The sequence below is a fragment of the Tursiops truncatus genome, chromosome 1, assembly GCF_011762595.2.
Source record: "Tursiops truncatus isolate mTurTru1 chromosome 1, mTurTru1.mat.Y, whole genome shotgun sequence".
Taxonomy (NCBI): domain Eukaryota; kingdom Metazoa; phylum Chordata; class Mammalia; order Artiodactyla; family Delphinidae; genus Tursiops; species Tursiops truncatus.
Window position 1 is genome coordinate 37,857,924 of NC_047034.1, and position 56,729 is coordinate 37,914,652.

At 47.1% G+C, this 56,729-nt stretch overlaps 1 protein-coding gene and 1 pseudogene across 1 annotated transcript; one reads left to right on the forward strand and one right to left on the reverse strand.

Annotated features, from left to right (window-relative positions):
* Nucleotides 1-27,090: 27,090 nt before the first annotated feature.
* CAMK1G (calcium/calmodulin dependent protein kinase IG) lies at nucleotides 27,091-55,513 on the forward strand. Its single transcript, XM_004321442.4, has 13 exons — nucleotides 27,091-27,164; nucleotides 36,082-36,202; nucleotides 42,019-42,147; nucleotides 45,785-45,859; nucleotides 47,936-48,074; nucleotides 48,711-48,834; nucleotides 50,218-50,293; nucleotides 51,365-51,477; nucleotides 52,233-52,311; nucleotides 53,768-53,855; nucleotides 54,092-54,516; nucleotides 55,097-55,224; nucleotides 55,359-55,513. The coding sequence occupies exons 2-12, from the start codon at nucleotides 36,111-36,113 to the stop codon at nucleotides 55,185-55,187; spliced, it is 1,431 nt and encodes a 476-aa protein (XP_004321490.2). The 5' UTR covers nucleotides 27,091-27,164; nucleotides 36,082-36,110; the 3' UTR covers nucleotides 55,188-55,224; nucleotides 55,359-55,513.
* On the reverse strand, nucleotides 41,288-41,997 carry LOC117311582 (small ribosomal subunit protein eS25 pseudogene; annotated as a pseudogene).
* Nucleotides 55,514-56,729: the final 1,216 nt, after the last annotated feature.

Sequence of the window (56,729 nt, forward strand, 5' to 3'; positions counted from 1 at the left end):
AAAGAGTTTCATAGTTTCATATCCTCTGGAATGATTTCAATGTATGTAGAAAATTGTAAATAATTACTTAAGGATGTTTGAGGTGCTACATAGATTTTAGGATACATTGGAAGGCACGTGAGCAAAATGGAAGGGCACTGTCTTTGAGCCTGGAGGTGAGGAGGGGTCCTGGCCACAGAGGCCAGTTCCAGGCTTCCTGCAGAGTCATGATTTCCTAACTTTTTCTTCTACCTGATCCCTTAAGGGCCATTCTTTCTCCTAGAGAAAGCAGTGACCCTGTGGACCAGAGCTATCGAAGGCTTGGGACCCTCTCTGTCTCTGTCTACTCAATGTTACAACAGCCTTTCTGTTCAACAGGAAACCCAGTTGGGCCAGGTTTTTAATGCATAGTCTTGTTCATTCGTTTAGGAAGGAGAGAATGTGGGGAACCTTTATTTATTGAACATCTGCTATGTGCCAGATACTGTGCAGGATGCTTTACATACATAATCTCATTTATTAATAAAAACAATTAAGGTTATGATATATAATTATTATTACTATGCTGAATACTTACTATGTACCAGATACTAAGCTATAACTTTATATGAATGATGGTAATCAGTCCTTACAATAATCCTATGAGGTAAGAATTATGATCATTCCCATTTTACAGATGAGAAAAATAAGGCTCAAATACATCTTTCAAAGTTAAACAACTAGTAAGTGAGAAAGCCTGGTTATGGTGCCAAAGTCCACACTTTGATCTCAATTATTGTTATGCCTGCTTAAAATGAAGCTCTGAGATGTTACAACTTGGGAAGATCGAAATTGGTAAGTCCGAGGTCAGTCTGATTGATTGATTCTTTCTGTATTTTGTTCCAGAAGAGCATCCAAGCACTTTCTGGTAACTATAGATATTCATATTTTCCTAGAATTCTCCAAATACATTATTCACCGTGCTTCTTTGTCAATTTCACGAAGCAGACAGAATTGATTTTATTATAATAGTTCTTTTATTATAATTGATTTTTAAAATTATCATAATTATATAATTACTATCCCTCACTTTTTTTTTTTTCAAATGAGAAAACTAAAATACCCAGAATCTTTCCCTCCCCATTAGCATTTTACAGACTCCTGATCAGAGCATGTCTGACAGCTGTGAAAACTAAGCCAAGGCAGCCGATGCAACACCGGGGCCCCCAAAGCACGCAGCGCTCACACAGCTGAGCCCGGGTAGGAAGCCCTTCACACTCTTCATGCTCTTGGATATCAATGCAGGCGAGGGCTCCAAACTGACACGTCCCATCAGGAGGGACCTGTCTGTCCACAGTCTCACTCACAGCTTTAATCGGGGAGCATTTGGGCCCCAGGCCAGGAGTAGACATGAAGGGGTGGGCCTACAGGTCTTCAGAAAAGAGGGGCGTGTGGGGTTCACTCCTCACTGCCACTCCCTGAATAGGGGTACTTGGTTTGTTGCTTCAGAAAGGAAGGGTATTCACTGGACTTTGCAAAAGTGCCTTTTTTCACTAATTATGCCCAAGGCAATGGCTGGTGGGGTGGGGGGCGAGAGGGGCATTTAAACCTAATATAACACATGCAAAAATCCAAACAGTGATTTGATCCTGAGGGAGCCGGAGCCCTGGAGGAGCATGCTAACACCGACAGAAGGGAAGCAAGACTAGACTGCTCTGTGGTTTGCCTGCTGACACTCCCAGAATTCTCCTGCCTATCCCATTCCACTGCTCCCAGGAATGGTGCATCACAGGGAGAAATAAATGGTCTCATACTGGTGCTTTTTTTTTTTTTTTTTTTTTTTTTTTAAGGATTAGAAGGGAAGAAATAGCTTTTGTTTTCTTTTTTCCCAGTTGGCTAACCATGACATTCGACCTACAGGCTTAGAAAACAACTTGACTAGCAGTGTGAGTGATTAGATAAGACAACAGCCTGGGGTATTCTCTTATGGAAGGTGGGAAGCCCAGGCTGTCTTTTCTTCTAAAATGTGTGGCAATCATCAGAAAAGAGCAGCTGTCAAACTCGCCTCCTGCCCCACTGGGGCTGCCAGCCTGCTGCAGTCTTTATTTAATTGGTTTATTAATCTTATAAAGCAATACAAGCCTCTGTCTCTCTGCTTCCCTAGTTAGCCAAGCCTGGATTTTGTAAATATGTTTAATTAAGCTCCAAAAGCCACAAGCTTTCTCTCCTCTTGGTTACACTCTCCCACCAGGCCAGACTCCATCCAGAACTGAAATAAATAAATGGCTCTGTTTCCCAGTCCATCTGCCCCCTCTGAGGTGTGGTGATGCGAGAGCAGGACATTCAGAAGAAAGAAATGTCCTTTGCCTCATCAGAGGTTTGCTGTGCTCTTTGATGGGAGGGCTGCTGTTCTGTGCAGAAACATAAATTAAGAACTCTAGAGGGAAAGGAGAGAAAAGGACACCATTCAAACTTTTATGTATAAATCGCTCCTTCTTCCAGCCACCAGTACTTGTTGGGAAGGAGAGCTAGCTAACAAAGGAGCAGCCCTTCTCTAGGACTCTGTGAATTCCTGAAGACAATTCCCCACCATAGAGAGGAGGGGAAATGTGAGGCCAGGGGGAGAACGTGGGATTGTCCAGAGATGGATCTGGGGGGAAATGTGCATGTTCTACAACTGTGTCTTAACAGCTGTGTGCACATCTGTCTCACCCAGTACATTGTGAGTCCTAGCAGGCAAGGACTAGTACCAAGCACAGTGCAAGGCACATAGTTTTGAAGGAGGAAAATAAGGAAGGAAGGCAGGAAGGAGGAAGGGAGGGAGGAAAGAAAAGCAGGTTGGGTAGGTGAGGAAGTGGGTGGCTGGATGGACGAACGGATGGATGGATAGACGGACGAAAGGAAGGATGAATGGGTAGATGAGTAGATGGGTGGATGGACGGATGATGTGATAAGGATTTGGATGAGGGACTCCACTCGTTATTACACAGTCCCCTTGGCTCCAGAAAACTGAGCCATGGTGTTTCTTCCTCAGACTGTTGTTCTACTGGAAGAATCTCTTTTCTAGAAAGGTCCCCAGAGAGCGTGGTCAGAGACAGCTTATGTGACGTCTGCATAGCACACCACCCAAACAATGCCAGCAGAAAGAAAAAATCTCCATCTATCTACCAATGATTTTGAAAACAAGATGCTAAACAACTCACTGCTTGGGTTATAGAGGTTATCTTTATTTACTCATCTATTTGTTTTTACTGAATTGTGTCCACAGGGCTCCAAGCGCCCGGAATAAGCCAAACTGTAAGAATTAAATATACCATCTGGACATTTCTAAACATCTGGAAATTTGACATCTCGTTGACCCCAACTCATTGTCTTATGGCCATGGAGTTACAGCCCAGAGAAGCAGTAGAGCAAAGGAGAAAGTATAAATAAGGGTGGTTAGAGCGATCAAACATTCTAGAATGCTCGTACGTGTACAGATTTCAAATACTCTGAACCATTGTCAGACTCTGTTTCGGCTTTCAATTTGAAAACTACGGTTGTGCTAGATACAGGGGTAAAAGACAGAGTTGGAGGGAGAAGGGAGAGAAAGAGCAAAGAAAGGACAGGGAAGGAAAGACAGCAAATAAGGAAAGGAGATTGTTGGGGGCACGTCTCTGAGCAGTGAGACAGGGCAGCTGGAGACAGCATACTGTACCACGTGGTGTTCCTGAACAGGTGCTTTTTATATTGAGACTAGCTTAGGCTGTTGTTCCCACCCCCATGGGAACAACAAGATCCAGATGGAGATAGCCAGAGCACCAGGTCCTCCTGGAGTTTATCTTACACCAGTTTTAGTCGCAACCCTGCTCCCTTCCTCTGTCCAGCAATGTAGCCCTCCCCATTCTACAGGGAAGAAAACAAGGCTCAGGAGGAAACAGAATCTATCCAGTGATGAGCTTAAAGACAGAGATAAGGGGAAGCTCCTTGCCTCTGTGGTACCTTTAGCAGAGAGAGGAGTACAGAGAAGACTTCCCTGAAGTTATCTTCCCCCCCCCCCCGCCCCCGCTGCCCACATATGCATCAAAAAAGAGGCTGGACAACAGGGCAAGCTGGAGACTGCTTAGAAGTCTGGAAAAGATTGACACCACTTTAGATATGGCCCCCCAAACACACACACACACACACATATGCACACATGCATGCACACACATATGCCAAATGCCCTTAAGATTCATTTTATTTTAAACCCATCAAGAGAAAACTATCCTCTCCATAGGGACCCCTCCCTGCCTGCCAGCCTTGCATCTCCTCTTAGCCATTCCTGGCTTGCTAGGGTGTGTTTTTGATTTCTGTACAGGGTGATTGATTACAGAAGAGCAAATTAGCTCCCACTGCTTTTAGTTAACTTTTTTTTTAATTTATTTTTTTTATACAGCAGGTTCTTATTAGTCATCCATTTTATACACATCAGTATATACATGTCAATCCCAATCGCCCAATTCGTCCCACCACCACCACCACCCACTTTACCCCCCTTGGTGTCCATACATTTGTTCTCTACATCTGTGTCTCAGTTTCTGCCCTGCAAACCGGTTCACCTGTATCATTTTTCTAGGTTCCACATATATGCATTAATATACGATATTTGTTTTTCTCTTTCTGACTTACTTCACTCTGTATGACAGTCTCTGGATTCATCCACGTCTCAACAAATGACCCAATTTCATTCCTTTTTATGGCTGAGTAATATTCTATTGTATATATGTGCCACATCTTCTTTATCCATTCGTCTGTTGATGGACACTTAGGTTGCTTCCATGACCTGGCTATTGTAAATAGTGCTGCAATGAACATTGGGTTGCATGTATCTTTTTGAATTATGGTTTTCTCAGGGCATATGCCCAGTAGTGAGATTGCTGGGTCATATGATAATTCTATTTTTAGTTTTTTAAGGAAACTCCATAGTGTTCTCCATAGTGTCTGTATCAATTTACATTCCCACCAAGAGTGCAACAGGGTTCCCTCTTCTCCACACCCTCTCCAGCATTTGTTGTTTGTAGATTTTCTGATGATGCCCATTCTAACTGGTGTGAGGTGATACCTCATTGTAGTTTTGACTTGCATTTCTCTAATAATTAGTGATGTTGAGCAGCTTTCCATGCGCTTCTTGGCAATCTGTATGTCTTCTTTGGAGAAATGTCTATTTAGGTCTTCTGCCCATTTTCGGATTGGGTTGTTTGTTTTTTTAATATTGAGCCTAGCTATTTTATTCTTTTTGTTGCAATGGTAAATGGGAGTGTTTCCTTAATCTCTCTTTCAGATATTTCATCATTAGTGTATAGGAATGCAAGAGATTTCTGTGCATTAATTTTGTATCCTGCAACTTTACCAAATTCATTGATTAGCTCTAGTAGTTTTCTGGTGGCATCTTTAGGATTCTCTGCATATAGTATCATGTCATCTGCAAACAGTGACAGTTTTACTTCTTCTTTTCCAGTTTGTACTCCTTTTATTTCTTTTTCTTCTCTGATTGCTGTGGCTAGGACTTCCAAAACTATGTTGAATAATAGTGGTGAGAGTGGACATCATTGTCTTGTTCCTCATCTTAGAGGAAATGCTTTCAGTTTTTCACCATTGAGAACGATGTTTGCTGTGGGTTTGTCATATATGGCCTTTATTATGTTGAAGTAGGTTCCCTCTATGCCCACTTTCTGGAGAGTTTTTATCATAAATGGGTGTTGAATTTTGTCAAAAGCTTTTTCTGCATCTACTGAGATGATCATATGGTTTTTTTGTTCGTTTGTTTGTTTGTTTTCTTGCAGTACGCGGGCCTCTCACTGCTGTGGCCTCTTCCGTTGCAGAGCACAGGCTCTGGACGCACAGGCTCAGCGTCCATGCCTCACGGGCCCAGCCGCTCCCCAGCATGTGGGATCTTCCCAGACTGGGGCACGAATCCGTGTCCCCTGCATCGGCAGGCGGACTGTCAACCACTGCTCCACCAGGGAAGCCCGATCATATGGATTTTATGCTTCAATTTGTTAATATGGTGTATCACATTGATTGCTTTGCATATATTGAAGAATCCTTGCATCACTAGGATAAATCCCACTTGATCATGGTGTATGATCCTTTTAATGTGTTGTTGGATTCTGTTTGCTAGTATTTTTGCATCAAAATTGTTGAGGATTTTTCCATCAATATTCATGAGTGATATTGGTCTGTAGTTTTCTTTTTTTGTAGTATCTTTTTCTGGTTTTGGTATCAGGGTGATGGTGGCCTCCTAGAATGAGTTTGGGAGTGTTCCTTCCTCTGCAATGTTTTGGAAGAGTTTGAGAAGGATGGGTGTTAGCTCTTCTCTAAATGTGTGATAGAATTCACCTGTGAAGCCATCTGGTCCTGGACTTTTGTTTGTTGGAAGATTTTTAATCACAGTTTCAATTTCATTACTTGTGATTTGTCTGTTCATATTTTCTATTTCTTCCTGGTTCAGTCTTGGAAGGTTATACCTTTCTAAGAATTTGTCCATTTCTTCCAGGTTGTCCATTTTATTGGCATAGAGTTGCTTGTAGTAGTCTCTTAAGATGCTTTGTATTTCTGTGGTGTCTGTTGTAACTTCTCCTTTTTCATTTCTATTTTTATTGATTTGAGTCCTCTCCCTCTTTTTCCTTATGAGTCTGGCTAATGATTTTGTTTATCTTCTTAAAGAACCAGCTTTTAGTTTTATTAACCTTTGCTATTGTTTTCTTTGTTTTATTTCATTTATATCTGCTCACATCTTTATGATTTCTTTCCTTCTGCTAATTTTGTGTTTTGTTTGTTCTTCTTTCTCTTGTTCCTTTAGTTGTAAGGTTAGATTGTTTATATGAGATTTTTCTTGTTTCTTGAGGTAGGCTCGTATAGCCATAAACTTCCCTCTTAGAACTGCTTTTGCTGCATCCCATAGGTTTTGATTTGTGTGTTTTCATTGTCATTTGTCTCTAGGTATTTTTTGATTTCCTCTTTGATGTCTTCAGTGATCTCTTGGTTATTTAGTAATGCATTGTTTAGCCTCCATATATTTGTGTTTTTTATGTTTTTTTCCCTGTAATTGATTTTTAATCTCACAGTGTTGTGGTCAGAAAAGATGCGTGATATGATTTAAATTTTCTTAAATATACTGAGGCTTGATATGGACCTAAGAAGTGACCTATCCTGGAGAATGTTCCATGCACAGTTGAGAAGAAAGTGTAATCTGCTGTTTTTGGCTCAATGTCCTATAAATATCAATTAAATCTATCTGGTCTAGCATGTCCTTTAAGCTTGTGCTTCCTTATTAATTTTCTGTTTGGATGATCTGTCCATTGGTGTAAGTGAGGTGTTAAAGTCCCCCACTATTATTGAGTTACTGTCAATTTCCTCTTTTGTTTGCCTTATGTATTGAGGTGCTGCTATGTTGGGTGCATATATATTCATGATCGTATTTCTTCTTCTTGGATTGATCCCTTGATTATTATGTAGTGTTCTTCCTTGTCTCTTGTAACATTCTTTATTTTAAAGTCTATTTTATCTGATATGAGAATTGCTACTCCAGCTTTCTTTTGATTTCCATTTGCATGGAATATCTTTTTCCATCCCCTCACTTTCAGTCTGTATGTGTCCCTAGGTCTGAAGTGGGTCTCTTGTAGACGCATACATATGGGTCTTGTTTTTGTATCCATTCAGCAAGGCTGTCTTTTAGTTGGAGCATTTAATCCATTCATGTTTAAGGTAATTATTGATATGTATGTTCCTATGACCATTTTCTTAATTGTTTTGTGTTTGTTTTTGTAGGTCCTTTTCTTCTCTGTGTTTCCCACTTAGAAAAGTTCCTTTAGCATTTGCTGTACAGCTGGTTTGGTGGTGCTGAATTCTCTTTGCTTTTGCTTGTCTGTAAAGCTTTTGATTTCTCGGTCAAATCTGAATGAGATCCTTGCCAGGTAAAGTAATCTTGGTTGTAGGTTCTTCCTTTCATCACTTTAAGTATATCATGCCACTCCCTTCTGGCTTGTAGAGTTTCTGCTGAGAAATCAACTGTTGACCTTAAGCGAGTTCCCTTGTATGTTATTTGTCATTTTTCCCTTGCTGCTTTCAATAATTTTTCTTTGTCTTTAATTTTTGCCAACTTGATTACTATGTGTCTTGGCCTGTTTCTCCTTGGGTTTATCCTGTATAGGACTCTCTGCGCTTCCTGGACTTGGGTGGCTATTTCCTTTCCCATGTTAGGGAAGTTTTTGACTATAATCTCTTCAAATATTTTCTCGGTTCCTTTCTCTCTCTCTTCTCTTTCTGCAACCCCTATAATGCGAATGTTTTTGCGTTTAATGTTGGCCCAGAGGTCTCTTAGGTTGTCTTCATTTCTTTTCATTCTTTTTTCTTTATTCTGTTCCTCAGCCGTGAATTCCACCATTGTGTCTTCCAGGTCATTTATCCATTCTTCTGTCTCAGTTATTCTGCTATTGATTCCTTCTAGTGTATTTTTCATTTCAGTTATTGTATTGTTCATCTCTGTTTGTTTTTTTCCTTAATTCTTCTAGGTCTTTGTTAAACATTTCTTGCATCTTCTTGATCTTTGCCTCCATTCTTTTTCCAAGGTCCTGGATCATCTTCACTATCATTATTCTGAATTCTTTTTCTGGAAGGTTGCCTATCTCCACTTCATTTAGTTGTTTTTCTGGGGTTTTATCTTGTTCCTTCATCTGGTACATAGCCCTCTGCTTTTTCATTTTGTCTATCTTTCTGTGAATGTGGTTTTTGTTCCACAGGCTGCAGGATTGTAGTTCTTCTTGCTTCTGCTGTCTGCTCTCTGGTGGATGAGGCTATCTAAGGGGCTTGTCCACGTTTCCTAATGGGAGGGACTGGTGGTGGGTAGTGCTGACTGTTGCTCTGGTGGGCAGAGCTCAGTAAAGCTTTAATCCACTTGACTGCTGATGGGTGGGGCTGGTTTCCCTCCCTGTTGGTTGTTTGGCCTGAGGCAACCCAACACTGGAGCCTAGCTGGGCTCTCTGGAGGAGCTAATGGCGGGCTTTGGGAGGGCTCACACCAAGGAGTACTCCCGGAACTTCTGCTGCCAGTATCTTTGTCCCCATGGTGAGCCACAGCCACCCCCTGCCTCTGCAGCAGACCCTCCAACACTAGCAGGTAGGTCTGGTTCAGTCTCCCCTGGGGTCACTGCTCCTTCCCCAGCGTCCCAATGCGCACACTAATTTGTATGTGCCCTCCAAGAGTGAAGTCTCTTGTTTCTCCTAGTCCTGTCGAAGTCCTGCAATCAAATCCCACTAGCCTTCAAAGTCTGATTCTCTACGAATTCCTTCTCCCGTTGCCGGACCCCCAGGTTGGGAAGCCTGACATGTGGCTCAGCACCTTCACTCCAGTGGGTGAACTTCTGTGGTATAAGTGTCCTCCAGTCTGTGAGTCACCCACCCAACAGTTATAGGATTTGATATTACTGTGATTGCGCCCCTCCTTCCATTTCATTGTGGCTTCTCCTTTGTCTTTGGATATGGGGTATCTTCTTTGGTGAGTTCCAGTGTCCTCCTGTCGATCATTGTCCAGCAGCTAGCTGTGATTCTGGTGCTCTCGCAAGAGGGAGTGAGAGCACGTCCTTCTACTCTGCCATCTTGGTTCAGGGCCCTCACTCCCACTGCTTTTAAGACGCATTTTCTCTCTTAAAGAGAAGATGACATAAGCATCACTTCTCTCTCCCTTCTGCCTGACTGGCTGTTGGCTGCAGTCTATGCAACTTTAGGAAGGCATTCTTGGAAGGAAGGAGGGCACAGGCTCTTGCAGAGTCAACAGCCCACCCTGTTGTGAGCCAGCCTCCTCCTTTTAGCCCCAGGACATCGCTCTGGTTACTCCAGGGTACTTTTAACCCCTGCTGTGCCTATATGTGAATCCAGCTGCCTAGCACAGAGTGGACACTGTTGAGTCAACAAATAAATGATGAATGAAGTATAAACACTAAGATCTCAACTTAATGAAATAAGTGTTCTCTCTCTCCCCCTCCCTTGCTATAGGCCTTGCTACTCAAAAGGCCGTCCCTGGATCAGAAACATTGGCAATCACCTGGGAGCAAGTTTTCCGGGATCCCAGGTGATCTAGACCCAGATTCGACTCTGAAAAGTGCTGCTCTGTGGTCCTAAGTGGCGGCAGGATAGTAGACAAGATGACCTCTTAAAGACCCTCATGGCCTTACTTGTGTCTCAAATCAACATGGCCTATATTACATTGCTATGATCATGGAAGGCTTAGCTCAGGGTCATTACAACTAGAGCACTAGCCTAGGAGGGGGAAGGTGAAATTTCAGCTCTTCCTTTCTGTCTAGCCCTTCCTGCTGTTCTGCTTCTTTGGGGGTCCCAGCTGACAGACCCGAAGCACAGAATGGCTTTGCTCTCACTAATTGCCAACAGTTGGCTCTAGCTACATTGGTTATTCAAAGAGGCTCATTAATCTCCTAATGCCAGTGCAGCCGCGGCTGCTAATGGTGCCTCTCACCTCTCAGCACCCAGTTCCCGGGGGGCATCCTGTCTCCTTCTGGCAGCAGAGCAGTAGGAAACAGCATCCTTCTCAGAAGCCTCAGCTAGTGCTTGGGGACGGGGAGCCAGGCTGATTTGGAACCTGGCTAAGTCCTGCCTCTGGCTAGAGTGGTCCTAGGAGGCCTGACCTAATTCTAGGTCATACATGGGTCACAGAGCCTTGGAATGATTCAGGTGGGCCTAAGAATGGATTATAGCAATACTAGGAGGAGGGGTATCTGCAAACTCTTGGATGAGTTCAGATGCCCTCTCACAGCCATATTAAGGAATCTGTCCCTTTTTCCTTTGGATATAGGGATGAGCTCTACCTTGGAAGACCTCGCAGGATGTTTGGGGGTATGGAGGAGGTGCATTCTCGAAAGCTCATGATGAAGAAGTCCTGAAGATGTTCAGAGCCTCTTTCCAAGGTCTGAGTCCAAGGCTCAAACTTGTGTTTTTCCTGTGGCTCAGGGAACATAATTTAAATGTTCTCCTGCCTTTCTCCTCAAAGTTCTGCTTCTGTGGGTTTGTCTTGCCAAGACTGTAAACTCTTAAGGGAAGGGATCTCTTGTGTCTTTCACATCTACCCCCTTGGTCCCAGTACCTGGCCTTGCTAACTCATCAGCCATCCACCTAGACTCACACCAGGGGTAAAGGAGAGAGTGTGAGGGAGAAAGGAGAGAAAGAGGAAGAAAAGACAGGGAAAGAAAGAGAGCAAGGGAGCTCTTGGGGGCAGGTCTCTGAGCAGCCAGAATATGATGAATATTAAGAATAAGATGCTTAATAAAGATTGATACCAACGCACACATCCAGTGGCTATGGGACTGGTCCAGATGGGTGAGCTACTCACTAGCCCTAGGACTGAGGTGGCACAGCTTAGAGCTTTATCCTCTTTCTTATTCTAACATTTTAATACGAAAATTTTCAGAGAGAAAATTTGAATTATATAGGAAATGCTAATCGTCTAATAATATGGTGGGTATATCGGTGTCCTTTTTTTTTTTTTTTTTTTTTTTTTTTTTGCTCTTTAAGTGGACCAGGCCCTCTGGCCTCTGTCAATTCCATCAGTATTGCCAGCCAAAGGATCCTGCTCCCCACAAAGTGGTTGTTGAAACAATACTGCCCTCTGCTGACCACAGGCTCTCACTTCTCTGGGACAGCTCTTCTGCAAAGGGCTCAGAAAGGGCTGGATCAGATTGTCCCTCTTGTGCCTGCCCTTTGCCGAGATGCCTCCTTAGTGCTGTTGGGACCCACCCAGGCACCGGGATGAGTACCAGGACTGAGATGCAGCTGAGCTCAGACAATTAAGCAATGTATTAGGCCAGCTAATGTCCTTATATCTTCATTATTCTACAATCATTTGCTGAGTACCTGCTTGCGTGAGGCCAAGCGCCAGGGCTGTAGTGCAAAGCCATGGCTCTGTGCCATGGATAAATAACTTGACCACTCGGAGCATCATTTTCCTCCTAGGTGAAATGGGGACCATCAGACTGTCTTCCCTGGGAAAAAGAGGGGCTATAGAGCAGAGAGTGAGAAAGAGAGCAATAAACCCCTGTGGTTTCAGACACACCTAAAAGAATTAGAAAGCATTCACCTTCTTAAGGCAACCATGAACCCATTTCCAAGTGATTTTTTGACTTCAAGTAAAAACCCTGGGGCTAGATCTGTTCGATGTTAACTATTCTAAGACAGCTGATTCTTAAATATCTCAACCAATGGGAAGGGGTAAAGCAGGATAGATCATCCCAAACTGTGGACACCTATGGGGTCAAAGTCCCTGGGTAACTGGGAGCTGAGAGAGAAGGATCTCTCCCTGGCCTTTGTCACCTGTTTTATTCAAGATAAGTTAGAGCAGTGGTTCTCAAACTTGACCTGTGTCATATTCACCTGAGGCAGTTGTTAAAACCCAGTCTGCTGGTCCCACCCTCAGTCTCTGATTCAGTATGTGTGGGGTGGAACCTGAGAATTTGCATTTCTAACATGGTCCCAGATAAGCAGACCAGACAGAACTCCTGGGCCAGTCTGTGCTGTGGTAATAACTCCTGAATCTCAGTGGCTTCACACCATGAAAGTTTACTTCTTGTTCATGCTGCATATGGAATAAGAATAGTGCATCTCTGTTACATGAGGTCACTGGAGCACCCAGGTCAACAGACGGCCCATCATCTTTCAGCTGCAATTTCTAGAACATCTGACCTTCTTAAGCTGCTGTGAAAAAGGAAAAGATAGTGAAGAATCACGTTTGGGCTTTTAACTGTCTCAGCCCAGAAGTGATGACACTAATCATATCCATTCACATTTCAACTACTCGCATGGCCCTGCCCACGTTCCAGGTAGAAGCCTTCCATGTCCCTAGGAGAGAGAGATGAACTAGATGTTGAAGCACTTGTACTGTAACCCTGCCACCCAAGCATATCTCTTCTCACTCACAGGAACAGGTGCAACCAAGTCAAAACGGAATGGTGGTTATGGGGGACACACCTTCAGCCTCTTACATGTTGGTCATAGAGCAGTGATGATGGTGGTGATGATGGTGATGATGATGATGATAGGCAATAACCACTGAGTGCTTACTATGTGCCAGGAACTGTTCTAAGTGTTTTCTGTATATTAACTCATTTATCTCTCATGACAACCCTAATGGTAAGTACCATTTACATTCCCATTTTACAAATGAGGGAATTGAAGCAATGTGTGATTATGCAGTTTTCCCAGGTCACACAGGTAGTGAGAGACACAGCTGGGACTATAATCCAGCCAGTCCAACACTAGAGTCCATGTTTTCAACCACTGCTCTGCTCCATCATTGTGCAATTAATTTTATTTTTGAAGAGAGAGTAGAGGAGACTGTAGCGGGAAGGCCTGGTTTCTGGATAAGCTGGTAGTTCAGACCTAGTTATCCTAAATATAAACAGTTCTACAGAGCGCAACCCCACACCAGTAACTCTACTGATTTATGAAGGAATTAGCTCAAGCCAGATATTTAAAATGGGATCCAACAAAGAGTCCTTAAGGCCCCTCACTGATGCCCCGCAATGGCCAGAAGGTCACACAGGTAGTGTCCATGCCTCTAAGAGAACACAATCTTCATAGTAGTTGATCAGCAATCGGGAGGATGGGACAAGACATTTCCCGACTTTTCTTATAGAATTGCTTCCCAGATCTTACGGATCCTCCTTAAATGGGGACCCAGGAATCTCCTTGAGCTCACTTCCTCCATCTCCCCCCCCCAGCCCCTCCCCTTGACCCTACTCCATATGGAGGAACACGTCCAGCTGCAGTGCCTCCACCTGATATCTCGGCACCTCCTCTCACTACTGGTGAGCTACTGCCAGGTTCTTATCTGACAATGTCATAGGAATAGGTTTTAAGTCTTAGCGTTACTGAGGGCCCACCCCAGTGAGCAGTGACTAAAACACCTCTTGAGGTTAGGACACCTACATGAAAAATAAACCTTTCTCCCACTGATAGTAATAGGCTCTCAAAACGTCCGTGGGTGATGGTAATGAAAACTGTTCCTTTACTGTGTCTTCTCAAAGACCCGCACTCTACAAGAAATTAGGAAAGGAGGAGCTAGAAAAAAATACAATTGGGAGACGGAAATCCAACGAGTTTGTTTTTTCCGTCGTCAGCAGGTACGGGCAGGACTTAGCTACAGACAGGGCCTCTGGCTGATCCAAAATGGCCAGCAGAGGGCGCTAGTCTAGTGCCTTAGAGAGCTTCGAAACATGAACTTTGGTGTGTATCTCTCTGGTCACTCCGTGATATTTCTGGAGGAATGTTACATCATCAAGAGGGATTTATTTAACCCGAAACACAGGATATTCAATGATCCTTGTTAGCGCATCAAAGGGAGTCAGTCTTTGGCCTCAAAATTTCAGATTTCTTCCCTGGGGTTTTCAATTCTCTCTTTTCCTGTTTTTCTTGATAACAGTTCAAAATCTCCCTGGCAATGATTTTGAAACACTACAGTTTTCAAGGCAATCTAAAAATGCTGGTTATTTTGTTTAGATAGCTATCAAAGATCCAAGGTCAGTTATTCCATCCATTTCTCTCTCTCTCTCTCTCGCTCTCTCTCTCCCTCTCTCTCTCTCTCTCTCTCTCTCTCTCTCTCACACACACACACACACACACACACACAGAGAGAGACAGAGACAGAGAGAAAGATATACACATCCACATATTCACTCAACAGTCACAATTTCTGCTGACAGTTCAAACTTTTGTCTGCAACCTGGGGTCTGATGGAGAAGACAAATGACTGGGAATTAACTAAGTGCTCAGATCTGTTATTCTGTATTGAAGGTCTGTATTGTGAAGGGTCTCAGCCTGCCCAGGGGTGTACTTGGCATTCACAAGGCACAGTGCTGTCGAGCAGTGACTAAAGCAATTCTTTCTGACCAAGTCTACAGGTAGACATAGACATGGAAACATGTCTTTCCTTTCTTGCAGGAGTCAGATGGACCAGTAGTGGGAATTGTGCTGTGAAAAACAAGCAATAACCACTCACTTGTCAGCTAATTTTGACCTGTAAAGCATGTTGCATACACAGCTCCTAAAGGACACCCCCTGGGCTCTGACTCCAAACTGAGAATGAAAAAGTTGGAGTTGAGGAGTTCACATTTTGACAGAGCAACAAAGGCAGACTTGGGATCTTCCATAGCTCACATTCCAGCCTGTGTGCCTGAGAGGCAAGCTGATCCCAGCACTTCCTTACTGCAGCACTGCCCAGCTGCACAAGGTTCCTATCCACAGTTCAGTCCTATCCATCTCTGTGAAGGTGTATTAATTTGCTAGGGCTGCTGTAACAAACTACCACAAACTGGGGGACTTAAACAACAGGAGTGTACTGTCTCACAGTTCTGGAGGCTATATGTTCAAAATCATGGTGTCAGTAGGGTTGATCCCTTCTGGAAGCCATGAGGGAGAGTCTGTTCCATGCCTTTCTCCTAGTTTCTGCTGGTTTGCCAGCAATCTTTAGTGTTCCTTGTCTTATAAAGGCATCCTCCCAATCTCTGTCTTCATCTTCACTTTCTGTGTGCATAGCTGTACCCAAATTTCCCCTTTTTATAAAGGCACCAGTCGTATTGGATTAGTGCCCATCCTAATGACTTCATCTTGACTAGTTACATTGGCAATTACTCTATTTCTGAATAAGATCACATTCTGAGTTACTGGGGGGTTAGGACTTCAACATATGAATTTGAGGGAAATGCAATTCAACCTATAACAGGAGGGTATACCCTCTCACAACCACCAACCCTTCTGACAGGCCAGATGCAGATGCCAATGTCCAGGGTATAAAGAGAAAAAGAAATAATTCATTAATTAGATTCTAGAGTTAATTTCTTCAGCTTTCTAGCCTATCAGTGTAGATTGAAAATCTCAATGAGTAATAACCTTATCTCTTCCACCCCACCCCTTGAATTCACATCAAACCTAGAGCCTTCTGCAAAGTTGCCCCAAGTATTATTGTAAATCCTCAGGGGCTGGTTCATGTCTTCCCTTGAGCAAGTCTCTCTGCTGCTACTCTGACATCCCTCGGGATTCTCCACCTGCCACTCTGGTCTCGCCTGCTTTTCTCTGGAGCCGTGCAGTTCCTCCCCGATGACCGTCACTGATCCATCATGCGCTACCACCAATGTCCTGACCTTCTCACTACCTATACTGTTGCACATGGCCAGTTTGAGAATGAAGTAGAGTCAGGTGGAAATGTCTCTTTCCCCTTCGTGGAACACTGTTAAGAGGCTATTTGTGCCCTCATGCTTTACAGGGTTTCCTGAAGCAACACTTTCTTGTTTTAGTCAGAATCACTTTTTCTTCCGGAGAGGACATATTAGCACTGAGACAAAGGTGATTTCAAGTAACTGCCACCAGGCTATACCCCTCCCATCGGACAAGTAGTGTCTCCCCCAGGAACAGGCTCATCTTGCCTCAGAATGACTTCTCCCACAATGTTCCTTGGTTCTCCTGCACACTGGCTTCTATAGAACACTCCTGGTTTCCTAAGACTTGGCCTCTTGTATCTAAACCCCATCAGCAGACATATATTGAGGTTCTTTTCCAGAGTCTACTCAACATCCATGCAAATAGACTTCTGGCAGGTCCACCTCCTCAGTTTCCTAGATCAACCCAGAAGAATCATTCTCCCACTCAGCATTTCTTAAGAATCTACTAAGTCCTAATCATGAACAAAGTAAGAATTAAGGCTACAAAGATGGATATGACACGGTCGCTGTTCTCAAAGGGTTTGCAGTCCAGCTGGGGAGACCGTCATTAAGAAAATATTTTCAACACAAAATCATGTACTGAGTAATAAAGGCACATAAATAGAGTGATAGGGTGTCACAGGACTTTTTTTTTTTGCCCAATCCAAAGAAGGCTTCTCAAGCAGTTGAAGTCTGAGATGGCTTTTAAAGGTGAAGAAATACAAGATGGGTATCCTAAGCAAAAGGAGAACACCAGCACAAAAAAGTCCGTGAAGCATGAAACAACGAGGTGTATGCAGGGAGTTTAGCCAGATCTGTACTGTGCCATGTAGCTTGGATTTGATCCTGCAAGCAATGGGGAGCTCTGGGCAGATTTTAAATGAGTGATACGTTCAGATTTGCATTACAGATCAATCATTTTAGCCAGGCTAGTGAAGAATGGGGATGGGAGAGAGACAAAACTAGAGGAAATAAGACCAATTTAGAGCTCTTATTATAATCCAGGCAAGAGATGATGAAGTCAAACCATGAAGGAATGAAGAAGAAGGGGCAAATTCAAGAAATATTTAGGAAATTAAATCAGCAAGACTAGGAGATTTACTGGATGTGGAAGGGTGAGGGAGGTTGAGGGGTCATGAGGGACTCTGGCTTCCAGGTTGGATGACTGAGAGGATAACACAGGATACAGGTGGAGGATCCAGTATGGGGAGAACATGTCATGTTCAGTTTTCTGGCTCCACCTCCCCCGCGACCCTTCCTACTCCAGACTTCACATTAGACATGCTGAACTTGAGGGGACTGTAGGATCCCTGGAGGAGGTCTTCTTTCCTGTCCTCAAAGATTTCACATTCTAATAGAGAAAATAGACATGCATGATCTACATATGGCTAGACTCGACTACCTACAATTCCACAACCCTTTATCTACAATTCCAAAATCCAAAAAGCCCAGAAAATCCAAAAGAAAAAAATTTTTTAATAAACTTGAAGTAAGTTCATTTGACAACAAAACTAAACAGAGCTCACCTTTGACCCATCAACTGTGGCCAAGGGTAGGTTCTACATGGACATGATGGCTCCCATTGGAGCCATGTGACAAGAAAATGAGTATTTCCCGGCAGAAAAGGGGTGGAAGGATGTACCCAGAAAGGGGAAAGAGGGCTGTGTAGACCCCACAGGAGTTATCCACTATGCTTTTAAGAACCAAAGTCAAGATTACTTACTTACAAATACTTACTTACAAGATTACTTACAAAAATTGCAAGATTATTCCTCCATCCTAGAGTTAAAAAAAAAAAAAACCTGAGCCTCAGATTTATCTGAAGCCACCCCACAAGGACTCAAATCTAGAACGAAAACCTCTTCTATGAGATGAGAATTTGCAAAGGGCTGCTAGGACCTGAACTGTCATTATTCTAAGACCTAAGATTACCTGACTTTTCCACTTCACTTTCTGGTTGTTTTCGTGATGATTAAACACCCCCCATAGACGTGTTTATCATACCTGAGCTGTAACCCACCCTTCTCCAATCCATGGGTTAGAAAAAGGATCTCTCCCAGGAGGCTTTTCTGGAGCGAGAAACCACGTGATGCTCCCCAAGGGAAGAGAAAAGCCACAGAACTGTTCTTGAATTTTAAAACTAGAAGTAGGCTCTGTGGAAAACATGGACAGGTAGTACGTGCATGGATGGTGCATCTGCATCTCTGCAAGTTTCATTTCCACATTTTGCACAGAGTATGTCTAATATCTAATGGTGGCATGGGGCTGATTCTCTGGAGATCCCATCAGGTGTGCTATGCTGCCTGCTCTGCCCTTTGTGGAGAAGAGAGGACAAAGCAATGGTCCAGGTCTCTGGCTTGTTGACTTGTTGATACATGGCATCATCAGTCCTCCAACTACAACAGACCCCTTCAACCCTGTGCCCCGAGCTGCAGACTCAGCCCCATTCCAGCATGGACATCAGGACTGCCTTCCATTAAGGAGCCTAGAAGACCCTTTTGTTCAATGCTCCTGAGACTTAGCCAGCATCCAGCCTTTCTCAGGGTGAATATACAACTCTGTGACTCAGTCCCCACCTTATTCCTGCAATGAATTCTCCTCCCTGAATCCCATTTCCAACCTGGATCCCTCTGCTGGGATCCCTGCATTGAAACTCCACCCAGTCCCCAATTCCTCTGGGACAAGGACACTTCCTAGCCTTTGTTTCTACGCTAACCTTGAGTTTGGGCTTTCACCCTGACATCCCCCCCACCAAATCTCATCCCTCATGCTACCCACCAGCCTGCCTCCCTGAATCCTAATTTATATTTGTTGAATTAATAAATGACTAGCTGCTATATGCGAGGCACTTAAAGACCAAGATCTACTCTAAGAGCTCAGTATTTTGCAAAATACATTAATTTAATAATTTAAAATTTTGAAAATGATGGCAAAATGAATAAGATATTGCCAGACACTGTGGAGAGAGTGAATCACCTTGTCATGGAGGATTTCATAGAGGGGTAAGATGTGAGCTATTTTTAAAGCACAGTGAGTAGTCTCATCAGAAAAGGAGAGGACACTCCGGGCAGGGGAGGCAGCCCACGCGAAGGTATATGGCAGGACAGTCTCAGAATACTGCCTTCTCCCGGACCGCCCACTGCGGTTTCCTGCACGGTTGTTGCGATGACCCCATTACTTCTTGCGGGATATGATGTACCAGCTATTACCCATCAGCCCCCTCTCCGGATACTGAGCTCCGTCTGTCCCTTAATCCTTCCATTCTCAGCCAGTTACAGGCTCCCATAGAGTCAACCTTAGCTTACAGAGAAATGTCCAGAATGACTGACCTGATACTTCCAAAGCTTCCTAAGGTTGGAAAAGGAACAGGGTCTGCCTTTGGGGCTGCTCTTTCCTTCTGTCCCTGGTATCTGCTATGCCCTCGTCCAGGAGGAGAATAGAAGAAATACCTCCTCCCCCTCGCTCTCCCTTAAACACACCATCTTGCAGGTCTGAGCTCCAAACATGACCCTTTCAGTAGTCTCATCTAGGAGCTCTGCACCCCAAGGTCAGTCAATAATTTTCTAGTGCTACCGAGTACACTGGCCTTGCCACCACTGCAAGAAGATAATCTCTGGTTCTCTTGGTAATCTTTTAGCTTGGTTGCTTTCCCCAGGGTTCTGAAAAGCCTCGGCAGACCATTTTCTCTCTGCTCTCTCCCACCTGTTGGGGGAGGCAGCAATGCTGAAAGTTGAGATCAAAACAATGCATAACCTGAAGTGTCAATGCCAGCTTGTTTCCCACCCCAGTGCTGCAGACTCGCCTCCAATACAAGGTACAGGAACTAGTCTTGGACGTGGAGTGTATTGTGTCTGTTCCCAATGCAGGCCATTGTTCTCAGCCCACAGACCTGGCCCTGGAGGCCTCGTGCCTGCCTTCTCTCCCTCCACAAGGTTCTTTCAATGCATCTCCCAAGGTCAAATTTGGACCACAGCACTGTGAACTGTCAGACAGGAGATCTGGTAACTAAATCAAGCAGTTGTTTTCTTTCTCAGGAGTAAATGATTTCTGCTGATTTCTACTTATCATCAGTTCTATTATTTAAATGTTCTATCTCAGGGACAATTGGAGATGAGATCATTTTGGTGGTGATGCTGCCAGCAGCCTCAGGAGCCCTCCTCGCCCTGAAACCTTGGATGGGGGGGAGGGGTTCACCTACCTTCAGCAGGGGTGGAGGGAGGGCCACTGGAAGGAGGGGTGGTGGGAGAGTCACTGTGGCTACTTTCCCCAGGGGCACCAGGGGTGGATATGTCCCCAGAATACTGTCTAGCTCTTAGCTCCTAACATTTCAGTTGTTCAAGAGTCCTGGTTGTCACTCTCCCTAACCCATGATTAAGGAAAGGTTGGGTCTTTTCACTGCCCTCCCCCTACTTGTGACTAAGTCCATAACCAGGGCTTGCGCTGGACTTGCCTGGATACTAGAGTGCTCTGGAGCTCCTCACTGTTCCTCTTCCTGGAAAGGACAGTTATCCCAAGAGATGAGAGGACCTGTCACTGCTACACCTTAGGATCTTAAGCTGAGACCTCACTGTACATGGAAATCCTCTATCCCAGACATCACTTGCAGGCGTGCACACACGTACCCACACTCCCTATCCATGTGGACACTGCCCCTTCCCCGGCCCCATCTGCTGCCTCCACCCCTCCATCCAGCCCTCTGGAGCTGTCTTACTCTCTGTATCATTCCCTGCCGTGTCTCAAACTGAGTCACACCCCTAAAGGGTCCACTTCCTGAGTGCAGATCGTTTCCCAAGCACTTCACATACATTATCTCATTTAATTCTTAGGACCCTCTTGTTGAGGAAGGTGCTCCCTTAGGCCCATTTTACGTGTGAGGAACAGACTCAGAAATTGTTAAGAATCTTGCCTAGGATCACACCGCTAGTAATAGAACACCCAGATTCAATCCTAAGTCTGCTCTCCTGTCTGATTCCTGACCTCTTCACTGTGACTCTCAAAGAGATGTATACATATTACAGAATTTCAGCATCTATCAGGAGAGGCACTTCTGAAGGTCAACTATGCATTCAGTAGACAAATTCTTCAATAGGTGGATCCTTCCAGAATGCCTTTCTGCACTGGGCACCGTGGGGACAGAGATAATTAGCAGGCTGCCTCTGTGGTCCTGTTGGGTCCTTTCAGTGTTGGGGGGCGAGGGGACAGCATGGGAGGCTCAGTTATCATCCCTGGAAAGTTTCCAGAAGGTTGACATCCTGCGGATGACTGGTGTGAGATCTTCTCCTCCTGAGACAGATGAGACAGCGGGAGCGGGGAGGAGGGTCACCTCCATGCCTGGCACACTTCCCACCCACCATAGTAGACCCCTGACAAATATTTGTTAGTTCTTAGAATAGTATAAAAAGGAGTAGCACTCACCACCTATAGCACGAATATGGAGAATTTCGAGGAGAGGCTTTTTTGAGGAAGGGTTGGTTGGTCAGAAACGGTCCTGCCAGAAAGAAGGTCTGTTCTCCCCATCAGCCAGAGGGGTGGACGCAGGCACCAGGTCTGGGCAGAAGGCTGTCACAAGAGGGCAGTGGCAGCTCCCTCTTGGGACTGAGGAAGCCCTGCTAGCCTATCTTCTCTCTGGAGAAGTGAAGAACAGCCTTGAGCCTTGTAACTCTGCCCAAGGTGGGGGCAGGACCGGGCGCCAGACACATGATTTCAACCGGGAATAAATGCAACAATTCCGTTCATGTTTCATACACAACCTTTCATGTCATTTGACCCCAATAGACTTGTGGGGTACACTGACATTGTTAGCCCAATTTGACAGAGCAGAACAGGAAGATCCTTGAGGTTTCGACTCATCCCAGTTTGTTTAGATAGAAAAAATGTTATGGGGACAAATGCTAGGGCACCTAAACCCCTGTCTGGGGAGAATATGTTTGTAAACATGGTGATGTGGGCTAAATTCTTTAGTGAAACTCTCACCATCATAATTTTTCCTTTATAGGCCAGTCTCTTTATTTGTTCATTCCCTGGAGGGTTAGGAAGAAACAGAAGAAGGAGATTAAAATCAAATTGGACAATCAGGTACTTTGTAAGTAGCCTTAACAAAAGTTTGGATGAGGCAAGTGATACTCGTGAGCACCCACCCAACACCTTTGCCCTCCACCACTGTCTTCCAAGGTCACACTTGTGACCTTGGAGAGTCATGACTGATTCCGCCAGCTACGGATACAGAAATATATGCAGGTAATGATGGACACGGAGGAGGAAGGTACAGCAATCTCTGTCGAGGACCAGAAGCAGGTACCCACATAGAAACTGACTACGTCATCAGCCAAAAATCCAAAGCCCAGGGTGATTGATAGTCTTATTCTGCCCCCCATTTCTTCCTGGAACATGGCATATACCAGGACTGGGCTCATTTGGGAATGTGACTCAAGGCAACAAAGGTGAAAGATTCTTCTAGCCATAGACACACAGCAAACACAAGGGGGGGGGATCAGGTGAAAATCTACTCACCTCGTCGGGCATCCAACCTGCAGGATCCAGTGCCACCCCTGGTCCCACCCAGTGTAGAGCTAGATATAGCTGAATGCTTGCTGAACCTTAGCAGAGGCTGAGTAGGATAGGAAGATGTGCAGGAAGCACATAGGATGAATCATGGGAAAGAAGAGAAGAAAGAGAAAGTTCGGGTGTCATGGGCTACGACCTTCCTCCCTAGGCGGAGGGGCCATGGGGAAGCAGCCAGAGACGCTGACTGAATGGCCCACCCAACACCCAACTCTGCAGACTCTAAAGAAGTTGGAAGATGCAGTGCAAACCAGAAGAAGTGAACTCTTTTATATATTCTTCCGGATTCTGTGGTGGGGAGGGGTAGCCCGTGGTAGCCTGTTACTAATGGACTGAATTCCTGCTCCTACCGTTAACGGTGTCAAACTCAGGACACACCAGAAAACTCTCCTTTTAGGTTTTATTCAGCATCTTGATTTTGCAAACCTTTGTGGAACATGCTCTCTGCCAGGCAATATGGTGGTTATAGAGGTAATTGAGACATGGTTTGTACCCTTAGAGAACTTGTCACTTCTGGACAACCTTGACATGCATCAGACCAATTTCCATCTCAGTGGAGCAGGGTGGACGCCATTGTAGAGACGGGCTTTGGGAGAACAGAGAGGGTGGTCCATTTTGCCTGTGGGCCCAGGGAAGGGTGCTTAGGAGAGGAGACGTTTTACAGGTTCACTTCAAATAAAAAGATGAGCACATCACAGGCTGCAGGAACAATGCACATCATGCCTATTCCTGGAAGCACTAGAAATCTGCTGCCTGATTTTTAAAACAAATACTAAAGTAACAAGTATTACATTGTGCTAGCCTGTCTCTGCTATCCTGTCATTTCCATTCTCTGCCCCCATCCTCACTCCCTGTGCCCATTCCATTCTCTATTAACCAACTTCAGTGGGAAATGTGTTATGACATCAATGGGATTTGTTCCTTGGTGGCTCCTCCCCCTCTCATTATCTTTCCCATCATACTTTGAAGGCCTTGCGTGATTTTCTCCTTTTCCTGCTTCACCAGCAGCAATTGGGGATCCTCTCTCTCCAGCTTCCACTGCCCAGCCACAATGCACTTCTCTGTCTTTCCAATAGGTATGGCTCCTTTCCACCCCAGGACCTTTACACTTGCTGTTCTTTGGTGTCTCCAACTGTTCTTGTAGCTAATTCTCCTTTCTTCTGATTCCAGTTTGAAAGTCACTTCCTTGGGGCTAGTAAGATCCCCTTATCACATGCTTTCTTAAAGCCCTAAACCGTTCATAGTATTTATCACAACTGTAATGATCTGTATTTGTTTAAAATCTGACAATACTGCTAGAGCACAAGGCCCATCAGGACAGAGACTGTGCCTACTGTGTTTACTACTGTATGCTCAGAGCCCAGCTTACTGCCCAGGACAGAGTAGGTGCTCACAAATATTTGTTGCATGAATGAACGAATGGATATAGTTTTCCCTTCCCTTTTCCACCCTGGCACCTCATTATGTCTTGTCATTTCCTATCCAGAAAGCTCGATCTGAGATCTAATTAAATGTAAAAGACAGGGCTTCCCTGGTAGCGCAGTGGTTGAGAGTCCGCCTGCCGATGCCGGGGACACAGGTTCATGTCCCGGTCCGGGAAGATCCCACATGCCGCGGAGCGGCTGCGCCCGTGAGCCTGCGCGTCTGGAGCCTGTGCTCCGCAACGGGAGAGGCTGCAACAGTGAGAGACCCGAGTACCACCAAAAATAAAATAAAAGCACAGACCAAGGGGAGGCAAGAATGTGCTCTTCGACAGACAAAGGATTGCTCTGTCCTCATGAGTGCACCTCCCTTTTCTCTCCTTACCCCAACCACAGGAAGACCCCCTTATTTTGTTTATTTGGGGGATAAGTGCGACCACACGGGAGCAGCAGAGGTGAGGACCTGGTGAGTACACTTAGCCACTTCTCCTTTTGCCAGCATCACCTGTGAACTAAATAATAGCTTGATAAGCTCAGACCCACACCAATCATTTTGGGGTGAAAGGAGGAAGCTGATGGGCAATGGCACCCCCTTCAGGCTGCTCCTTTCTTCTCTCTACCCCTGCTCCCTCTTGGTTCCAGCCAGCCCTCACCCCCTCAGGTCTCAGTGACTGCAAGGCTCGTCTGCTGATTTTCCAGTCTCCGATTTTCCCAGCGTCAGGCACATCACCACTGGGTTCCCATCAACATCCTTGCTTAAAAACTTGCAATGACACTCTACTGCCTTTGAGGGTAAGTCCAAAGCCCTCGCTGCTTCAATACTAGACACTCTAATCTCTCACTGCATTGCAGGTCGTCGTATCCAGCACACACCTTGTATGTTCCAAGCTCTGTGTTTTTCCTAATCCCATCCCACCCACCACACCTCCCATATCTGGTCCTACTCGTCCTTAAGGCTCAGGCTGACTCCCATGAAACTTTTCCATGAAACCTTTCCTGACATCTCCAGCCCACAGCCGGCTCCGCACGGCCTCATCTCTGGTGACAACATGAGTTAATAGCATCCTATCTAGCTATTAGTTGATCTCCGATTGTTCTCTGTGTTTTAGTTTATGTGTAATAAATATTTGGTTGAATTGTTGATTGGAGAAAACATAACGAAACGGCCATTACAAGAATCTGAACGGAGCCAAAATGCAAGCACAGGGATGTATGTGTGCATGCATGTGTGTGCACGAGTGTGCATGTGTTATCGAGACAAAAGCTCTCTTCCACCTCCTTGGGAAACATTTTCTAGTCACCTGTATCAATACCGGAGCAGTGGATGTGCCCCACTCCGGCCTCTGATGTCTGGCGTATGACCCAGTCAGTACCTGCAAAAACGTCCACCTTCTGAATTCAGCATAAAGAGGCAACACTTTCTCCCATGCCACCCAACATCTGCTGAACCTACTTCTGTGTCCACAGCCGAGAATTCATTCCCGGCACTCTGGCTCGCCAAGACCAGCAGTGTGCCGGTGGATGGGAGGGAAGGGGGAGGAGGGAAGAGGATGCTGGTGGGTTGGCTCACTTAACTATCCCAGGGGACTACCTCACCCAGGAACCAATTAGAGTCTAGTCTAGTCTATTAAAATAGTACCCAAGAGAAGAGAAGAGGGGCCTGAATTAAGATTGTAGAGGTGAAAATATAAAAGCGGCAGCATTTACTTACTGTCTTTTGTGTAAGAAAGGGGGCCAGGGAATATATATATTATTTTGTTTGTTTCTGCATGAAATACTGGAGAGATACACAAGAAAGTAATAAAAGTGGCCACCTGTAGAGGGCAGGGTAGGGGGAAGGGGTGGGTGGGGAGTGGATGGAGTGAGACACCTCTATGTATGACTTTCAATAGAGTTCTGATTTCTGACCCACATGAATGTGTTGTTTATTCAAAAAACACAAACGATAAAAAATGGAAAGGCAGGGGCTTCCCTGGTGGCGCAGTTGTTGAGAATCTGCCTGCCAATGCAGGCGACATGGGTTCGAGCCCTGGTCTGGGAAGATCCCACATGCCGCGGAGCAACTAGGCCCGTGAGCCACAACTAGTGAGCCTGCGCTTCCAGAGCCTGTGCTCCGCAACAAGAGAGGCCACAACAGTGAGAGGCCCGCGCACCGCGATGAAGAGTGGCCCCCGCTTGCCACAGCTAGAGAAAGCCCTCGCACAGAAAAGAAGACCCAACACAGCCAAAAATAAATAAATAAATAATTTTTTTTAAAAAAAAATAGAAAGGCACAATTTAAAAGCTAAGAGCTTCCAGAAGGAGGGGAATGGTCTCCTGGGGTCCAATGGGTTAGAACTGAGAAGAGGATGGTAGATTTGGGGATCAGAATGCTTTGCTTCTAGAAACAGGTGAGAGGGGTGAAACCATGCAGCATTGGGCCCCCCGAGGGATATCCAAGTGCTTCCCCCATTTTATAAGACACTGAGGGTTCTGTAGTCTCTGCTTTCAGCCAGTATAGATATCCTATTGCTCAGGAAGGTATTTTAAACAACATACACCAGCAACTGAGTGGTTAAGAGGGAAACGGAGGCAGGCAGTCTCTGATTTTCTATTATCACCCCATTCAGGCCAATGGAAACCTTCAATTTGATGTTTTGTTTTTGCCTTTTATGTTTTCCCTCTCTCCATCACACACTTCCATGCAAATACAATCACACACACACACACACACACACACACACACACACACACACACACAGCATAAAAGGGCCCCCTTGCAAAAGGATTTTTGTGGATCTGCTCAGAGGGAAGGAAAGGCAGAGGAAAGGAAGGAGAGATGCAAGCCGCCCTAGCTACTTTTCCTCCCCTTTAAGGCTGCCTGGTTACAGTCCTAGGAAAGAAAACCCCTGCATTCCTCCCCTTTAATTCGGTTTATTGTTGAAGCGCTGGAGCAAGCTAATCCTCACAGACCTGTAGGAGCTGGAGTGGGAGGGCCACGGGCACCGTTCTCTCGGATTCCCTGGGTAAGATGAACCTGCTTCTTTATTTGGTTTGAGGAGGTTTCTTTGTTTAGCGGGAGGCTCGTGGCACCAAGAGAGTGGGTTTGAAGAGCCACTCTTGCAAGCAACTTGGGTGTTTATTTCAGCCCCAGTTCCTGTCTTGCCTGACTCTCAAGGTATCAAGGGGAAGTTGTAGCTGCCTTGGAAGATAAGTCTGAACGGGTGTCCGGGTAGGACCTCTGCGGAGATTATCTGGCCATCACTTCAGGGTTGGCTTGAGTGGGAACCTTTCGCACTCCTGGGCAAAGAAAAGGGAGCAAAATATCTGTATGTGACCCTCCTGCCATGCCTGCTTGCATTTAGGGACAGCCCTCTGGGCTCTGTTCCTGGGAGGGGCTGTCCATCTGCAGGGTGTCAGGACCTCCAGCGCCCTTGCACCCCTCCCTCCTGCTCAGCCTTCATTTCTTAACCTATCAGACCCCATCTGTCAAATGGGGCAATGCCCTGTTTTGGTTCTCCCCACCTGTCTAGGTTGTTGTGAAGATTAGGAGAGTCAGTGGGCAAAAAGGAGGTTTGTAAGCAGTCAGTGGCTCTGCAGACCCAAGGCAGGCAGACCAGCCTCAGTGCCTCCTGGCAGGGTCTGTGGCCCAGAGCCCGCTCCTGTCCCCCGCTGCGTTAGGATGCAGAACTCAGCAGGGACACAGCTGTCAGTCACCTTCCTCAGGGGCAAGTCTCTCTCCCTTCTGTCTTTAAACTTCCCTAGTTCAGTTCTCAGGTAAAAATGGTAAAAGGAGGTCTGGACTCACCACCACCCCCATCCGCACTGTGGCCCCTTCTTTCCACGTAACTTTGACGCACAAACATTAACCCTGAGGCTCCCGGGGACGGCTGCCGGGGCTCTCGCTGCTGTTCTAGCAGCAGTGCGTGGCTGGCCAGCTGCTTGCTCTGGAGCCAGATCAGTTGATGAGGAGGAAAATCTCTGAGAAGGGTCAAGAGAGTCAAGCAGGTTCCATCTTGGGTGGGGAGGTGATCTTTCCCAGATCAGAGGCTGGAGACAGCCCAGCCCCTGGCAGTCCTACTGACTTAAGCTTAACTAGGGCCAAAGACAAGACCCAATAGGCCATAATACAAAGTGCTTAGTAATTCCTGATATGGGAACCACACTCTACAGTGAGTAATGTGCTTTTAATTAATCATCTTTAAGACAAGCCCATTGGGCTGGTGGGGCAAAGAGTGGTTGCACTGAGACTCTACAAGGCAAAGCTGGATACTGGTGAAATCCATTTGATGACAATAGCATTTGAACCCAGATCTTCTGACCTAGTCGGTGACCTTTCCGTGATATTACAGATAGCTACGGTGCAGGTGTGAGTGTGGGTGTTTTTCTGTGTATTAAGAGCACTCTTCAGAAAGATAGGGCAAAACTTTGGGAAAGAAGCTCAAGGTTAGAGTGAGAAAAGGTTTGAGCTGGAGCCAGAAGCCACTTAGGCAAGAGACAGATGGCCAGCCCCAGAGTCAGTGTTGAGAAATCTGAGTGTTCCCGGGATCCAACCTTCCCCAGATCATCCGAGCCAGCCATGCGTTCCAGGGGGAATCAGTTGGTTGGTGGGATTACAGGAGAGCATCCTAAGGATGAGGGCGGAGGTAAGTGAAATTCCAACAACCACCCGCAGGAAAGAGGCGACAGGTTACGTGGTGGGGGACAGGGAGACTGCTTTTGGGGTCTGATGGACTGGGGCTCATGCCCGGCTCTGTCACTTGCTATCTGTTTGATTTGGGGCATTTTTCTTAATATTTCTACCCATCAGTACCTCAACTATAAAATGGGGTTAACGATACCCGATACCTACCTTGAAAGACATTAAATGAGACAATGGCAGGTAAAGCGCCCAGCACGGGGATCACCCAGGTGATCAGTCTGGGGCAGCGAATACCTTAGGGCCTGGGAGCATTCTGCAATTCTGGCTGCGACTACAAAGAATCTCCTTCCGAGAGACCAGCGCCTCCCTGACCCCCTGTGCCCCAGTCACGCACGTACACGCGGCCAGGACTAAACTGATATCCCTGAGTGACGGGGCCCAGCCGCAGCCTGCCAGAGGCAGCGGAGTGAATGGGCTGCAGCATGAATGGGGGTGGGGGGGGCAGCTCTCTCCAAGCGGGCTGCGTGCCAGCCCTACAAGTGCTGGTGCATGGCCACGGTCGAGGGCGAGGGGACTGGGGGTGAGCAGCTACCCCCGTGGAAAGCAAGCTGGTGATGGTGCCAGGGAGCTGCACGGGTTGTGGATGACCGTCACACCCGTGTCCTGGAGCGGGGGAGGGGGAGGGGGAGGCTGGGAACTCAGAGCTTCTTGTGGCTCTTGCCACAGCCATTCTGAGCTCAGCCCGTCCTTCCTCCTGTTCCGTCTCCCCAGGTGGAGGTCTCTCCTCTCACCTTCCAGGGGGCGCAGTACAGTGAGCCTCTTGCGTGCGAGTGGGTCTTAAAGGCAGCGTGTGGCAGACACACAGTTACACCTATGACTCTCGAACCCTGCTTAGAAAGGTACCCCAGTGGAGACCAGCCCATGGAGAAACCCAACCCAGGCAGTGTTAACTCTGTGCTCCAACAGATCTCTGCCTTCTTGGTTGATAAAGTAGTTGGTTTGCATTTCAGGGCTACATGTATGAAAAATGATACGTCTTCAAACACTTTAGAATCAGAGTGAGATGCGGGTCACACTTGAGAGGCATGTGGGAGCCGAGACCAGCTGAGGAAACAGCAGATTCACGTCTCCTGCTGTGTGCTCACCCCTATTTAAACTGTTTGTTTCCCCTCTCTCTGCTCAGTGTTTAATCCACGTGCCTATAAAGTGGGCTCACTGCACAGCACTTTAGAGGTTACAGAATGCTTTCATGCCTGTTGATGCACTGGAAGCCCCCAGGAATCCTGGGAAATAAACAGAGCAGGGATCATTAGTCCCATTCAGCAGATGAGGAAAATGAGCGCATTAAGAATAAGTAACACACCCAGCTCTCTCCAGTGACTCTTATGTGTCAACCCCTCAGCCACCAAACAAAGCAGCACAGAATTCTGGCTTGTCACTGCAGCAGGGTTTGATTAAACTTAAATGTGGGTTTGAGCCTGAAATAAACTGCAGGAGGCAATTGAAAAATGACCTTCCTCAGTGATTTTGGGAACAGAAACTGGCATGCACAGTTGGCCTTGGAGATGTCAGACTAGGGGGAGGGCCGGAGATGGAGCCGGTGTTCCTGGGAGGGTCTGTCCAGCCAGAAGTCTTCAGGAGCTTTTCAGGTCCAGAGCCCGAGCTCTGGCAAGCTGACCAGCCACTTCAGCTGCAGCCTATGAATTGGAAGTAGGTTCTGATGGCACACACAGACCCAGCCACGTGCCTGTGCACCAGGAGGAGAGCAGGGCTGGGAGTGATGACAGCAGGCTGCTGGAAATTTCATCTATTGCTCATTTATACAATCACAGAACATCAGAGCTGGCCCGGTCCCCACTTTCCCCAGTAGGCTCTGAGCAACCATAGATTCTCTGGATGCTAGTAAGTGTTGCAAAAGGAAAGAATTTACAGTTACAGTCTAGTAAAGTTGAGGGACACTCTAGGTTAAAGAGCATGAAGCAGGTGTCTTTAACAGCCCCCAGAGCCTTTAATAAGCTAACACGGAACATGAATCTCCAAGAAGGGGCAGTTAGCAAATCTGCTTTGCTTACAGAGAGTCTCCTAGGACTAATATTCTAAAAAACAAATGTCAAGGAACCCTAATCTAGTCCATTCTCCTCTTTTTACTAAGGAGAAAGGTGGAAGCCCAGAGATGTACAGTGATCTGCCTGGGGCTACACACTTCCTGGTGCCGAGACAAGACTGGAGGCAGAATTTGACCTCTTTCCAGGGTGCCTCTCAACCCAGAGGATGATGAGAAGTCCAATATAGGCCAGAGTCCAGGAAACTGTGTCAGGCCAGACCCAGGAAAGAGAATGTCCCAGCTTTAGTCTTCAGGCCCCTTTATAACCAAACAATTTATATATTGCCATGATTCTGTGTGTCCCAACCTGGAGACAGGGAGCACATTCTCATGTGCTTATAAGACAACTGATAACCTCCCTCCCAAGACACACAGTCCTTTCGGAGTCATGCTCTCAAGGAATGGAGAACCCCAGAAGTGGTCTTAGGGTGGGCAAATTCCTCTGGGGTCAGTAAAGGAGCCACACCTGGTCCCGCAGGAAGGCTCTGAGGCTTGCCCACCATGCCTCCAAGTCATTCATGCCTCCTTGCTCAGAAGCCTCAAGTGAGAGCACTGGAGAAGGCTCTTCCCATAGGCAGAGTTGAGAGCCATTATCCGGAGTTGTAGGCTGCAGGGATGCTACTCGAAGATTCTCCCCTTCCATGTGTCCATCTCCTCTAGTTTACTCGTATCCAGCTTAGGAATCTACTGTGGGTTTGGGAAACATACATTGGATCGGACTGAACTGAATGCCTCTGGATTCAAACATGGTGCCCCCGAGATTCTGGGACGTCTCATCAGGTGGGGTGACACTCTGAGGCCATTAGCCCTGTTGATTAATTTTTTAAAAGCACCTCAGAGCAGAGTCTTAAGTGGCTATGACTCAAGATAGTAACCTTTGGCTAAAGAGGCCATGTGGACCAGGGCAGGCAGGAGTGAGTGTCCAGAGAGAGGGTCCTGGGCAGGGTGGGGTCATAACATGACTTGGTACCTACGTAATATGGTGATGGCAACGAGGAGGGCCCTGAAGATAAATGTCACGTGCCTTCGGGTTCTGCCTGGGGCTAGTCGCTGCCCCTGTGACCAGCTGGAGCCTGGGAAGGAGAGAAGGACAGCAACGCTCCGTGAAAGAAGCATGTGAAGCGTGCCTGCCTCCTGGGCTCACAGCCTGAGCATCTCTCCGCAGCAACTCATAAGTAGGCAGGCTGGATGCCACCCGCCTATTCCCAGAAGCTCAGAAAGCGCCACACTCAGGGGTAGCGTCCACCTCAGGACTGTGCCGCGTGCCCTTTAGGAATAACTTTTCCCTCTGTAGTCTCCTCCCCAGCTATGGAACTTTTTCCCAAGAGATCAGGAAGGTCATCTGTCATATGGAAGACCATACAACAGAGCAGGAACTAGGAGCCTGGTGTTGCCCTGTGGGGGTTACTTTAGAACCAAGTGAGAGCAATATTGGAGTTTCAACCTTCTCGGAATTTTTCTTTTTCTCTGAAAGGGCCTCAATTACAGAAGTCGAGAGAGGAGATGGAGGATTTTCAGAGAAAGAAGCAGGATGCAGCAATAGAACACCCCTGCCCCCCATCTCAGAGCCCACAGTTAGACCCCCCAGCACACAGGGCACCGGGGCCCTGAGGTTTCTCCAAGGTCAAGGAGGGGTGGGAATGAAGTGGAGTTTCAGATCAGGGTCCCTGAGCTTTCCATGCGTCTCTGAAGATGGAACTAAATTGTTAGAGCTGAGTGTATGGGAGGAGGGGTGGGCGGGAAAGATGTTTTCTTATAGCCAAGCTTAGGCTAAGAATACTATGTTTTTAAGCTATTTAAGAGCAATGGGAAAGAAGGAACAGTGAGTACAGATCTGCTAATGTGGTGGCGATGCTTCCTGGAAAGTGGACCCATCAATCCACGGAGGCTTCAGAAGGGGGAGTGACGCACGCCCCACTGATGGGCCTGTGCTGGAAAGAAGGCCCTTGATTGGCTCTTTCCCTGGAAAAGGGGCATCTACAGCCCAGTTGTTCTGTGGAGGAGAGAGACAGAGAGGGAGTCACACAAACTAATCCTGTTGATTGGCTCCTTTTAAGGCCCAGCCCCTGGCCCTCGTCCCCTACATCCTTCAAGGCTTCTCAGCTGCCCTGTGTCTATACAGTAAGAAGCAATTGGTCCAAGCACAGCTCTGATAAGTGGAAGCTGCTAGATTTGGGGCTAAGAATCTGCAGAATAGTATCTGGCTAAAGATAGCCCTCTGTTCCAATATTTCATCTTCCCCAAAGCAATCTCTGCCAGTCAGGGTTCATTTGTCTCCACCCTGTAGACCGTGCCCTTGAAGTTTAAGATCAGCCCGCCATTGTATGCCCGGCGAGTCCTCCTCTGGCCCCTGCCTGTGCCCTGAACTGCTGTGGTCCCTGTGGGCTGTCATCCTGCCAAGAGGAACAAATCAACAAATGGGCCTGGAGATACAAGGGTACACCAGGTCTACGTTGAGCTGTATCGAATGCTAAAGAATGCTTAACATTTCCCACGTGTGCTTTTCATAATAACAGCCACCAATTATTATATAGCCAGGTTGCACATTTACACCCTAGACTAACATGTACAAAGGAGATGTAGCTTCTTTATTTCCTATAAAATCTTCCCCAGGAATGCCCACCCTACCAGGCAGCAAAAATGGTACAAAGGGCAACTTTACATTTGAACTTGTCCATTATAGCATCTCAGGTTTAATAAAGAGTCTCATTTGGTTGATCCAGTATCTTTCAGGAAAACACAGCCTTGAGATGGTCTTTTCTCCTCCTGTTCTATTTTCAAGGTAGCCTTTTGTGTTATAAGGTACTTACTTGACCTGTTTGTGGCAGGGGAGAAGAAGGCCCCCTACTTATCAGGGACCTCAGATCCCTGAGAACTCACAGAGGCTGACTAGCCACCTCTGAGGTGTGCCTGGTCCCATCTGGCCCCTGGGGCATCAGGCCGACATCCTCCACTAAAGGCCTGATTCCAGACATTTTCTTCCACGTGAGAAGCCCTGATTGTAGCCGTCTCTTCTTCTGGACCCTGGTTGACAGGAGCCCTAGCAACTCTATATCCCCTCACCAGGGCCGTGGGCAGAGGTGAGCCAGTAAACGTTTAACGTCTGGTTCTTGGGGGATGGGGCGAGGAGTGAAGGAGAAGCCCTGATGGTAGCGTTTGCCTGTTCCCATGGTGTAAATACTCCCACTGTGGTCAATTCCAAGCTAACAACATGAGGCCACTGAGCATGGAGTTTGGTCAGCCGTGGGTCCAGCCCTGACAGGCCCTGAGGAACTTCTGACCCTGCAGGTCATGTGACACTGACTCACTCACCTCCCCCATCTGGTCCTGTCCCGTGATGACTGTTAAATGTGTTGAAGTCAGAGTTCCTCCAAGGCTTAGGGTCTCCCACAGGAGAGTCCTGGGGAGCCCATCCATCCATGTCACCGATCTCCCCCATTCCTAGATGGATGTTTACTACAAGAAGGTGAAAACAAGATGTGTGTTTCTGACAACTACACGGTCTGTCTCCCCATCTCCTTCTCAGGATCCACTTGGGCCAAAATCGTCAGTCTTTCCACACCTCTTCCTCCTAGCAAGGACCATCCTTGTGTCACATTCTTCTTATTTCCAGGGTCTTAAGCCTCACAGTTGTCACTTAAAGGCAGAAAAGGTTTCCCCCTGTATCACAGAACCTATTTTATGACGTGAGTCCTCCCCTGACCTTCATCTAAATAAGACCCTTCCTGATTATCCCTCTAACAAGCTCGGGTTTTGTTCTTTTATGATCTACCCACACTTTGTCACTGTATACATGTTAGCTGACTTGTTCGCTTCCTGACCCCTCCAGCCTCCCGGCCCTAGGAAGGCAGAGCCCTCACCCGTGTTCTTCGCCTGACCACCGGGTTATACACTAAGTACCATAAGTAATTTTACCTTGCAATGAAATGTAACAGGAACTCATTTGTCTAAAAACGTATTGAAAAACATTAATTAAGACACTAGAGCTAGGTGTCAGGGGGCTAGAATGCAGTGTGATACAGTGAGGGATGCATAGCTTCTGTTCCTAGTCTTGCCTAAGAAATCTAGACTGTAAACAATTAGCTCTCTAACCTTGGCTAGATTATCTGATCTTCAGATAATCATTCTGAATCATCCTTATAAAAGATTTGAGATCTGCTCTATCTACCTCACGAGAAGCTAAGACCACTTCTCTGGTTCTCCATTTCTCATTACATCAGTCAGGGTCCCAACAGGAAACAGATGACGTATATTGATCGACAGGGAGAGTTTACCGAAGGTATTATTTAGAGGGGTACAGTCAGGGTACATATATGTACAGCCCCTGGCACATCGTAGGTGTTGACTGTTGAATAAATATGGTATTGAGAGAACTCATGTACGATCAGGACACAATTCAACTCAGATTTTAATGAATAACTGTTTTTCCAGCACTGTGCTAAATGTGGTGGGAATTGCAGAGGAAACACCATGCTCATTCATCTAATATTCATTCATTTAACCCATAAGTTAAGAACAGTAATGACTGGAGGTGGCATCAGAGCTGTGATAATAGAAAGAAGGGCGGCTGACCCGGTAGTCTGAATAAATACTTGGGCGATTACTTGGTATCTTAAGAAACAGCCCAGATGCCTTCAAGGTGGATAGTCCCATGTTAATCATTCGTGTATGTCTTATCGCGCTTACGTATGTTTGTACCAAGTGGATTTTCCACTACTAGACTCTAAACTCCATGAGCATGGGGCAAGCACAATGGGCATGCAGTAGACGGTCAATAAAATTTGTCTTGGTAGTTTAAAAAGCAAATGGAGGGCTTCCCTGGTAGCGCAGTGGTTGAGAGTCCGCCTGCCGATGCAGGGGACACGGGTTCGTGCCCCGGTCCGGGAAGATCCCACATGCCACAGGAGCGGCTGGGCCCGTGAGCCATGGACGCTGAGCCTGCGCGTCCGGAGCCTGTGCTCCGCAACGGGAGAGGCCACAACAGTGAGAGGCCCGCGTACCGCAAAAAAAAAAAAAATTAAAAAAAAAAGCAAGTGGAGAGAATAAGTCTTATTTTTGCCAATTACCCAGGTTTTGCTTCCAGTCCTTCCTTCCAGTTGTTACATGCAGGATGTATTTTAGATTCTTTTTACAACTTGTTCTCATCCGATTGGAGGAATTATCTGATCAGACCCTTTCTTCCCTTCCTCAAACCAAGCATCCGCAGAAGCTTCAACTCTGGAGGCAATGGGTCGGAAGGAAGAAGATGACTGCAGTTCCTGGAAGAAACAGACCACCAACATCCGGAAAACGTTCATCTTCATGGAAGTGCTGGGATCGTGAGTCCTGGGGCTGAGGATAGGGTGGCCGGGCTGCCTGCTGTGGGGAGTCGGAAAAGAGTCATCCTGGGCCAGCAGAGAATGATAAACTGGGCTGAGGCTGCTGTAACACTATCTCAATAGCTCTCAGGGAATAGAGTAGGGGCTTCAGGGGGTAGATGAGGGAAAGGCACCTTGGGGTAATACGGAGGACAATCCAGCCTTTCCCCAGGGTTCTGCCTCCTTCATCCCAGAGGCCCCTGCCCTGCTTCCGGATCTGTGACAACTTGTGAGTCCTGCCCTGGTTGCAGGAAAGAGGAGTTCTGGAGCATCTCTGGAGACTCAGTGACTCTAGAACCTTCCTGGGCCTCCTCACCCAGCTTTCTCATTTCCCCCCTGCAGTGAACAGGTCAAACCCACTGTCTGCTATAGACAGAAAAAGGAGCTTCTGAGGCTTGGAGAGTGGATGGGTTACACACACCTGAATCGGCTCCCACCACCACCATCCTTTCTGCTCCATATTTAAGTACCATGTTGGAAAAATAAAGTCACACTGTAGCCAAACTCCTACCAGCCTCTGGGGTGTCTGTTCCTTCCCCCTTGACAATGATTACATGGCTGGTGGAGCAGAGACAGCCTGTCTGGAATTGACTCTCCACTTAGTCCCACCCCTCCTCCGAGAGGTCACAGCCTCTGACACAGGCTGGCACCCACTCCAGGCCACCGGCTCCCAAGGCCTCAGAACCCAAGCTGGTCAGCCAATTAGTCTGGGCTAATTGGGCTGGGGACATGAGGGGCCCTTAGTGGGCTGTCCACTCAAGCCAGCTTTCCCTTTAGCCAAATTGGCTAAGTTTAGCTCCCTCCGCCTGGCTAGGAGGCAGTGACCTCAGGCAGCGACAGCTGCCTACACTCTCTCTGCAGCCGTAAAGGAGTCAGCTCGGCCCTGAGAGGAGGCCTCTGAGCCCTCCCATCCCAGGCAAGGGTGACACTCCGCACACAGGGGGATCTCAGCGGCCGCCATGGTCATCAGAGCCTCCACCCTCCATGGAGGGCCATTGTAAAGTTGCGGGTGGCTAGAGAGGGGATTTGGGGCAGGAGAGAGAGACAACGCCCATGAGTGAATCTGAAATGATTTGCTAAGCAGCCCAAAAATCCAGAGACGGAGAGAGAAATAAGCCCAGGTTGACAAGAGCGTACTCACCAAGTGCTCAGATTTGTGCTATAGGATTCTGAGAGGCAGCACATGCCACCCTTACAGAGTTCAGTGAGGGCTGCCAAGCAGCTTCTAAACCCAGGAGGACATTGGAGCCCCCTGGGGAGCTTATGCCTCTAACTTTTAACTGTGAAAATGTTTAAGTAAAGAAAAGGTGAGGGCTTCCCTGGGGGCGCAGTGGTTGAGAGTCCGCCTGCCAATGCAGGAGACATGGGTTCGTGCCCCGGTCCGGGAAGATCCCACATGCCGTGGAGCGGCTGGGCCCGTGAGCCATGGCCGCTGAGCCTGCGCGTCTGGAGCCTGTACTCCACAATGGGAGAGGCCACAACAGTGAGAGGCCCACGTACCGCAAAAAAAAAAAAAAAGAAAAGGTGAAATAATAGTACAGTGAACTCCGATATACCCACCACCTAAATTCAATAGTGGTTAACATTTTACTAATTGTTTTACATACACACAAACACACACTCACACACACTGCATTGAACTATTTGTAAACAACTTGAAACATCATGACACATCACCTGAGTCCTCTGTCGGCCCTGCCTAAGAATGAGGGCATTTTCTTCTATGTTCACAAATATCATTGTCACACTCAAGAAAATGAATAATTCCCTAAAATCATTTTAGTCTAGGGAATTTTTTGAAAAATACAAGTTCCTGGTCCCAGACTACTAAGCTGAAATTTAAGGGGCTAGGACCCAGTGGCCAGGCATCTATAAATATATATATATATTTATTTATTTATTTATGGCTGTGTTGCATCTTCATTACTGCATGCAGGCTTTCTCTAGTTGCGGTGAGCAGGGGCTACTCTTCGTTGCAGTGTTTATGCTTCTTATTACAGTGGCTTCTCTTATTGCAGAGCACGGGCTCTAGGCGTGTGGGCTTCAGTAGTTGTGGCACGTGGGTTCAGTAGTTGTGGCTTGCGGGCTCTAGAGCACAGGCTCAGTAGTTGTGGCGCACGGGTTTAGTTGCTCCGCAGCATGTGGGATCTTCCTGGACCAGGGATCGAATCTGTATCCCCTGCATTGGCAGGCGGATTCTTAACCACTGCGCCACCAGGGAAGTCCCAGGCATCTGTATTTTAAATGTTGCTGGTGGCTCTAATGTACCCAGCCCAGCACTAATTTGAGGGAAGCAGGTGGACAAGACAGGGCAAGTCACAGCTGTTGCAGCAGCTAAGGCTGAACAAAAGCTAAGAAGAAGTCACCTCTGTGGTGCTCAGGATGGGGACAGGCAGCCCCAGGCTGCAGACCCCACAAAGTTACCCAGGTGAGGTGCTCTCCACAGAGGGGGCAGCTAGACAGAGCTGATTCCCCTGTTCAGGAAGCACCAGAATCCCATGAAAAAGGCCCCTTTCCTCTAGTCCTCAGCTCCTCTGGAACAACCTACCAGGGAAAACAGGCTTTTGTGAAATTTGCCCAGATGCCACCCACAATTCCGGGGCCCTGGGTAGCTGTAGGGACACTGGGCAAAACTTGTCCATTACAGAAGGTACATCACCCAAGTCCCAGGCCTCCTCATTTCACTGCCAAGGAAGAGATTTTTCTTCTTGGTTCCTCCCTTCCTCTCCATCACCCAGGCTCCCAGCAAGAGCAGAGAGCTATTCAGAGCAGGAAACGCAAATCAAGATCTATTGCGGCAAGCGTTTGCTCCTGGCTCTGAAGCCTCTGCCCATCTCGCCTTCTGACCCAAGCAACCTTGGCCACTCAAAACTAGCTCTCTGCTCCCCAGTCTGACAAATGGCACAATTAAGTCTTCTAATCCCTCTCCCCTGCCCCTGCCACACACACACACATGCACACACACCACACCTCCCACCCCCGCACACACCTCCCGCCTTGCACAATGCAAGGCTGCCTGAGCCCAAAGAGCAGTAATTACCACAACATTGCACAACCCTAGGAGATACCACAAACTGCCGGATCCCCCAGGAAGGTTTGATCTCATTTTACAAGTGGACCCAGAGTGGGTATCAGCTTTGAAATCAGGGGACCATCCATGTGTGGTTCTAAAGATACAGGTGAAAGGGGAGAAATCTGAAGGTGGACCCAAGAACATCACAGGTGGAAGGAATCTTTAAGGCCATGTGGTTCAACTCTCCTTTTACAATAAGGAAAGTGGGGTCTCAAGATGAGTAGAACACACAGATAATCCCAGTCCAAACTTCCTACCCATCCATCCACCCATCCACCCATCTACCCATCTATCCATCCATCCATCACACAAACACTGACTATCTTCCATATGCTGCCAGGCACAGGACCAGGTGCCTATCCACATTTGTCTCCCCTCATTCCCTGCCTCACACTCTAGCAAAAGAGGCTGGATTACCCGAGGCAGCCCTGCCTCTCCCTGCTGTTTTGCACCTCTAGGCTTTTTCTCATGCTTCTTCCCCACCCCCACCTGAAACATCACTTCCAACTTGTTTTTTCCCTAGGCTAACTCTCACTGATCCCTTAAAACTGAGCTCAGTGTGTTCTTAAGTCAGAGGGCCACAAATGATGTGTTTCTCCGCCATCCCAAGTGGTCAGTTTGGACACATTAGGGAAAAACGCCCTTTTCTCTAGCTTGCTGTCCAGAGCGAAAATGTTCTTCTAATTATAGTATGAAAAGGTACAGTGGCTCCAAGGTGATGGCATCTGCTGGAATTGTACAGTGTGTAACCGCCCAACCATAGCAGAGGCCCTGTCTTAAGTGTGCATTTTCTGTGGTCCATAATACTTCCCGCTGATCTGTGTCTCTCACCCTAGATTCTAAGCTAGACCAATACGAATCCCAGTGCCTAACACGGAGAGGTTCTGTCAGCTCAACAAGTATTCATGTAATGCCTAATAACATTTTTCAAAGTGAATGTTAATTGCTCATTTGTCTGTGCTCTTCACTAATTTACAGGCTCCTTGAGAGCAGAAACACTTCCCTTTTTATCTCTAGTGTCTAAGATTCAGTAGGTGCTCAATAAATCTTGATTAGAGGGATGAGTGAATGAATGAATGAATGAATGAATAGAGCAAGCTCTGAAGGCTCTAATTAACTCAGTTCCAAGTGCAGCTGGGGGAAACAGGAAACACCAAGTATTTTCTAATGCAGATTGTGAATGTCCTTACACAAGCCTGATTGCTATCGGGGCTTCATGCTAGAATCCCCAGATGGCAGGGGAGAGGATGGCTCAGCTATTTCCTCACCTAAACTCTATCGCCTCTTGTGACAATCAGGTGTTCTCCCTACTGGTATTCAAATAATAATCGTACTAATAAGAATAATAGTATCTAGCGCATGTAGTTTACTAGATCTCAGGAAAGCTTTTATGCACTTATGTCTATAACTCAGGTACTCTTCTAAACAACCTTATGAATCAGATACTATTGACATTCTCACTTTTCAGATGAAGAAACTGTGCATACGCAAGTTAAGTGACTTGTTACCCAAAAAGCTGAGGTTCTAACGTGGGCCATCAGGCTCCAGCATCCACTATTTGCTAACTGCTGTTATGGCCTTGTCTCCAGAGGACCCCCTTGAACCAAGAAGCCTGCAATTCGGAATCCTACCCTGTGTTCCCATTGGGTTCCATCATTTCTGTCTTCAGACAGCCTGCCCAGAGCTGCTGAGTTCCATTTTGTCCTCACAGATCCTACTGAGCGAGAGGATGCTCACCTCCCTTGCCGCTAATCATTGGTTCAGGGCAATCATCGGTATCTAAAACAGATACAAGAGTCTTTTTTCTCTCACAGTCAGAGCCCTGTCTCCCAGTGCTACTTCCAACTGCCACACAGTGACCACACAGCACACCACATTGGGAGAAGCCAAGTAAATTGACTCTGCAGTGGCCTCTCTTTTCTTTTGATTTAATAAAGTTTTATTTTTCAAAGTGTACAGTTGGTGGGACCTGTTCATGCATCTTCACCAGCAGCTGGGGCATCTCAACCCTTGGTGTTTCTGGTGTAAATTACTTGAGCTCTATGCTTTGAAAGCAGCTTAAAAATCCTTTACTAAGGAGCTCCTGAAGGGCTGCCCTGGCCAGGGAACCAGGAAGCTTCAGTCTCTCAGAGACTGCAGCTGGAGTTTATAAGCTTCCAGTTGGGAACTTCTTTACGGAGTTTCTCATATGTCGCTTTGTCAAACAAGACTAGGTTATCGAGCTTGTCCCGAACTTTGCCTTTGGACCACTTCTTCTTTTTGGCCTTGCCCCCAGATTTGTTCACTGGGCCTCCGTCTTTCTTGGCCGACTTTCCAGCATCTTTCTTCTTCTTGCTGTCCTTGGGCAGCATAGTGAAGCCGGGAGAGCAAGAGCTATCACTGCCGCCTCGCTAAGATCAGCAATGGCCTCTCTTTAATGGGTTTGCCAAGTGGAGGGGAACCATTATCAAATTATGGAACTAGGCAAGGGCAGCCGCCTAGTCCCTGAGTCTGTAATAGAATCTTTTCTTTCCCACGTGACAGGTGAAAGAAAGAACACAAGGCCATGTCAGATGGGGTCTGCCATGGATACGGCTCCTCGGGGTGCCCACGATGACAATGAAATGACTTACCAGTCCCACCTTCTTTCATCTACCCATTTTGCCTCCAGCAATGCTCTCTACCGGCCAGTAATAATTTTTATCTCTTGGTGTCTTCTACTCAGAGGAGCTTTTTCAGAAGTTTTCCTGGTGAAGCAAAGGGTAACTGGGAAGCTCTTTGCCCTGAAGTGCATCAAAAAGTCGCCTGCCTTCCGGGACAGCAGCCTGGAGAATGAGATCGCTGTGTTGAAAAAGTGAGTGGGTCCTAGGGTTGGTCGAGTGCAACCGTGGGATCACAACATTTCCTTCACAAATTACGTTCGAGAAGGACTGGGGCTGAATTTCCACACCCAAAGGTATTACTCCCTTCGATTGAGCTAATGGGTCAGTTTGATCCATCAGCTATATTAGCCAGACAGCTGATTTTCTTTTTTTTTTTTTTTTCAGCAAATTAACTAGTGATCAACTGATAGCAGAGTTGGTTTGTGTACATAAACCCCAGGGTAGTTAGCTCAAATGACCAAAAATCAGTTGAAGGCCAACACCAGGAAGAATCAATAATTAAGGAAGCAGCACAAGATTTGGAAATGAGCCTCAGTTTCTTCCAAAGCAAATGCAGGTTCAGCACCCCGACTATCATGAGGGAGCTGACACTAACATATCGTCAACTGTTTAGAGTGGGACTCATGAAATAAGCCCTTGTGGAACCCCTATGGTGAACCAAAAGTTTACTCGGCATCAAGACCACAAGGATGAAACCAACAACATTCCTTACCCTCAGGAGCTCGCATTTTGTGAACAGAGTCAAAGGTGCCCATGAGTAGCACCAGTCCCGTTGGATGTGAGCCACACAGCAAAAGGCATAGTTCAGAGGAGACAGAGATGCAGGTTGCCTATATGTGTGTTTTCACGAGTATGTGTTTCAGGTACATTTTCAAAGAAGACAGACCTTGATGGATGAGTAGAATTTTGTGGAGGCAGGAGGGGCAGTACAGAAAGGGAAGTCTGGCCAAGAGCAGTGTCAACTTTAACACAGAATCATGGACGGGCAAGGGATGTTAGGGGAGAGTTAGAACTGGAAGCCCCTGTACTGAGAGTGAGTACCGTCAAGGGACAGGAGATGAAACTAAAATGGTCAAGTGGAATCTGATAATAAAGGGTCTTAGATGCCGTGATAAAGAATGTTGACTTTATTCTGTGGGCAAAGAAAAGTCATCAAAGGATTTTAAGTCAAAAGTCCCATGATCGGATTTATATTTTAGAGCCATCCCTCTTAAGCATGGTGGTGGAGGATGGATTGGAGGATGCCAGTCTAGAGGACAGGAGACCAATTGCCAGACTTTCTCAATAATCAAGGCAAGGGATGAGGACGCAAGCAAAGGTAGTGGCAAGATCACGTGGTGGCAAGAAGACTGGGTTCAAGAAATTTTTCAGAGAGAGAGGTGATTAGGTTTAGGGGTTGGCTGGTAGGAGTGTAAAAAAGAAAAGCATTAAAAAGGCCCTGAGAAAGTAGGATCTCAAAGAGATATTTGTACACCCACGTTCATAGCAGCATTATTCTTAATAACTAAACCATGGAAGCAACTCAAGTGTCCATCAGTGGATGGACGGATAAGCAAAATGTGGATATACATGCAATGGAATATTGTTCAGTCTTAAAAAGGAAGGAGATTCTGCAGTTTGTTTGCAACATGGATGAACTTTGGGGACATTATGTTAAATGAAATTAGCCAGTCAGAAAAAGATACATACTGTATGATCCCACTTATATGAGGTACTTAGAATAATCAAAATCATAAAGACAGAAAGTAGACAGGTGGTTACCAGGGGCTGGGGGCAAGGAATAACAGGGAGTTATTGTTTAATGGGCATAGAGCTTCAGTTTCACAAGACGATAACAATTATGGGGATGGACAGAGGTAATTTTTGCACAACGATGTGAACGTATTTGATACCGCTGAACTGTACACTTAAAAAATGGTTAAGACGGAAAAAAATTGTTTATCATGAAACATATTAAAGTGTAAATAAAATATATATGTATAATTTAAGAAAAGAAAAGACCCTGGGATTGAGCTGTTATGTGGACAGTCATATCATTACTTGGGATAGCAAATGAAAAGGATGTGTAGGCTGAGAGGAAATAGAAATTGGTTGCAATATATTGAATATAAATAAATATCCACCTATCTCTACATAGAGGTAGGTGTCTGGTAGGATGTTAGAGATGTAAGTCTGGGCTTCAGGGAGATTAGGGTAGAGACTGTAAACTCGTTGAGAGCAAGGACTAAGGTGGTCTTTCTTATCATTGCATTGTATCACCAGTCCCTAACGGCACAGGTGCTCAATAAATATTTGTTCAGTGAGTGAATCATCGATAAATTACTGTTAGCATCGTCAGATTATAAATGTAGTTGAATCCATCATGTAGCCACTGCATGGGGTCTGTATTTTTTTTTTAATATCTTAAAGATGCTAGCTACTATTGATTATGTGTTTTCTATTTCCCCAGGCACTGTACTAAGCATATTACACGTCTTATCTCTTTTCATCCTGATATAATTCTATGGGAAAGATGTACTTTACAGACAAGGAAAGTGAGGCTTAGAAGATCTGAGTAAACCAGCCAAGGTTACCCAGCTAGTAAGTGCCTGAGTCAGACCTGAACTCAGGTCCAGCTGACTCCGAGTCTAAGTTAACCCTTGTGCTGCACAGCCTTGAGTAAAACTTCTTAGAGACTTTCCTCCTGGATGGGCATGCACAGAGATGCTGCCTAGAAACCAGCCCCGCAGCTAATATGATAATTCTGCTTGCCTCAGCCTCTGAGTAATCCCAGACAAAGGTAATCTAGGGCAAGGTTTCTTGACCTCAGTGCTATTGACATTTTATTTTTTTTTAATATCTTTATTGGGGTATAACTGTTTTTCAATGTTGGTTAGTTTCCTCTGTACAACAAAGTGAATTAGCTATATGTATACATGTATCCCCATATCTCCTCCCTCTTGTGTCTCCCTCCCACCCTCCCTATCCCACCCCTCTAGGTGGTCACAAAGCACCGAGCTGATCTCCCTGTGCTATGCGGCTCCTTTCCACTAGCTATCTATTTTACATTCGGTAGTGTATATATGTCAGTTCTACTCTCTTACTTTGCTCTTGACATGTTAAACCAGCTAATTCTTTGTTGTGTTGAGGGCTCTCCTGAGCATTGTAGGATGTTTAGCAACATTCCTGTCTCTACCCACTAAATGCCAGGAGCACTTCCCCCCTCCCCAGTCGTGACAGTCAAAAATGTCACTAGATATTGTCAAAGATCCCCTCAGGGACAAAAGAGCCCCTGCTTAAGAATCACTGATCTAAGGCATCCCACCGAACTGACCCTCAAAATGAGCATCTGTCTTACTTCTCACAATATCCTGGAACAATAATTTTGCAGCACGTCCTCCGTGGTTACCCATGAGGAGGCTTAGCTAACCAAAATCCCACCTGTTGAGGGATCACACTTCATGCGATGTTTCTGAAGGAGACCTGGATACCCATTTTGTAGAATAACCTAGTGATCGATTCCCCTAGCCTCCCTCAGTTCTTTTAACTTTCTCTTTTGGTAAAGTTTAAAGAGATTCCTGGAGTAACAATGAAGTATTTGTTCCCTGAAGGCACGAGGATCAATTACCCATTCAAAAATATGAACTGAACACCATTCTGGGAATCTTTTCTCTGAAATTTCTTTGTGACTGCCTACTTATTAGGAAGGCTTCACAAGGACCCTATCTTCCTAAACATTGTCAACAATAGTCTCTGAAAGAAATAAAAGTCCAGCTGGGCTAGATCTGCGTTCTTTGTCTGGACAACCTGAACCATATGTCTTTCTCCATTACCCTTACTCTTCCTCAGGATCAAGCATGAAAACATCGTGACCTTGGAGGACATCTATGAGAGCACCACTCACTACTACCTGGTCATGCAGCTGTAAGTAGAAGGTGACCTGCTTCTCCACACATGTCTTGCGGGGCCTTAGAGGACTAGAAGAGGTTGGTCAGTGATGAGGGAAAGATGGTGATTAAAAGACAAATCAAGAATTAGTGCAAGAGACCCTGAAATGCCAAGAGTTCCTTCTGGTCATGGATTTGTCCTGAGTGGACAGAGGGGTAAAACTAGGGCTGATGACTGAGTTGGTATGTACCAGTGTAACCTTACCACTTGTTAAAATATTTCCTACCGGTCAGCAAATAGCTGTGGCCCTAACCTGTCCATCCTTCCCTGCTTCCTTATACCCCCAACTTTCTGGACCTCCCCACAACCCTACAATTGAAGGGGTAATGCCTGGCATAGCAGGAGGCCTCCAGAACCCTTCTCTGGCACCATAGCTTGAGTCCATTTTGACCAGTCAGTCCATGTCCTCTTAACCGGGCATTAAATATTTTAACATCCTCCAGGGTGAAATTACTGTGAGAGTAGAAGCCACAGGTAGAGAGATATCAATTCAATAGAAAGAATGACTTTCTCAAAAGAGAGGCACCCAGTGTTAACAATAAGCTGGTATTGTGCGTGTGGCCATGGGTAGGACAGAAATGGTACCTCATCAGAAAGGTGTCCATGTCACTGTCATATCCAAATAAGAGCTATGCCTGAGAGTGACTGCTATAGGGTGGGTCAGTGCTCCTGAAGGCTCAGCCTTAGGCTCAGAGATGCTTCTGTGTATAAAGTACACACTCACACTCACACACACATCACCCGACAATCTCAGCACAGCTGGATGCAATGTTTTTGACTGGTAGGTTAATTCCTCAGAAATTTTAATGAGCTGACTCAGGCTGTTCACTCCTGGGGTCACCTGAGGCCCAGTGAATGGTGGTAGCAAGCAGTCAAGGGAGTGAGCTTGGAGGGCCCCAGAGCAGCACTCACAAGTAAGCAGGGACCATGTGGCACCTTCATGAGGCCAAGTCAACAGAATTAGCACACAGTCATCCAGGTAGGAAGGTGGGCAGGTTTAGATGTCACCAAAGTATGTCAAGCCTCCTAGAGCACAAGCTCCAGGACGCAGAGCAGTCTGAGTCAGGAATTCATACCTGTGTACAAAGAGTATCTTTCTCATGGGCCCCTAGCTCCCATAGCAGAGCCCAGAGCTTCAGGACAGAAACAAAAGGAGTAGGATGGTGTGCATTTTGATTAGAGAAATGCTACTTCCTTATTGCCGCATGGTGCTCTCACGTGTGTATATTCACAACCAGTGTCACTTGCAGCAACTACAGGGAATCAGGTTGCATCATAATATATAGAAATAGTAAGAAAGTGACAAAAAATAAAACAGTCTGTCTTAGGAGGGAGTGAGTTCTCTGCCACTGATGTGTTCCAGTACTGTCTAGAAAACTTGGCAAAAATAGTGGAGAGAACGTTCAAGACATGGGGGTTGGACTTGACCTTAAAGCTCCTCTGAATCCTCAGATACCATACCATGTGAGCCTAAAAACACTATTACTATTAGAGTCACTATATGACTCTACCTCATAATTTCAGCTTTAGGTAGCTCAACTTTCCAAAATGAAGAAAGAAATCCTGGCATAAGCCCAGTTAGCCTCATCTGCACTTCTTTCTCTTTTCTACTTTGTCTGATTTCAGCTTCACCTCTCCCTTGCATCATGGCTTCCTGTGTCCTAGGCCAGGAAAGAAGGCAGCTAAGAAACGTGTCCACAGGAAGCAATTATTTTTTTTTTTTTTGACGTATAGTTGATTTACAATGTTGTGTTAGTTGATTATTGGCTTCTTGCAAAACCCTAACCAGAGGCATTTTGCATTTAAAAAAAAACTTTTCAGGGAGAGGTCAATGGTTGACCCAAATAAATGACTCCCTAGTGATATCATTCCAGGTATCCAAAGAATGTGTTCTGAGGTTGGAGTAGTTCTCCCTGCACCCCTCAAATCATAGTCTGTGGGTACTTGCCTGTTCCACCACAGCTGTGTCCCCAGGGCTACAGAACAAATGAATTCATGTCCCTTTGACCTGAAATAAGTACTGGATTCCTGCACTTGCCCCTGTGCCCACAGTGTTTCTGGTGGGGAGCTCTTTGACCGGATTCTGGAACGGGGTGTCTACACAGAGAAGGATGCCAGCCTGGTGATCCAGCAGGTGTTGTCAGCAGTGAAATACCTCCACGAGAATGGCATCGTCCACAGAGACTTAAAGGTGCCAAGGCGGGGCCCTCAATGGGAAACAGGGAATGACCCTTTAGGAAGCTACATGAGTCATGGGAAGTCTAAGCTCTGTAAAATGAGAGGGCTAGACTAGCTCATCCCTCAGATTCTAAAACAAATCTTGGGTGACAACAATCATTGTTCATTTGCACCTCAGCCTTTTCCTGAACTTTTCACTAGGCCTCACCCTACTAGGTTACCAAAATAATCCATACATTTCTTGAATTTAGCCACAGTCAAATTTAATAAATACTTATTGAAAGTCAACATTGCAACAGACACCTACCAGACTTTAGAGAGATCAGAGAAAATAAACTAAGGGCTGGTTTCCTCAACAAGCAAAACAGTCTTAGGGTAGTTAGAGATGAGAAGAGGGAAGGGTTAGTACATTAATAGTTATAAAGCTAAGCAAAGTCAGGGCCAAAACCAAAACTCAAGGTGCTGGGTTAGAGGGGTTGAAGGTCCGGTAGGAAGAAGGAAGGAAGAATGGAGGGAGATTAGTCTGGCTTTGAAGTCAGAAGCACAGGATGCAGCTCCCTAAGAAATTTCCTTCCCTCAGGGGAAGGAAAGTGATGCTTGTTTCATGTGATTATATCGTGCATTACATGATATTTCTCTTCTCCCATAGCCTGAAAACCTGCTGTACCTCACCCCTGAGGAGAATTCTAAGATCATGATCACAGACTTTGGCCTCTCCAAGATGGAGCAGAATGGTGTCATGTCCACTGCCTGTGGGACCCCAGGCTACGTGGGTGAGTCTAGGAACAGAAGGGAGGTTGACCAGTTGGCTACACTCCACCACATGGATGTTATTCATGAAGAAGGATTGTTGTAAGCAGACAGGGTTCAATTTCAGGGGTGATCCTGGTAGTACAGTCACTTATGAGGTTTAGGGCCAGCCAATCCATCTGGACCCTCCTGCTCACAAATCCTACATCTTCAAAGGCATCCTACCCCTGAGCCTTCCCACTCCTCCTATCTATACTTTTGCTCTCACTTTTGCAGACAGACTCCCTGCCTTTATCTAGACCAGGGACAGAGAAAAGATCACAAACCCAGAGATCAGTAAATTGCTGAGAGGTTGGCCACTAGACCTCCTTCTACTTTCTCCCAGTCTGGAGAAGACCTCAGCCCCCCAACTGGTGGTATCCTGGAGGCACAGTGTTGTGTTTGAATCTGAGGAACTCAAATATGGGTCCCCAAATATACACCCAAGAAAATACCCTAGGAAACTGGCAGAAGTGGGGCCTCCTGCCTAACAGCCCTATAGGCTTCCAGGGCCCCCCAAAAGGTGAGAGCAGGCAGGGTACCAGGAGAGAGCATTCATGGGATCTAGGAGGGAGAAAGCCAAAACTCAGAGCGTCCACTACTGCCCCTTCCCTCTTAACCACTCATCACCTGATTGGGGCTGGGAGTGGGAAGAAGAACCCTGACTCAACAGAGGTTCTCTCTCCCTAAAAGAGAGGTTGGTCACTTACCAGCACATATTGAGTCCATTGGATACAAATCCCTGGTATCTGGGATAAATGCAGCAGCAGCTCACTATTGCCTTAGAGCTCCCAATCAGGGGAAGACATGGCCCATTCCCTCATGGAGCTCTTGATCTGATGGGGTAGACTAAGCCCTGCCCTCAGAAGGTAACGGAGACTGATGGGACAGTTACTACTCAATGGAAGTCCTCAATTAATGGAACTTCTGCTTTCAGGGAGATCCCAATCTAGTGGGAGAGACAGCCTTTACCTTGCAGATTTCCCTGTCTGCAAGGAGACACAAGGTCCCTGTACTGGGGGGTCCCCCATCTGAGTGGGGAGATATAAACCCTGCCTCCAGAGAGTACTCAGTCTAATGGGAGATATAAGCCCTGCCTCCAGAGAGTACTCAGCCCTGGAGATCCCCAGTCTGATGGGGGAGTCATAGGCCCTGTCATGGGAACTTTCAGTCTGACGGAGGAAGATTTAGTCTGCTGGGAAAGACACAATCCCTGCCCTAGGGGAATTTTCAGTCTTAAAAAACAACACTATCCCAGGCGCTACCCTAGTCCTCTTCGCTAAGCTGCGTCCTGACACTTGTCCCTCACCCCTCAGCCTTCTCTCTTGCCCCTGCTCAGCTTTGACTCTGCCTTTGGTTTGCTGCAGCTCCGGAAGTGTTGGCCCAGAAACCCTACAGCAAGGCTGTGGATTGCTGGTCCATTGGAGTCATCACTTACATATTGTGAGTAGAAGCTGGCATTGGCTCAGTTCCTGAGGAATCTCAGAGCCTGCTCACCCTTTCTTCTCTCCTCCCCATCTCAGCTCTTTGAGTAACATCCACCTCCAAAGCACGTGCATGTACACACGCACGCACACACGCGCGCACACACACACACTTACGCACACAGCTCCAAAGGCTCTTGTCCTGATCTCCACCAGGTTATAAAAACAGAGCTCGGTGTGAACCCACCGTTCAGCCACATGGCACTCCCTCTTTAAGCACCCCACCCCCATTTACTGTATATAAATGCATTGAGTCCCACTTTGTGGAATGAGCAATAAAAGAGGGAGAAGCCAAGCTAAGCTTAGAAGCCAAGTGGGCAAAATGTTCACATCTCAGATTTGTCTCCTGGCAACGTCAGCCCAAGGCAAAATGATGGCCTGGATGAACTCGAACCCGGTCACTGCTCCTCTCCACACGTTCTCAGGCTCTCCCTTCCAGACCTGCTCACCGCCTCTTCCCCAGCACCCCTTCTCACCTATAGCAAACTCTGCTCTTAGGAAAATAACCTGTGATTAGTCATTTACTCCTTAGTGTGGATGCATTTCTCTATTTCCTCAGCTTATGTTGAATAATGCTTCTCGTCATTCATCTACTCAACAAATATTCACTGACTGTCTGCTCTGTGCCAATCAGTGGTTTAATTACTGAAGAATGGCGAACAAAGGAGCCTAAAAAAATCCCTCATGAAACTTACATTCAAGTGGACATTTCTACCATCCTTCTTAAAAATAGTTTATATATCATCTGAGAGTCAGGGGAAGTATGTGGAGAGGTGGTGAGGGTTTGGGGGATACAATGTTCAAAGAGGCCTTTCAGGGTGGCCTGTTCCAAGCTTTGACTCCTGCATAAACACTTGACAGAACCTGCATCATTCCTGAATCAGAGGCAGACCCATGTCCTGGTCACACTGCTGGTGGGGACCTTTATGTTGTCTGCCTGTGTATATAGTGGGAGGCTGGACAGAGGGGAGACGTTGGCCCAGGGAGGATGGGGTCGTTCAGCAGCATGTACCTTCCTATTCCACTGCAGGCTGTGTGGGTATCCCCCCTTCTATGAAGACACTGAGTCTAAGCTTTTTGAGAAAATCAAGGAGGGCTACTATGAGTTTGAGTCTCCGTTCTGGGATGACATTTCTGAGTCAGGTAAGACCAGCCAGTGTGAAGGACAAAATAACAGGCTCAAGGCAGAGGCTGCCAAGAGACAAGAGCTTAACAGAGGATGCCAGTCCTGGCTCTTGACGGTCCCTGGGGAATCTAACAGAACAGGCTCGAAGGAAAGTGGAGAAATCTTCATCTGGGTCAAAGGCCAAGTAAGTGATTCGCATCTCAGGTTAATGCTTTTGTTTTCCTGGAGGCAGAACCGCAGTATGTCTGGTAACAGTGGAGGAGGTGGTTCAGACGAGGGGCCAGGAGGGCAGAGCCAGGCACAAGGGAGTGTTCCAGGCAGGAGTGGCAAAAGCAAGGCCAAGTTTCGCCTTTCACGTATCAAGATCAGGCGTCTGCAATGTCTGTGTGTGGGAAGGTTATCAGTGTTTGTTGTTGGGTCCATTAAGTGGGGATCAGAGCTGGGATAAGCTAGCATTCACACGTGTACCCATGTGCGGTGCTGGCCCCTGACTGGTGCAAACGTGCACCCGCATGGCATCAGGCACGTTGGTGCCTCGTGCCCAGAGATGTACCTCCAGTGTTGGGTGGGTGACACGGCTGCATAGAGCCTTTCTGGTGGTTTGTGGTGGGTTGTTGTTAGGTGGTTTGGTTTTTCTCTCTTTCAAGACTCTTAAAATTGCCTCTTCGGAAGATGAGCTAAAGCTTTCAGTGCCACCCACCAGCCTGGAAGTGAATTTCCATCAGTCATGAAATCTGGTCCTTATCTGTTGTATCTTTGATTGCTCCCCCAGCCAAGGATTTTATTTGCCACTTGCTGGAGAAGGACCCAAATGAGCGGTACACCTGTGAGAAGGCCTTGAGGCACCCCTGGTGAGTGAGGAACGGGGGATGGGCTCTAGACCCTCACCTGTTGTTCCGCAAACACCATGCTGACTCGTTCACAGCATGTTTCCCTGGAGTCCGCTTGCCCTAGCTGTTTACTGTGTGACATCCAAAGGGCACATACCAGATCCAGCTAGAGAAGAAAATAGCATTTAAGTAAGTGGATTCTGACCCAATGGTGGCAGCTGGGTCGTCTAGTCAAGTTCAGGAGGCAGATACAGCTAGACAGGTAACTTTGCCCTGTCCTTAAGAACATCATTTTACTCTGGGATCAAAGTCTGTTCCATGCAAGGTGCGCTGAGAACAATCACAAAGCAACCAATTGGTAAAGCAGGTAAATAAAGTCTTGAAACACTTCTTTTTTCATGCTACACCCCTGCTGGAAAATTTACAAGCTCCCCAACTGCCACCACAGCAAGCCTAGGTTTTCCCTAATCTGGCCTGACCCGTTACCTCCAACTGCATTTCTCAGGATTCCCAGCGTACCTTCTGTATTCCAGAAAGGCCTAATAGCTATATTGCTCTCCCTGCCCTCCCCCGCCTTCCAAACCAAGTTTTTCCCAAGTTACACCTTGGATCATACCATTCTCACCACATCGAATGCCCTGTAATCGATGTAGCATTCTTCAGGCTCCAGAGCAGTTTTTGTCCTTCTCTAAAGCCCTGCCTCCTGCAATCTGGACAGACCTCCCGTCTTTCCTTATCCATTACACAGCTCACCATGAATTACTCTAGTTCATGGCATGAAACAAGGCTTCAAACCTACACTGTAAGCCCCTAGTGATCAGGGTCACGTCTGTTACTTCTCTGGGTCCCTAAGTACCTAGAAAGTACTATGTACGTGGCAAGTGTCTGAGGGACACTTAGAGATGGATAAATAACAGGCTGAGGGGACAAGAAAAGGGCAGCCTGTATTGGGTGGCTTTACTGAGGAAGGAGAAGGTGGGTTCTGAGCAAAGTTTTGAGCCAAAGGATGGTGACAGCCCAAACGCCCTCTGACATGGGGTGGGGGGATGGGGTCAGTAAACTCTTTTTCTATAAAGTGCCAGATAGGAAATATTTTAGGCTTTGCTGGCCGTATCGTCTCCATGGCAACCACTCAATCTGCCCGTTGCAGCTCGGAAGCAGCATAGCCCACAGCTGAATGAACGGGCGCGTCTGTGTCCCAGCAAGATCTTATTTACAAAAGCAGGCAATGAGTAGATTTGGCCCACAGGCTATAGGTTGCCCACCCAGCTCTAAAGCAAGTTTCTAAAGCATAGACCCCCTATGGCCTGCCCGGCGGAAAGAGGAGCCCTGCCTCCAGCCGCTTCATAGCTCCGGCTGCCCTTGTCCTGAGGCAGTCCACTCAGTTTACCCTGGACCTGCATGCCCAGCCCCCTGCCCAACCCCTGGCTGAGTCCCTGTAACCACCACTAGCCAGGGGTCCCCTCCACGTCCACAGGATTAACGGAAACACAGCTCTCCACCGGGACATCTACCCGTCAGTCAGCCTCCAGATCCAGAAGAACTTTGCCAAGAGCAAGTGGAGGGTGAGTGGTCCTCTCCAGGAGGCGGGCAGGCTGTCTAGGCCCTGGAGGCTGGGCTGGGGCAGCTGGGGGAGGGGCTTTCCTTGGAGACTCCCAGCAGACCCTGGAGTTCCCTGAGCCCTCTCTGAAATGAGAAGTGCACACATCGGTTTCAAGAGGTCCCAGGGCAAAGGGAAAGCTTAAGCCTTACGGCCCTCTGAGGATGGAGACAGCCAGAGACTGGTCTCGTATCTCCTCAGCAAGCCTTCAACGCAGCAGCCGTGGTCCACCACATGAGGAAGCTTCACATGAACCTGCACAGCCCAGGTGTCCGCCCGGAGGTGGAGCACGGGCCACCCGTCACTCAAGCGTCTGAAGCCTCAAGACCCAGCTCCCCTGAGTTCACCATCACCGAGGCACCAGCCCTGGACCAGAGTGTGGCCCTCCCTGCCCTGACCCGGCTGCCCTGCCAACACGGCCCCCAGCCCACCGCCCCTGGGGGCAAGTCCCTCAACTGCCTGATCCACGGCTCCCTCCGCATCAGCAGCAGCCTTGTGCCCATGCAGCAGGGGCCCCTGGCCGTCGGGCCCTGCGGTTGCTGCTCCAGCTGCCTGAGCGTCGGGACCAAAGGGAAGTCCTCCTACTGCTCTGAGCCCACGCTCCTCAAAAAGGCCAACAGAAAACAGTATGTATTTTCAGCCAAAGCCCAAGGCCTAGCCCTGCTCAGCCTGGGTCTGAAAGAACTCAGGCAATGGAGCTGAAAGAAATTGACCAAAGAGCCTCTCCCATTTGGGGGCAGCTCTGTAGGGTGGAAGAGCTCTGGATGCGGGGGGAGGAGGGGGTCAAGGGAAATGCCTCCAGTCCTGTCCACACCCCTCACCAGCTGTGTGGCCACTGTCTTTTCAATCCATATCTCTGTTTCTAGTTTGCTCATCTGTAAAATGGGTTGATTGGATCATACCTGCTCAGCCTGCCCCACAGAGGTACTGTCAAAGTTTAGTGAGGCAACAGGGATTATAAATGCCTGCAGAAAGCTGGGTAGATTTGAGTGGTGGGCGTTAGATTCCTTGAGTTTCCAGGGCCTCTGTGTTTTGCGGGGGGACATTGGGGGCTTGGTTATCCCATTCATCTTTTCTATGAAGGCTCGTACTTTCTGAACCTCATAAAGGGAGGGCTGAGTGGCAGCCACAGGCACAGAGAGTTATCCCGGCTCTCCTTCCTCCTCAAATACTCCATCATAGCCGGCCGCTCCATTTCCTTTCCAGGAACTTCAAATCGGAGGTCATGGTGCCAGTTAAAGCCAGCGGCAGCTCCCACTGCCGGGTGGGGCAGACTGGAGTCTGTCTCATTATGTGATCCCAGGGGCCTGTGTCTGTGTCACTACAATTTTCAGGTGAGGGAACTAGAGGGAGGAAGGCCAGGGCCGTGGGCTCAGGGGGAAATCGCAGTCACAGAGTCTCAGTGATGGGGTCCGAGGGGTACCAGAGGCGACAGCACCCCCCCACCCTGAACCCCCTTCTTCTGCAGGAGAGATAGCTATTCACCTCTTCTCTGCCTTTCCAAACCTGGAGTCTACGCTGCAGTGGGAAGAAGGGAGAGCAAGCCGAGCAAGGCCTGATCAGAAGCAGCAGACAGCTGCCACCTGGGACAGACCCTCACAGAAGGCCCAGGAGTGAGTCCCAAGCGTGGAGGCCTCACCGAAGCTGTAGGCGGGCGGAGCGGCACCCGAGGCTTCCAGGTCCCCCTGGCCTGCCTGCTCCGTGCCCCCAACCCTAGGTGCCGTGGCTCTGCAGAGTGTCCGTAGATAGCTCTCACCCAGGTCTGTGTCGTTTGTCCTGAAAAGCTTAATGGGCTGGCCAAGCTGTGTCACCATCTCCGAGCAAAGCCATATGGAGCATCTATCCAGACTCCCCGCTCAGCACACCCTGGACCTTGCCTCTCCAGCCTCCGTCCTCGTAGCCAGAATGGGCTCGTTAATGGAGTGGCCTGCGCATCTGCATGAATGACAGGCAGCTTCGTGGTCTGCTTGTGAGCTCTCCAAGTTCAAATCCTAACTCCAGGATTAGCTCCAAACCTGGCCAGCCTACACCCAGCACTCTTCTCATCCACCTCTCTCCCTGCCCCCATCCAAAAGCAGGACCACACTCTCCAAGATGAAAAAGAAAGAAACCCAAGGCAAGGTACCGTCAGGAATTATTATCCTGGCCAGATGCCCTCTACACACACACTCAATTAAGTGAAAATTGGAAGCTGACTGTTCTTTCAGCGAGTAATTCAAATCCTGGCTCTGCTCCCCTCTCTCTCCCTGAAAATCAGACACATTGTTCTTGTCCCTTCCCAGTTTTCTGGTCTCCCGCTCCCTCCAGCTTCAGGCTCTGTGTTGTGCTGAATAAAATGAACATATTTTTTTCTATGAGGCTTCTTTTGGTTCTTCTCTAAGTCAGAAGCAGCTCAGGGGCTTCTGGGCCTCCTGGAGTGGAAAATGCACAGAGAGCTTGAGGTCAGGTAGGACCTAGCGACGGTAGGAGTGGTCGGGGGACACACAGTGGGCCAGGCACCTAGTGACATGAGCTACACGCATCAACTCATTTCCTTCTCAGAACAACCCCTTGGCAGAGGTGCCACCGGAACCCAGACAGTCCAGCCCGAGCAGCCATCCTCCTAATGCCTGTAATAGATGAACTTGGGTTTGAGGCCTAGCTCTGCCCTGCCTGCCACATCTGTGACCTTGGGGGAGTCACTGAACCTTTTGTGCCTTGGTTTCCTCACTTGGGGACAACAGTGCCACCTACATCATGAGATAATGCAGATGATGTATCTAGCATAGAGCTCAATAAGTAATTACTCTGATCAATAAAGACCAAGAAGTTCATGTAGATAAAATGCTAGCACAGCATC

Excerpts from the sequence above, each read along its gene's own strand:
- CAMK1G (XM_004321442.4), top strand. The coding sequence starts at position 36,111 with ATGGGTCGGAAGGAAGAAGATGACTGCAGTTCCTGGAAGAAACAGACC. Across the intron at positions 50,294-51,364 it reads GGAGTCATCACTTACATATT|GCTGTGTGGGTATCCCCCCT; the intron begins GTGAGTAGAAGC and ends ATTCCACTGCAG. Across the intron at positions 54,517-55,096 it reads AAAAAGGCCAACAGAAAACA|GAACTTCAAATCGGAGGTCA; the intron begins GTATGTATTTTC and ends TTTCCTTTCCAG.